General features: G+C 33.3%; 3 protein-coding genes and 1 long non-coding RNA gene across 4 annotated transcripts; 3 read left to right on the top strand and 1 right to left on the bottom strand.

Moving 5' to 3' along the window:
* Positions 1 to 15,908: 15,908 nt before the first annotated feature.
* Positions 15,909 to 21,526, bottom strand: LOC128186138 (uncharacterized). The gene is made up of 2 exons (XR_008243896.1): positions 21,066 to 21,526; positions 15,909 to 16,204 (listed from the first exon to the last, which is right to left on the bottom strand). It is a non-coding gene; the product is annotated as an uncharacterized LOC128186138 (long non-coding RNA).
* Positions 21,527 to 28,297: 6,771 nt separating this feature from the next.
* Positions 28,298 to 30,759, top strand: LOC128185241 (muscle M-line assembly protein unc-89-like). Its single transcript, XM_052854888.1, has 3 exons — positions 28,298 to 28,331; positions 30,030 to 30,329; positions 30,470 to 30,759. The coding sequence occupies exons 1-3, from the start codon at positions 28,298 to 28,300 to the stop codon at positions 30,757 to 30,759; spliced, it is 624 nt and encodes a 207-aa protein (XP_052710848.1).
* Positions 30,760 to 31,901: 1,142 nt separating this feature from the next.
* LOC128185240 (uncharacterized) lies at positions 31,902 to 33,674 on the top strand. Its single transcript, XM_052854886.1, has 2 exons — positions 31,902 to 32,197; positions 33,526 to 33,674. The coding sequence occupies exons 1-2, from the start codon at positions 31,975 to 31,977 to the stop codon at positions 33,672 to 33,674; spliced, it is 372 nt and encodes a 123-aa protein (XP_052710846.1). The 5' UTR covers positions 31,902 to 31,974.
* Positions 33,675 to 36,791: 3,117 nt separating this feature from the next.
* On the top strand, positions 36,792 to 47,836 carry LOC128185239 (antiviral innate immune response receptor RIG-I-like). Its single transcript, XM_052854885.1, has 11 exons — positions 36,792 to 37,017; positions 38,141 to 38,302; positions 38,494 to 38,576; positions 40,412 to 40,678; positions 41,641 to 41,803; positions 42,113 to 42,211; positions 43,008 to 43,213; positions 44,490 to 44,622; positions 45,742 to 45,975; positions 46,097 to 46,264; positions 47,211 to 47,836. The coding sequence occupies exons 1-11, from the start codon at positions 36,792 to 36,794 to the stop codon at positions 47,834 to 47,836; spliced, it is 2,367 nt and encodes a 788-aa protein (XP_052710845.1).
* The last annotated feature ends 21,232 nt before the right edge of the window (positions 47,837 to 69,068 follow it).

The raw sequence follows: 69,068 nt of genomic DNA, 5'->3' as shown, positions 1-69,068 counted from the left end.
GTTATTCTAAGCAATTAAACCTTCTAGTTTTAAAGTTTTAGATAGATCTCTCTATTGGGATAAAGAATGATTTTTATTAGGTAAGAAAGTTTTTTAAATTTAAAATTTAATAGAATTTTTGGTTATTTTATAACGTTTAAAGACTGAGTGTTTCCCTTATCGTGTCCTGGTTCAGGATAATAAATAACAGTCTTATAAGGAAAGTTTCTCTCATTATATCAATGTCCTAATTTGTTTTATTGAAGGTTTATTTTTTATGAATCAATATGTTCTATTTTTCAAATAACTAATCTTAGATTCTATAATGACCTAAGAAGGACTTTTGTGTTGATAAATGTGCCACAACCTTTTATTTGGCGTAATATTAAAGGAACACAATAATAATGTTGTAGTATTGTATTTCGTTGAATAGCCAAATTAAAAAAAAGGTAATGTAAATATCATCGCTTTCTTACAAAATGCACTCGTACTATTCACACTAGTTTTGTTACTCGGAATTGTCCAGAGTTAAAAGACTTAGTTATTTCTTTGATGACGGAAAATCCAGTACATCTAAATCACGTCCGGGAATCTCCACGGCGGAACTCAAACTGACTCTTTCACACAACGCGCATCTTTCACTCAAACATTCAATTAACACAATTAAGGAATTATAACACTCTCACACCGGTGACTCTTTGATGGGAGGAATGACACTAATCTTAAGCAAAACAAACAACAACTATACTCTTTAGCTTTGTCCCCGGCCCTCGAGGGATCTGAAGTAAATGTTTTCAATTAACAAAGAATTAGAGAAAAAAATAAAATGTCATGTTGGAAATTGAGATTTTCATTAAATTTACAATGTGACAAATGCCATTTTTGAGACAGTTGTTCTATTCTCTCACATTTTGAGATTAAGTTTCGAAATTTTAAGTATTTATTGTAATATCAATTAATTTAAGTTTAGATTGAATAGTTTTGCATTTATTTTTACTTTTGATAAGTCTATGGTTTTCTATTTTGCATTTCATTAAATGCTGTCTTTAACATTAATCAACTGCATTTGTATTATAATACTATAGACATTAGGCATCCCATTACCAAAGTCGAAACGTAATTACATCGAGTTGTTTGCCATCAATTTGATCATAAGAGTTACATGTATATCCCCTGAAACAATTGTCACACTGGTTCCGATCACAAGGTATACAATCAGTATTGTTCAGATCTTTTGGGATCATAAAACAATTGGACTTAAAACTTTCTGTAATTTAATCAAAATTCATAATACATGTACCATTTATCACAATATTCGTTACAACTAAAGAGAGATGTGTAACCATTGAATGATAGATGATGACCTTTAAACTAATTACAGATTGTTTTTCTTTTATCCCTTCAAATAGTGAACCCACAATTTCTTTGATTGTTTTAAAGCTATAGAATCAATAAATCAGATCTCACCAAAAGGATAAATGCTTGCACTGTGAGATATAAAAGTGCTGTATATCCGATGATGAAAAGAATCAAACTGGATAACCTGTGGTTAACATAAAAAATTCGAATTTTCATGATTTTTTTTGTTGTGCGAGGAGTATTTTTTTGTGCTAACGCGTGATATATACTTTCTCTCGTGATCGGTACATTCATACCCGCATGAAACACCATATACAGCATTTTATTGTTTAATTAAATATATATATATATATATATATATATATATATATATATATATATATATATATATATATATATATATATATGACATTTTATATCTGCACCTTTTTCATCAATCGAATGATGATTGGATTTAGTACATATTAAATCATTTACAAGGTATGCTATACTTATGAACAGGAAAAAAATACATGTAGATTAAAGAAAATGAGTGAATAGGATGGCGCAATACCTATTTGTTTAGTCATAAGATAAAATTTTGAAATTACATGAAAAATATTTTCCATTTAAATCTACTGATTTTTTTCTCAAAAGAACAATTTCTCACTATTGCTTACAATATTTTAACAAACACGACGAAAAACGAAACATGATTGTCTAAAGTTTTGGAAGTATCGAACTTTCAACTTAAATATTTGAATTTACTGAATATTTTCCGTACCTTTGCAATGAAGATTTTTGACATAACAGACATCAAATCTGATCACTGCGAATGAACACAAGTAAACGTAAAATCATGCGTTTTGGAAACATATACTATTGTTTAAATAGAGAAAAATTGCTTTATTCATTTTTAAAATATGATATGTTCAGTTGAAAAATAATCGTTTAATTATAGCAATCCCATTTCAAAAAAAGTTTTCATTTCAAAACTTTAAAGTGCAAAAAGGTCAAATTAAATTGGCCAGAACTCTTAGGGATGAACACTGACCTCCCATTATCTTTGTATTTTTAAAATATGTTTTGTTTACAGGTTTCGATGATATACTTTGGATATTTTACTGGAAATGGACATTGATGGTAACCTAACAAGAAAACTTTATGATAAACGCGATGACTTCAATTTTGCAGCAATATACCTTCATAACCTGCATATGATGTTTTTGTCTCTCAGTTAATTTGATACACAAGGGCATGCTCTTCGTACGAACAGTTTCTAAGGCGAAACACGTTCATGAAACAGGAAATTTGTCTTTCCTGACATATTGTATTTCTTTAAATAAAATCTGCAATATGACGACTAATAAAATATGTCAGAAAGGACGATATTAACAGTCTCGTCTGAAATCATCTTTTCGTAATTTCTATGGTCGATACAACGACCTTGTCAGCAAAAACAATCTTCCACTGGGTCGCATGCTGACGGACGTTTTTCATACTAATTATTAGACCATAATTAATCACCTAATTGTCTACGGACTTTTCCGGTTTTTTCCCCGATTGCGACAAAGAGCACACGGCGGGTGTGACCGGTCAGCAGAGGATGCTCACTCTTTCAAGGCACCTAATCTTACCTCTATCTTTATAGAGGTGCCTGTTGCTATGCTTTGAATATGTATTTCGTTTTATGCATTTTTGAGATGGTTGAAAGTTTGTTATTGTCATTTTTTCATTCTCAAGAAGTTATTCATACAAGAACATTCAGGAGTGGGATACCTTCAAATGAATTTGCATAGCTGTAATTTTATTTAATGAACATTATAAAAGATATAAATTCGTGCTTTCAGCCTTACCCTCCAACACAAAAATCCTAGCAGAAGTTCTATGAATAGTCTGGTGAAATACACAGCAGGGTACGTGCAATATTCCCACGCTTTTGATATTACGGTTTCAAAATCCATCGCTAGTATAGACTTAGTTGTGCGACTGTAATGACAATTTGTAAAACTTGTAGAGAAATTTGTTTAGTTATATCATCGGTATTGTTTTGTGAGAAGGTTTACACCCCGAATTACAACTTTCAAAAACATAAAACCTAAATTACAAACTAGATTGTCACGTTAATTTCCATGTCAATTGGTTATGTTTTCATATCATAAAATTTGTTAAAATTTGCTCTATATATACAATTTTTCAGTTCCAATGTATAAATCTAAATGCTGCTCGTTGGAAAATGTCGACATGATTTTTTTTTATTGAGGAATAAGGAATCATTCTTTGAGTATAATGAGGGGGATAATTTTTGGTCGGGATGTGATCAAATCAATTAAAGCCCGAAGTTCTTTTGAAAGATTTGAACACGCTCCGACGAAATTTTCATCCCACTTCTTCAAAGAATGGTTCCTTTTTATATCTACATGATTTTCAGCAACTTTTACGATTAAATATTAGACAATTAACATATTTATGTGATTTTTCATTTCTTTGAATGATGCAACTCTGTTTGCGCCCCAACAAAACGTCTTTTGAAATTATTAAAATGAACAATAAAAACCGATTCGTAGTGTTATTACAGACAAAGACACTGAAAATGTAAATATTAATATCTACATTCTATTGTGTTTTTCCATTAAATTCTGTGATCTTCAAATGCCTCTAAATGCAATAAGTAGTCAACAAGTAGTCAAAAGTTAAATTGACGAGTTTTATTATGACGTCACAAACGTTGAACGCTGTAAACTGCAACATCACAAGCGAAAATCAAAGTTCACGCTTGTGGCTGTTACTGTGGCTCTTCCATTAATATTAACGTAACAGCGGTGTGCATACAAATTTTCATAACGCGCTAACGCGCGTTACTCAATTTGTATGCACACACCACTGCAGTTATGAGAGTGAATACTTAAAAAAATCATGATTCAATGCTATTATATTTGACTCAATGGGACACCATCACGCAATATTTACATTTTCCATTGGCTTTGCCTGTGATAACACTACGTATCAATTTTGTACTATATAACCCATAACTTCAAGTGACGCTAAAATGAGGCACCAGCGGAGTTTGCTTATTTATATTTAAAAATTTAATCGTACTATGGCTTAAAATTATATAAATATAAGTAATAAGGAATCATTCTTTGAATATCATGAGGTGATAAATTCGGTCGGGGCGTGATCAATCTATCATAAGGCCCTTCGGGCTTTATTGGATTTGATCACACCCTGACCAAAATTATCACCTCATAATACTCAAAGAATGTTTCCTTTTTCTTTGAATAAATTAAATTCGTCGACACCTCACACTTATATATAGCATGCTTATCTATAAACTTTAAAATTCTATACAAGTAATCTCCAATCCTCGGCAATTTTCCCAAACTCTTAAAAATCTCGACATCTTTTTTTTCGTTAAAAAGGACCATATATGACATGGGCATAAAATGCCCCCCCCCCCCCTAAAATGAACATCATCAATTTAACTTTTTTTCCATAATTCAATTAGCCAAAAATTTTGAAATATGACATCAACAAATTCACCTTTTTCTCGCCATTTTTGCATTTTTAACATAACCGTTTAAACGGCTTTTTTTTCAAGTAGTTTTTGAAGCGATTGCTTGAACATCACTTAGCGATTTCTTGAACATATTACAAAAAATTGTTCTTGCTAAAAGCGTCGCTCTATATTTCCAATTAAAAAAAAAAATTTAATGTCAATATTGACTGATTTTGATCTTTAAGAACAAACATAGCGTCACTTCTTACGCCATATACTCCAAATAAATAAAAAAAACCCATAATTATATTATATCAACTATTCTAAATATAATGTAACAATTCAATGTAGCAAAGAAACCTACCTGAAACACTTTTAAAAATTGCAAATTATAAAGGGAAGGGGCAAATTTGACTCATATCATATATAGTTCTATGGCATTTATATGGGAAATTCGATTACATTTTGTAAATCAGGTAGATTAATTATAATTTTAAACAATTGAATCCATGTGAAGCCGAAGTCGTTTTTGGATTTACAACTTTTATTGCAAAACAGAAGGCAGCCTGTAAAATTACAAGAAAATTCTAATTATGTGATAAACTATTAAACAAAGTAACTTTCAAAAATATCTTACATTGATGTCACATTATATGCACCAAGATACATATTAATAATGTAATCAGTTATACAAAATATTGCTAGGACAGGTCTGGGTCATCTGCCCACTTTTAGTAACTATTGTAATAAGGTAACAGCAGTTATGCTGCAAGTACATATCAACACTCAAGAAGATCATTATATCATTCATTGGATAGTGTTGTTATAAATACACAAAGTTACCTACACACAAATAGTGAACATTGTAATACATTCTAAATAGGACACAAACCTACTGGTGTCTATAGTTCCCTATCATAAACATATGATGTGTTTATTTAACAACCCGACAAGGATACTTATAATCACCATTTCACAACCTTCCTAACTTAGCAGCTCAACATTCAAGCATATGACTAGAATGCATAATCACTAACTGTATTTGAGCATTTAATAACGAAAATATTACCATCATGTCAAATATCAAGCAAGTAATCATTATAACTACAAATTTGCGAAATGTAAACAATGATAACAGTAAACACTTTTTGCTATATAATTACAAAACCTAAACCGAGACTTCAGTATGAAAGGAAACACAGTTTCCGGAATACCTAACCACATTTATAACAGACAAGATAAATTCAATAATGTGATCAAAACTCATTTCACAGTATAATATAATCAACTAGAGCAGAGCTCGTGGCAAAGCCACGAGTAGGTCTTCCGTTGTTGCTGCGAGTTGAAAATGTATGTGATATGGTGTCAATAATTTATAATGACTAAACTTTCAGTTCTGCTTTTGTTATAAAAATGTGTTGTGATTGAAAGCCTTTATATAAAACGTGTTTTGAAAAAGAAAGAAAGAAAATGTTTTAGGAAAACTATCTGTCGAACACAGTTTATGTAATCGTTTCAAACATTCTTTAAAAAATGAGATGTTTAATGGCGAGTTAAATTTTCAGAGGGTAGCAAGCATTGTTACATGTTCTCTTGAATCATGTGAGGAATTGTGTTTTTGGGAGTTGATTTTAATAAACTCTCCTATGCAGTTACTCTAGCATACCGAAACTGAAACTGTGTTTGCACCTAAGCACAAATCATCGCCGCTGACAAGACTTAGTTCTTGAAAATAATGAAGTATTTTTTTAAAGGAAACTTTTTGATAAATACCTTGGAAATAGTCAGATTTTAAATGGTAGGAACAATTTGAAGTTTTTTTAGTCCTGTGTATTCCTACGCCAGAGTTCAATATATAGTCTCGTTCAACCATCGGCTGTCTCCTTACATCTCCGGCAAGTACAGAGTCAGTCTATATTTAGAGGTCGCATCATCAAGCTATCATGTGACCTGGTATCTCTAACTTGTCGGAGACTAACGGAGACAGCCAAGCATCTGGTTGAACGAGACTAGAGTTCATTATTGGTTGGATCCATACAATTTTTGAAATATTCGGAATACCAAAACATAGTTTGATGAAATCAATTCTATTTTAAAATATTACACAACATGATTCATTAGAGGTTTTCTCAAAATTCTAGTCGGAACAGTCAGAGAATTCATATTATAAAAATGTGCATAATTCAAATGCAGATTATAAACTACTTGCCAAGCAAACTAGCATATCGTTGATTTTAAAAAAAATAATATTCGATAAAATCAACTCTCGTCAGTACATCAGTACTTTGATTTAAAAACCGAACCCGACGACAAAACACGTAACCTTTTCTCTAAGATAACTTCTTTATTTAAAAATATTTCTAAATTTTTGAAAACTATGTGCAAGTTTAGAATTGTTGCGTGATGACAAAATTTACAGACCCTGAAACTTACTACTACACCAAAAAACGTGCGACTTACTTGCGAGAAACGTTTCGTGTAAACCGTTATGCGTTTCATGTGATTGTGAAGCGTTTCGTGTAAACCGTTTAGCGTTTCGGGCAAAGCGTGTAAATCGTTTCGGGCAAAGCGTGCGAGAACCGCGTGAAACATTTATCAGATTTCATTCGGAACTCACTGACACTTCAATTCACTTTCAATTGATGAAAGGGAATATATCCAAGATATCTTCATTGAACAATTTTCACTCATAAAATTTCACAGGAACGAAAACAATTTTTTACGGAGATTTATAATGGGAAATGTTTACATCTTTTCTCCGTTCGGAAGTACTCGGGATACCTCGCGCAATATTTAAACGTTATCATCCGGGCTTATTAATGGCTGATGCAATGCAAAATCCCCGTAGACTTTCAATATTGGGATGTGTATTGAAACCTGAAGCGATAGAGGGGGCGTTTCAACACATATAATCTGGACGAACGTAGTTTTAGCACAAAGGTATTTACTATTATTGAAATATCAAGCAAAAAGTGGTGGAAGAAAAAACTCGGGACATAGTATATCTTATAAATTTATGAAACTTTGAAGTGTTTTGAAATTCTTTAACCAGGGAACAACGATGTCTATATATAGATCAGTAATAGGATAAGGTAATGTCAAACATCGAAGACTGTACGAATATTTAAGAAACTGTTTTTATTACAAGTGTTACCGTTAATAATTAAATCAAAGTTTGCCGAATCTTCCTGGAATTAAACAAAGGTTGTAAATTTACTTTGTATAAAATCTTTCTTCATGGTTACTCAGTGTGAAACATTCTTTACCTTAGACGTTTTACTTTTCCACTAAGCATCCGCCTTCGTTGCCTTTCCTTTACACTACATCTAAATTCATCATGTTCATAAGTGATTACTCGTTCGCATTTTAAAATATTTAATGTCCGTATTCTCGGACTCCATGCTAGGAAATTTAGTTGAATATAAGCTACGTCATTCTTATCCATGTGCATGTTGTCGACGGCGCGCTGCCAAAGAAATTTTCACAATCGTTCTTTAAAAAGCTTTAAAGTTATACAATATAGGATACACATGTAATTTTTATATGCAGACCTTAATTAATTTGTTTGCAAGTTTATAACTTATGATTATTCCTTTATCAGCACCACTTATAATTTACTCAACTCTCTCTCTCTCTTTTCTTTCTCTCATTCAAGTCACGAGCGGCAATGTCTTAACTCCGCCCAGCTACGACCTGATTGGACAAAGGTCAGTGAAAACATTAGGTAGAAACTTTTCTGGAGTAAACCCCTATTAAACGCTTCAATGTACTTCGCTGTAACTTAAACGATCATGTTTTGATAAGCATATATATTATTTTATTTATTCACATCGATAACTCTTACTGAGACCATTCGACTTTGTACAAGCAGCACACATAACCTCGGACTTTTGGTGTCTCCTGCACCTGGTTGAACCTGTCAATCAACCTCTGTGTATTTGTTTTCATTGGATGGTCAAGCGTCTCTTTCTTTGTCAATAGCCAATCGAAAATTAATGACTTCAAGGTAATCGGAATCAGTATTTGATGAAGCATACAATTCAAATGACAAAATTTTTATTAATTATCTGAAAATTATTTAAACCACTGTTAATGGAAAACAAAGAGTCTTAGAAGTAATTAACACACAGGGATTTGCCTACAATGTACACAGTCATGCAATTACTAGTAATTATTATGGGAATCTTTACGCATGGTACTTAATTCGAACAGATTATAATAATCTATACACTGTACAGGCACGTAGCATCTGGGGGGGCCAGGGGGGCCTGCCCCCCCCCCCCCCCCCCCCCCACTTTTTCTCGCAGCAGCAAATTTTTTAAAATTTACATATAAAAAAATGAATTATGATGGAGTTGGCCCCCCCCCCCCCGCACTTTTTTGGAAGTTAGTAAAAAATTGGTATGAAAATTAGGAAATGAGTCGTCAAATTGAAGTTACCCCCCCCCCCCCCCCCCCCCACGGATTAGGAATTTCATGATTTGGAGGGGAAAAAATTTTGGTAGGGAAGAATTTTTTTTTTGAGCTGAGTCTACCCCCCCCCCCCCCCCCCCCCCACGGATTAGGATTTTGAAGATTTTTGGAAAACTTTAAATTTCCTTTTTTTTTGCTTGTCAAGATTTTTTGGATGGGTCTGCCCCCCCCCCCCCCACTTTCAAAAACGATGCTACGTGCCTGCTGTACGCCGTTACACATGTACGAAGCGCCGGTAATATATACGAATATTGAGTAAAAAATTTAAATCATTTTTATTTCTTGTTCTTTTCAATACAATGTGAAAATACTTTCAGAAAAAAATTCCGAAATACTAATTACAACTTTCTTTTTTGTGTAATCATTTGAATTTTTTCTGGGTTCATGTATATATGTGTACAGAACATACTTATTTACGCGCGAATGACACGACATAGGAAAAAAATAATCGGTTGTTCGTAGAACATTTTTATTTTACGAATGTGACTAATTTAATTTTAAATATTTTTCAACATTATCAATGTAAATAATATCAGGTGTATTTACTGTTTGTGTTTTTACATCGTAATCTCTGAAACCAATAAAAATACTAATGTTAGCAGAAAAATCAAATCCCGCCGAATACTGAAATACCGATTTCAGTTAGCAATCATACGGATTTTATTTTTGGTATTGACTATTGAGTTACGGTAACTTTTTTTCTGGATGATTTTATTATTTATTATTTATGTAAAAGCACCATTCCAACAGTTACTCAATTATATAACAATTGATGATCGGGGCTATATATGTTCCGAGCTGTGTGCGCTGAAGCGACACAAGATTCTCGGTCGCATGTGGCGATTGAATTTACACAGACTGACCGAATAAACAAACGGGTGGGAATATGAAACAAAATGTTACACATGAGAAGAAGCCACCAAAAATGATTTTCGATAGATCTTGATATCGTTTTGACAATTAAAAAAGTCCAGCGCGAGCTCCTGTCAGCGGGGCGGGGGGGGGGGGGGCAGCAATGAGTTCGCTTCTACAAAGAAACGAACGACCATGTAGAAAAACTACAGAAGTGATTAATATGTGACCGATAGAATCTAATCTAAAGTTGTTTAAAATTCATGTGAATTTTTTTTTAAAAATCATCGAATGCCTCAATTCAGGACATTTTTTATCGTGCTAGCACCTACTGCAAACATGTTACATGGAACTTTGATTATAATTTGATTTTTAAACTACCTGTTTATCTTTTCATCTTAAACGAATATAATAGTTGAAAAAATAATAAAATATAGTTGTGTCCGTGCAAAATATGAAACATGAAGGCGCGATAAGGTACATGTAGAAGAACACGAACCGACCCCGGATTACTTGGCGCCGGTTCTCCTCAGCCATGTGCGAGGGATGATCATCATTTAAAGGTTTACTATTTGTGTGTGTGTGGGGGGGGGGGGGTGATTCAAAACATTATTTGTGCAGTTTCTAAAATATTTTACATAAACAAACTAACCATTAATTTATGTCTTAAATGTACGATGTTTACGATTTGGAGTAATATCGCTCATTAATATTCATTTACACTCAAATGTTCAATTGAATAAATACAAGATGGACAAACTTTTATAGGATTAAATTAAAACAGTTCCTGTTTTTACGGCTATATTAACTCAAACATGTTCATATGCATGTAAGTGTGCGTCGCAGTGTGAGAATCTTGTGTATTAAAACCCGCTTAATAACCGCTAGGTAGTGCAGCCGTGGCTGATCTCATCGGCCGTTGGCGAAGGATATATTACGTAAAGGTATATGTACAACGCACAGACAGGCACAGTTCAGAACCCAGGAAGATTTGAAAAGTTTGCAGTATAATGAACATACTCTATCAAATAAAAGTTATTTATTTTAAACTTAAAACCCACAATTGACCTGTGTCTATTATTGCTTTAGATTGAGAGTGACATTGCTTTTATTAATTAACTGAACGATTTCTTAATTGGCACCCAATCGTTAAATCCATAAAAAAATTATGTGTAATCAAAACGAAACCAATTATCGAGTTCGCGGCTAAATAAACTCATACATGTATATGAGAGACACAGCTCTCGTGTATTAGATAACCGCTGACCGCTACAGCCGCGAGCATGGTGACCGATTTTCTCGGCCGCGGGCGAGGGAGAGCTTACGTAATGGTACACACACACACAGCTCTGATTCAAGGTAGATATTAAATGCATGGAGTTAATAAATAAAATGTAATGCATATAGTTTTTTAATTCCATATTTTGTGGTTAAATAGAAAACAAAAAGAATGTTTTGTTTTCCAATTGCCGTTTTTAATGATTGTGCACTATAAGAACTTAACAACAATGACTTAAACTCCTTAAAAAAGCATGTACTCCAACAAAAACAAATTTCTGATAAATTAATGCCTCCTGTATAAACCAGCATACTTTCTGCGGCAACTTTATGCCAGTTGTACGCACAAAGACTTTCGTTAACTTGTCTAATGAAAACAGGTACATGTCAACATGTAAAGCTTTTTACACTCATACTACACAAATCACTTACAAAATAATATTGTTACGACCTTTATGAGATCCCAACAAACAACTTTTCCAGCGACATCCATATCAAAATCCTAACCGTTTTTGAGTTATTAAGCAAAAACTTTTAGGGGCTATTGGCCCTTAATTTAAGGGGCCAGCCCTTTTTTATTGGTGTCAAATGAAAGCCCTTGATATTCTGCACAACTTTTATTTTACATGTCTTAACAAAATATTTTTCGTTAAAAAGATATAAAGGAAAACATGTCTAAATTTTTGCACTTTTTGGAATCCTGTTTTTTGACCCCCTACCTTTTCCTAAATAAGGAACGTAATCCAAAAACAAAAACCGATGTATACAACTTCAATGTCTTTGTTATTCAAATTCGTTGGATTCCAATTCCCTGCTATTATAGTCTCGGAGCCTTTGTCTGGAAACCAAAGGCCCTAAAAAAAATTAAAAGGGGAATAAATCGTTAACGGAAAGGGAATTCTAACTTCTATGAATTGATGAAGATAGTGTTTTGTAAAGTCCATTAGCCCTGAAAATTTGAGCAAAAACCGTTCAGAAATGAGCACGATATGAAGCCTCAAAGTTCGCGTCTAGGAAGAAAAAAAAAACTAGAGCAAAGCTCGTTGCAAAGCAACGAGTGGGTTTTCCGCTAATGTCGAAAGCAACGCTAGAAGTACGTCTAAGAAGCAGAGTTCTTAATCTAGTAACAAAGAAACCTAAGTACAAAAAGATAAAAAAGAAATCGAATGATTCTTGGTACAACTTAACATGATCCGAATGTTTTTAAGTACGACTTAACCAAAAACCCTTAAACCAATGTGTTTAAGTACGACTTAACAAATTTGACTTCATTTTAGGTACAAGTTTACTTTACCTTGAACTTACATCTTTTTTCTTAACCCAGAATGCAAAATTAAAATTTATGTAAAAAATCAATTTTGTTTAAAACATAATTCTGAGCAACTTTTCCTCTTCACTGCTTTTCAAAAGGTTGACCTTTTGTACTGTGTGCTTGTTGCGTCATTAATTGTCAGAAACTTATCGATGTTAAGTTTACTTTACTGTACTTCTGTGAATATTTTCTATGTAAAATTACTATGAACCAGACAACATTGAAATGGTGAACATTTCAAAGGGCCCCGCTTATGTTATTTCAGAGAATTCTGCTTTGACCTTGACCTATAACTTGAAATTTTTCCAGCTGGCATAGAACTTTTAATTCAATTTCATTCCCCCTAACATACATGCATTTTTGTTCAATCTGACCAAGATTAAGCATATTTGGAAAATAATCTACTATTTAAAACTAATTTTAAAAAGATCTGCTATGACCTTCACATTGACAGACTTGGTTCAAGGTCACTGCACGCCATTAACCAATAAACTCTGTAAAGGTAAAATATTAGCCAAATAGGGGCTAAAAGGAGAGTATATCTATGCTCTTAAAATATGGATTTTTGTGTGATCTGATATGACCTTGACTCTTCATCTACAAATATCATTCGAGGTCATTGCATATATTTTGAACAAAGGCATCATGTGGGTAAAGTATGAGGCTGAATGGAGCAAAGGGAGAGAAGATATACTCCGGACAAGGATTTTTAAAAATATAATTCTGATATGACCTTCACAGTTTCTTTTCACTGAAAATAGGTTCAAGGTCACTACACACCCTTTACTCAAAAGCTCTGCTTATGTGAAGTCTGAGCCAAATAGGGGTTAGTAGAAATTATATATGCTCTCAAAAAAGGATTTTTGCATGATCCGATATGATCTTCACCCGTTACCTAGAAATTTCATGCAAGGTCACTGCACATCGTTTAACCATAGAGACACTCTGTGAGTATTAGCCAGATTGGACCAAAGGGAAAAAAGATATGCCCCAGACAAGGATTTTATATATATAATTCTGCTATGACCTTAACCTTATACCTAAAAACATGGTTCAAGGTCACTGCACATCCTTCAACCAAAGGAACCCTGTGGATGAGGTATGAGCCAGATTGGGCCAAGGGGAGAGAAGCTATGCTCCTGTCAAGCCATCTCGGATGGACAGACCGACAAATTGATCACTAGAAGGCGCCCGCATAAACATGCCTTTTTATCTAAAATAGTATCCATGCTATCTGCCCATGGTGAATAGTCATCAAAACCATTCATTAGCAGAATTTGATTTCCCTCCTTTTTAAGGTGGTATGGGACATCTGTCGATATTAATGTGGATTCAAGTACTATATAATTGAAAACTTTTCACCGGTTTAGAATTTTCAAATTTTACAATATTTAACCAAAAAATAGCTTTTAAAAATATTTGAAAAGGTAAAAATTGTAAAAACCCCAGCGGGATTCGAACTCATGACTTACAGGTTCCTAGTAAACCCTCTAACCCACTGTGCTAAGGAGTTAGGTGACCATTTTTGAGAAGAAACTACATGTACTTATATAATTACACTTTATTTTATTGTTTATTTCGATAAACAATACGTCACAACATGGAAGTGTCCCATATCACCTTAAACTCGGAACACCTCTGACCTAATAAGATCGCCGCATTAAATACAAAGTTTGATTTAACTCTAATTTGTTTATCATCAAGAAATTCTGCATCGCTGACAAATAAAGTTTTCTTCTGTATAATGAAATACCAATTAACTGACTATTCTGACAATAGCAAGTTTATTGTCCCATTCAACAGCTACTATTTCCCTTGGCTTTGCCTCATTAAATATTTGCTGTCTTGGGGGACAATAAACTTGCTATTGTCCTCATACCCAGTAAATACTAAATAGGCATATAATATCCAATCCACCTACATTTCATGTTATATAACCTCCCGTTTGTAACCTTCAATTTCACTGTAAAGTCAACATATCTGTCATAGCCGCAAGTTTCACAATTTATTTCTGCTTCTCATGTACTTAAAATTAGGGGCCTTAATATTGCTTACCAATTCCAACAAGAGACATCCCTCTAACTATTGGTAATCTTTAAAATAATTTCATGAATCTACGCAACAATGATAAACCTTCAAGTACAGTCACTCTCAATTTTACAAAAATATTGACGGTACTTTATCCGAAACTGTTCCTTGTATCTTTAACTTAGTACACTAACATTTTTATGAAAAGACGGTTTGTCTTAGAATAAGAAAGCTAATGCAATTCTGAGAAAAAGAATACCACATATTGCCAATTCCATTGAGGTTTAATAAAAATATGGCCATTTAAGTGAACCCACCATTTCCAATTTCCTTTAGTAAACACAGATTTACAGGGTTCTCCATAGTAAAACATCTTTATCTGACCTTTTAGAGGTCAACTTTTGTTCAACCACCTTTAAAAAGAAACCTTATTCAATACAACATATGCCTACATGATATAATCATGATAAAAGCTTCACATCACTTAGAAATACCCTTACATGTATACCCCCCACCCCCCAATCTTTTGATTTTCATAAAAAGTCATGGTTTGAAATGTTTTACCTAATTTTATGAAACATGTGGCAATTTCCTTGAGTCATTTCTCACACATATTTGAAAACAATCATCAATGATTCTAAAATGTGATCTTTATTTGTTTATTGTATGATTTGTACCATTTTAATTAACAAATAGAAAGCTGTCCTGCTTGTGATTTCTTGTTTTCATGAAAAAAGTAAGCTAACAATCATATTTAGTGAATATCTAATCTATTCTGATTTCTAGTCTTCTTCTAACCATGCTAAAACAGTAAGTTACAACCTACAAGTTAGACATCTGCCTTAAATTAGAATTAAATTCAAACACACCCAGGTAGCTGGAGACAGAGTTGATTTCAATGAAAAATGTTCAAATCTGACATGTTTTTCTACTTTTTTATGCATATATACCTTAGAAAGGTAGAAATAGGTTGTTTTTTGTTCATTTCAAAAGTAATTATCATAGCAGATGTTATTTCAAAGTCAAATGTACATTTACATATCCTACATGTAATCTTAATGCAGACAATTAAATAGGGGGGGGGGGGGGGGGTTTCAATTATGTAAACACATCTAAATATCTTTATGAAATAAAAAATAAAGGAAACATAATTTTATACTTTTATTGAAAAACAAATTTTCACAGCAATTATGAATTTCTTTAAACAGCCTTAATTTTGTTTTCATAATTTCTTATCAAACACAAACCACAACATGGCATGATGCTTTCTTCAAGTTCCATTATTGTTCATGCATTATCGGATTTAATTTGAATTACCAGTAAATAGTCTGTAGAACACAAGGAATATGCATGTGGATAGAGGTGACAGGTTAATCTCAGAAGCTGACCCACAAGAATCAACAGGTACCGGTAAAAGCCATGTGGTAACAAGAGTCTGTTTTGAGCTGAAATAAATAAAAAAAATAATTAGCTGTGTTTACATACATGTACTAGTAATAGCTGTGATTACATTAACATATGCATAGTATTTCTGTAAAAAATACACTGACCATGCAGTGTAATAAGTATGACATATCCCAATACATGACATAACATTTAGGCAGTACAAGATCAAAAATTTGCATATCAAGTCATGATATAATATTAAAAAATTTTCATAGGTATAAACACTTATTAAATTGTGAAAGAGAGAGAGTTTGAGAGAGAGAGAGTTTATTACCATACTTCTAGTGCAACAGTCAATATTTCAATTCGTAAATTACAAACGAATATTACCCACCGAACAGCGTCAAAGTACATGTACTGGTATTAGCTTCTGGTATACCATTTTTTATCAATTCTACTGTGTATTTTTTGTTTGCAAATAAATTTAGCGAGGGTTTTTGTTTATTTTCTTATAAATTACATGTTTTAAAAACAATACTACGTGTAATAAGCATAAAACATGTATGAGTAAACTTAATGAAGAATTTTTAATAGATTATTTTTCAAAGAATGTGGTACATTACATGTATGTCAATCTTTATAAAACTAGCGTATATTTCGTGCGCCATAAATTGCAAGTTTTTTGTAAATATCATTTACTTGCATGATAGGTATATATGGTCTAACCAAAATTTTCTTCATAAACCTACAGCTGTATGTACCACATATATGTTTTGTCACAAGTATACATTTTAAAAAAAAAATACCCAAATTCCAACAGTTTAAATAAACTCAACTCATTCTCTGATAAGTTCATTGTGTTTTGTGTGTGCATATCTTATTTGTCTGCTGCAACAGCAGCCAATCAGCGGTAAGCTGAATCCACAAGTTTGTGTTTTAGGAGCGGGTAAATTGTTTATGCGACACTGTCAAGAAAACCACACCAAATAATAACAAGAAACATAAATATTCACTTAAATGTATTGTGTTGTAAAGTAAAGGTTTTTAACACTTATTGCATCTTGCAAAACATGTGATGACCTTAATCATCTGTCATATATCTGATATACATGTATATGTAAAAGATGGGAGAAATAACGACGGAACAAAGTGGGATTCGAACCTGGCCCTCTGAATCTCTAGTCAAGTGCTCTACCAACTGAGCTACATGTATCTGGCAGCGGTATTCAAACCAGTCTGACCGTCACATTCCTCCCCCTTAAATGATCTTCACCCTCGAAGATCATCCCTGGCAGGATCGAGTTAACCTGTTAGTTCCAGGGGTTGGTCACAACACCAATATTGTAACATGATGGGAGAAATAATGAAGGGATTTGAACCTGGGCCCCCTGAATCTCTAGTCAGGTGCTCTACCAACTGAGCTATCTGGCACTGGTATTCAAACCGGTCTGATCGTCACATATATAAAGAATTATTTTAAACAATGTTGTTCAATTAAAAATAACACTCGCAACCTTCAGTTTTTGTCTGTAATTAATCAATATTGGCGTGCGATCAGTTCTCGCCGAGTACCATTTCTCACCAGTGCATTGTTACGTCATTTTATCAACACATAAAATTATATACGAAAATATGATGTAACAGTGCACCAGCGAAAAATGGTCCTCGGCGAGAACTGCTCGCACGCCAGTACTGCCAGTAGTCAGATTAAAAAAAGAGAATAAAAAATTACATTTACAACATTAACAAAGACAATTTAAGTACACATCATAACTGCTAAACAAGAAAAATTACGTGAACTGGTAGAATGGTAGGCATAGTTCTAACTTGTAACGTACATGTACAAGTACATGTACCGGGTACCCGTTGGTCTGCTATACCTCTTGAATGATACAATGATCGGCATCATAAAGATATTAAAGTCATGTTTTAACTCTGAAGTCTGAAGTATACAATTTTATTTACTTGAAGTTATGTCTACAGGGTATTCATGACTACATTTGGAGTCCTCTGCACAAGAATATATGATATGTTTCTAATTAGACCCTGCTTTGAATTTTGAGTTGAAAATTCACAATCTGTTATTTTTTTAAATAGATAAATTCAGTTACCCTTTCCAGTCCCCCATGAACCTCGAGCGAGTCTAAACACCCATGAAACATGTAAAAATTACACGTTAGTAAACAAACACCCACACCATAACAACAAGAGGCCCATGGGGCCACATCGCTCACCTGAGCAACAATGGGCGTTCAAAAAATATTGTGCCATATGGTCCCTCGGTAGAATAACAAAAAATATATATTGTCAAGTATTCGAATTTTACACTTATTTTTGCATACACGTAATCATTGACATTGTACCTTCATGAAATACTATTTTTTACCAGAATAAAAAAATCCTACGCAAGATATAAAACTAAACATTTGGTAGGGGTACACTGTTAAGTTGTTAACTTCCAATTTCCTATATTTTCGTTCCCCCCCCCACTTTGTAAAGCGATCAAAATATATGAGAGCATATAGGTACATTTGTTTCATCAACTACTTACTTGTTATTGTTTTTAAAAATATATATATAATAGTTATTGTATTTTATTTAAAAAATCCTACATGTATAGATGTGAAGAAGAAAATTGTACCTCAATGTGCTCAATTCCTCAAATTAAAACATTCAACAATTTAATTTGTCTTCTCCATTATAATTAAATGACTGTTATTTACCTCGCTTACAAACCAGGTTAATTTTCCGCTGTGATATTTTCTTAGGAATAGCGATAATTATTTTATCCCCATAACAGAAATGTGTCAGAACTATGGAAACTGTTTTAAAGATGTCGTTTTTATTTACTCGTGTCCGAAAAACTATCAAAATTGATGTAGATTTCACATTATTTATTGTATAATAAGGGGACCCCAGAGAGTAGGTATATACAGAATATCATTCTTTTATTTTGCTTGTGCAAGTATTTAACATACTCTAATTCATATAGAATTTCTAATGTTCAACCAAAATTTCAGCGTCAATCGTAGAATTATAAGCAAGATACAGAGCTCACAGTTTCCCTAGGTTTGAGTCATATTTTGTTGACATGACTTTATTACATTCAGCTTAAGATTTTTAACTTGGTATTTCCTATTCAGCATTTAAAATGGAAAAAAAGAATGGCCTAAGATTTTCAATTCTTTTATTCACTCAAGACCAGTTCATTGGTATTTAAGGTTCAAAATCAGTTTATACAAATGTACACAAACACAGTCAAGGATCACATGTACAGTAGGAGTAATAATGACGAAAAAAGGTTAAGTTTACAATACAATAAGTTGTTAAAATTGGTTTCCGGAAGAACAGACTTTGAAAATTTTCTTAATAAATATTGACAAATTTTTTACTTTTTTAATCTTTAGTTTTTAAGATCTGTGTACAAACATAGAATTGTGAGCAAATCTCTGTATCTTGCTTATAATTCGAAGCTTAACACTCAAATATGGTTAGTAAATAGAAATTGTAAACAATTAAACACAAGAAACATGCATGCACTATAACAAATAAAGAACACAATTTATTTTTTCGAAATGAATCATATATATACATGTATATATACCTACATATTTCCTTCAGCGATATCAAACTCTATTTAAACTGAATAAACTCGAGAAAATGCCAAGCATCGATCTCAACAAAACCTATGGCATTAATCTACCATTACGCAAAAGATAATGCCGAATTACCGATAGAATGAATTGTATTTCAGTACTTTTTTGATACATCAGATTTTGCTTAATTTGCGCAGGTAAACAGTTAACTGTTTGATTTACCGAAGTCTCTGTTTGAATTGATACGTAAAAATCACGAAATACGAGAGTTCCCAGGTTAAATTACAAAGCATAAATAATGAAAATGAAACGAAAATCAGAACAAGCTAACACCAACGTCATGTGTGAAATCTGTCAACGAATTGAAAAATTTAGCCTCAATTTACTTCACAAAATCGGCACCAATATTTTTTGCATGTTTCAAAAATTTCCCTTCATACACGAACTGTTGCATAACAAGCAAATTCATCATAGTCAGATCGACCCTTTTTCGTATAATGTCATGGCTGCTTTAAACAAAGAGTATGGAATACGAGTCTTGGTAAAATGGGTATGCAAACCCGGGCCGTGGCAAAATAAAAGCCGGGGCAGATCGGCAATCGTCAATTCCAAATACGCATTATTTTGCGGCAATATTTACAGCGAATACAAATAAAACTGGTCCATCAAATATCCTGAAATTTTAATGAGATTGGCAGATTAATAACTGCAATTCTTTTGTTTTGACCAGGCCAAGTCTTGCCTACCCATTTTACCGGATGCCGAACCGAACCGAAGCTGAAACACGCCTTTCCTTTATCATTATTTTCGTAATAACTCAGATTTGAAACTGAATTAGACCTTAATTTTTGCAATTTATATTTTCCTTCCCATAAGGATAATTTATGCTAAACTACGTTGAATTTGCCTCGGTAGTTCTTGAGAAGAAGATTTTCAAAAATGCACCCCCTTTTTCTACAATTTCAAGGTTTTCTCCGCTTTGAATACAGATCGGACTTTTATTTCTGCAATTTATATTCGCCATCCCATAAGGATGCTTTGTGCCAAATTTGGTTGAAATTGGATAAGCGGTTTTAGAGAAGAAGTTCAAAATGTAAAAAGTTTACAGACGGACGGACGGACGGACGGACGGACGGACGGACGGACGGACAGACAGACGGACAGACGGACGACGGACAAAATGTGATCAGAATAGCTCACTTGAGCTTTCAGCTCAGGTGAGCTAAAAACATCTAACAGTGTGCACGTACTTACATGTACATCTATACTATAAAATAAATTTTAACCAGTTAACAAGAAACTTTAAAAAGAGTAAAAGCCTCACCTTCTTCAGTAACATCCACATAAATCACACACTTTAATGTCCATCTTTTCTCCTTTATTACTCGTAGCTTATCAACGGCTGATCGTCGACAGAAGTGTGGCTGTCAGAATTTCCTCGTAAACGATTCACACGAGAAAAATATCCTCCTTAAACAAATATGTAGTATTGTTCCCTGTGCATGTTCATATGTTTCACAGCAAATTTAAAATGCATGTGTACACCGAAAGAATACACAACTTCTCTTCTGCATTACGGCTCTCTCTTTTCTACAATGCCGTTCGTTACTGTTTACATTCGGCGCGCGCGCGCGGGGGTCACAAACAGGGGCGCCCCGACAAATAGTTGCACATAGAACGTTTAAATAATGTGTGTTCATTGAATTCATAAATGATATAGATGAAAAAAATGAAATTGAATGACAACAATTTATCTAAGACGCAACACAACGTAATGCAGTAAATGCCTGGGCCTTAATGTGGCATTTGTTCGCTTGTGTGTCTATGTAGACATATTAACTCGTTCATTTACGATTCTCACATATTTGTTTTATGAAATTTGAAAAAAAATATAAGACAGAACTTGTTTAATTTGATACCAAATGACATTATTTAATATATTAACAATAACTAAATTAATTTTTTTTCATAAAATGATAACGATTTTTGCTATCAGAAAAATACGTGTATGAGCTGCTGACCCCTAATTATAGGGGCCAGCCCTTTTTTCTTAATTTTAAATGAAAGCTCTCGTTATTCTAAACAACTTTTGTTCTATATGTATTAACAAAATATTTTTAGTTTAAAGGTTATAATACAAAAAGCAACAAAATTTCAGCCCCGAAAAAATCTTAAAATTTGGCGACAAATAGCTCAAAAACTAACAAAGAAATTACCAAAATATTCATGCCAGCAAAATTATAAAATGTTACCGACAATTTCGCCAAATTTCATGCATCTATCATCTGTAGTTCCCGAGATCAACTCTGGACAAAAGACCCCCCAATTTTCAATTAAAGGGCAATAACTCATAACCGGAAGTGAATTCTAAAAATTTGAAAAAAAACGTCTAGAGATATTAATATCATCTACATACCCTGAAAGTTTCATAGCAATCAGACAAAAAATGTTCGAGAAATCTCGTGCACAAAATTTGCGGGAAAAAAAAAATAATAATAAGAAACAGTAGAATAACAGAAGGGTTTTTCGTTGAAAAACGGAAAACCCTAAAAAGAAAAATAAGAATAATCTTAACCCGCACAATAATAGAAAGGTCTTCCGTTGGAAACGGAAGACCTTAATAAAACAACTCGATAATTGTATCAGTAATACTGAATAAAAGTATTTCTACAGATATACATCAAACGACTGAATAGTGAAGCTACCGAAATTGCGGGAATACACAATTGTGATCAGTGCATAGATTACATCATTCAAAAGAATTGCAGATTATTTTAATGGTTATTCTTAGATAAAATAATATGAAAATACACATTTAAATTCAAGTACACACCTGTGGAGTCGCCATCAAAGGTAACGCACATGGCATCTATCGGTCACAGATCTCAATTTGTGTTACGTCACCAAGTTCAATGATAAAACAATAAAAGGTCATGGTAGAGATACAAAAATCCGGAACGTAAGAATGGAGTCTACAATTATGCACTTGGCTACATAACGAAACTTTAATGTCAGCCAAAAAGACACTTATTAAAACACGAGACTCAGGACTCTATTGACTCGTCTATCGACCTATTTACTTAAGAGCTTACAAAAGCTATGTTGCCTTTATTTGAAGTCGAACACTCTTCAAAACCACCTTACCGTAAAAAAAACCTTACTAAAGCAGAACGCCAATGGTTAAGCCTTGGGTCCCACCGGAGTTAAAAGAAAATACAACAAATACAGATATCATCTTAAAGCTGACATGAATTTATAAATACGCATTATTACCATTTTATCTCCGGCTACCGCCATAATAGTCGTCGATTTCATTGCTACACACACCCCTGTATAAGGACGATAGCACTATTCATGCTTCACCGCATTTTGGTGTTTCATACACCCGAACACGTCACCTTGGAGGAAAAGACGTGTAGAAACGCGTTTTTAACAAATATAATAAGACAACCACTGCACTGGCAAGAAATGTCTAGTGAACTGAAATTCAGGCACACATATCTAAAAAAAAAAAATTCCATAATTGTAGACCGTTTTCCTGTGTATGTTATAACATCGCACATGTGCAAACCACACACTGTGGCAGATTAAAGCTGAACACCGCTCATAAATAGGCACTGTCCGCCATATTTCTCTTTAATCACTGCTGTCCCTACAACCCTTATATAAGGGACAGACCTCTAAACAGTTCAAAGTACTTCGCTGTAGAGGTCTCACCTGTGTGGACGTACATTTTGCCTCGCCGTGTTACCCGGTCGCGATGAAATTATCAAATTTTACGCACTTTTTGAAGCCAGGAGAATACGAACATCAAATAAATTGGTCAATGCATTATTTACGAACAGAAAAAGAACATAAGATAAGAAAAAAAATGCATAAAATCTAAAGACCACGAAAGGAATACTACATGTCGGCCACGAGGTTCAGGTGTGCAATCGGGTGTAACGAAATCGAAGGGTTTATATACCAGGTATCTGTGTGATGGTGCCTATTTACGAGCGGTGTTCAGCTTTAAGCAATGCCTTGGAAGACGTACAAAAGGGTTGAAATAATTTACAGTCTCTGGGTTGTGCACTTCCTTTTTTTTTTTGATTAGTACGAAATGCATTATGTGAAAAATTACATTTATTAATACTGTGTTGGGCAAGGGAGATGATTTTCTGATGATCCTTTCTTCGTACAAGTTTATCTTTTAAAAAGATTGGTAAGCTAGCGCTGTAGTCATCATAAAACAAATAAGGAGATTTTTAAAACATTTGTTTAATTTTCTGAATAGATTTATTATTTATAGGAATGCACAGTGGTGCAATAGAATTGCGTTTGAGTGGGATAGGAGTCTATTTTTATAGATTTGTGAATTTGATAATGGACTTCACATCAGGGATGGCATAGCTCATTAACTGCGCTTTAAACATTATTCTTTATTTACTGTTATTTCAATTTCAAATTCAAAATTTTCAAGATCAGTAGTCTAAAAACTTGGTACTGTTTTGTAGCAATCGTATATTCTCGGGCCTTTACGGTGAGCTCGGAAAAAATATCCGAAATTGTTCTCCGAGGTTTAAGGTAGTTAAGTTAAAGCAAGATATTTACGCATTTTTAAAGATAACTTGACATTATAAAACCTAGTGTACAGTTACATGTACTTTTTGGCATTTATTAAAAAAATACAAAAATTCAGATCAAATGTGGATGATAAAACGAAATAATATGATACAGTTTATCTACAGCAGTACAGTATTTCCAGAATACACTTCCATGAAGTCGAGCATGCGTATTCCAGTAAAGAAGACTAATCTAGTTGCTCGAGAGCGGTAGCGATGACATAACAATTTTCGTAGATTTCAAATCTAAAAAAGTGAGAAAACGATTTCTACAGTAAATATACAAAATATATAACATTTATTCTTCCCACGACCCTCTAAAAACTCACAATTTAAAATTTAATATTTTTTGGAAATTTCTCAAAATTTGCACAGTTTACACACTATTTTTATGAAACATATATTTAGAGTTATACATTTAGTTAAAAGAAAATGAAGTTTATCTAAATTAACCACCTAGTTTTTGTTTGATAGTTTCTTGAACATGTATACCCCCATATTATTTGACTAGTTTTACAAGGTTTCTTTTGCAAACATTGAAAAAGAAATGGAAATGCATTAAAAAGCCACAAAAAAGTATACACTTATTCAAACTGTAAAAATGAATCCCTAAATGGAAAAAATGTACAAACAAGTGCAGTACATAAAGTACCAACTCCCCCTTTTCGGCAAGTAATTTTTCCACCAAGTGTTTTGACATATTTATGGATTTTCTCTGCTTTTGACAAATACGAGCAATACCATACTTGCGCAGTACTTTAAATAAAACTAGAGCAGAGCTCGTGGCAAAGCCACGAGTAGGTCTTCCGTTGTTGCTGCGAGTTGAAAATATATGTGATATGGTGTCAAACGATTATAATTATTAACCTTCAGTTCTGCTTTTGTTATAAAAACGTGTTGTGATTGAAAGCCTGCATATAAAACGTGTTTTGAAAAAGAAAACTAGAGGTACTGTGAGCAAGCTTACAATTGATACCCCCCGCTAAGAAAAAAATCATTACGCGTGTATTTTTGCTATTATAGAAAATATTGGATGAATCTATTTCACTGTCCATTTTTTATAAATAACAACTGCTTTATTTTTGGGAACTGTTAATTTTTAGCTTCTAATATTTCCATTAATAAGACATGACACAGACAGAATTTAGCTTTTTTGAAACAATGACCTTGAACTTTCTCAATTGACCCTGGGTCAAGGTCATGACACACCCTTTAATCATAAGCAATCTTTGTGTGAAGTAAGAACTTCCAATGTTTCCCCATAAGAAAGATATGGACCAGACACGAATTTTGCATTTTTTCTGCCAGTGACCTTGACCTTGCCCGAATGACCTTGGGTCAAGGCCATGACACACCCTAAGGTCATAAGCAATCTTTGTGTGAAGTAAGAACTTCCAATGTTTCCCTATAAGAAAGATATGGACCGGACACGAATTTTGCACTTTTTCTGCCCTTGACCTTGCCCGAATGACCTTGGGTCAAGGCCATGACACACCCTAAGGTCATAAGCAATCTTTGTGTGAAGTAAGAACTTCCAATGTTTCCCTATAAGAAAGATATGGACCGGACACGAATTTTGCATTTTTTTTTGCCAGTGACCTTGACCTTGCCCGAATGACCTTGGGTCAAGGTCATGACACACCCTTAGGTCATAAGCAATCTTTGTGTGAAGTAAGAACTTCCAATGTATCTCCATAAGAAAGATATAGACCGGACACAATTCCACAGACAAGACGGACAGACAGACAGAAAGACAGACGGACGGACAAGGTGATTCCTATATACCCCCCCCCCCCAAACTTTGTTTGGGGGGGGTATAATAAGAAAATGTTTTCGGAAAACTATTTGTCGCACACAGTTTATGTAATCGTAACAAACATTATTTTAAAAAATGAGATATTTAATGGCGAGTTAAATTTTCAGAGGGTAGCAAGCATTGTAATAAACAGTATGTACTCATGTGTCATGTCAGGAATTGTGGTGTGTTTTTTTTTAAACCGAACCCGTTTACAAAAAACGTAACCTTTTCTCTAAGATAACTTCTTTATTTAAATATTTGTAAATTTTTGAAGACAATGTGCAATTTAGAATTGTTGCGTGCTGACAAAATTTACAGACCCTGAAACGTACTACTACAACAAAAAAAGCGTGCGACTTACGTGCGAAAAACGTTTCGTATTAACCGTTTAGCGTTTCGTGTGAATCGTTAAGCGTTTCGTGTAAACCGTTTAGCGTTTCGGACAAAGCGTGCAGAATTTCGGACAATGCGTTTAAATCGTTTCGAGCAAAGCGTGCGTGAACCATGTGAAACGTTTATCAGATTTCATTCGGAACTCTCTGACAATTTGTTTCAAAATGGAGCCCGTGTTTTACATTACATGTACTTTAAACTGTTTGTGATTGGCAAAACTCTCTTGTAGGTATTTTCATGAAGAAAAAAAATCTAGAAGAAATGATATACTTATCTTTTTACAAAACTGAATTTATTTTTAACAAACAAAAGAAAGGTATATGTATTAAAAGACGACTAGTTACAGAGTACATGTATATATAACGTTTTTATACGATGTTTCAGTACTGGTACAGTTTTACCGGTAACGAATATTTGCCAGTATCGAATAATTTTTAGAAAAATTATTGGTGGAAGACAAAGTTGAGGTTTAAAAAAATTTCTAGCTAGGTGATTATAAGACAGAAATAAATATTATATCAGTGCGTGAAGTTGTTTGCCATTTGCACGATTATTTACCGAATTGTTTACAAATTAAAAATGTGCCCCAGATATGAGCTGCCGGATGTTCAAAGCAGAAAAAACGAAAGCCTAACTATGAAAATAAGTTTGTTATTGATCCCTATTTAGTGAATAATTAGTAAATATAATTCATTTAAAAAGATAATACATCATATCAAATAATATTGGAGCTTTGAATGAAATTACGACTTCAAATAGAACCACGTGTAGTTTTCCTAGTTACGGTTCATTGCGACAGAAGTATTATTTGGCCGCAAAAATTGATAGATATACGGGGAAAACAAAGGAAAATGGCAACTACTTATCATCAATTACTACTATAAAGTGTTTTTATGAAAATTCAATATTATAAAGTAACGGAAATGAAAAATGTTCAAGTCCAGTTTCAATTTGACCGGAAAACGGTATGATAAAAATAACGATCATATAATTTGTTTAAATGACATATTCCCACAATTGTTTTTCCTTGTTCATTTATAAGTCCATTAACATGTACCTCTAGTATATTTTTGAAATTAATTTGCCTCAAAATATTCGGTCAGAAGAGATAAAGGGCGCTTAATTCGATACTGAGAAACGAATTCAAAACTAGGAAACTGGAGGGGGTGTTGAAATTACTGTCTCCGTAATTCATCCTTTATATTTTCGGAAGTTTGATACAGTTTAGAAGGACAAAGAAACGGGATTTAAACAAAAAATAAAAACATTTGGAATTCCGATAATAATAGTTGCATACACGAGACACCTCATACTGATTCGTTACCGGTAAAATGACTGTACAATATTAAAATTCGCTATACATAAAAAATATTAAATACAGTTAGCAAAACATGATTTCTGTTGGAACAAGCCTTAATCAACTTTAACTTACACGAGCATGTTTTGATAAGCATGTATCTTTTTTAATTTATTTACATCGATAACTCTTATTGAGACCACTCGCGGCACACATAACCTCGGACATCGGGTGAGATCTGCACCTGGCTGAACCTGTCAATCAAACTCTGTGTATTTGTTTTCATTGGATGGTCAAGTGTCTCTTTTTTTGTCAATAGCCAATGGAAAAATTAATGACTTCAAGGTAATTGGAATCAGTATTTGATGAAGCACACAATTTAAATGATAGAAAATTTATTAATTATTTGAACAAAATTAAATGTTATATATAATGTCAATTAAAGTATATTAAATAAAATAGTAATGGAAAAACGACACATTTACAGAGTTCAGTATGGTACTGTATTTTGTGACGGAAGGTTTTTAAGAAGAAAATGAACATTTTGCATAACTCAGTTGTTTTAGAGTACCGTCACTTTAGCTTCCTTATATTCAGTCCAAACAAATTTTCAGATAGTTTGTGCATTAGGATATTTACATTTTGTTACGAAAAACACAATTTTACAATTTTACATTATTTCTATCGACACATATTGGCAAATTTAATTTATATTTCATAAAGTCAAGGAAAAATAAATCCCAATTTTTGCAAAAATCAGCTTATTTCATGCCATATCTCAAATTTTACGTAATACACCCATACTTTTTGTTTTATTTTCTAAAAATTTAAGATTTTTCTGACAGGTTTATCATAATTTAAGAAAACGTTTGATACTGTTAAATAATTTCATAACATGTTGAAATGCTAAATGGATAAAAATTGCGTTTTATCAGTGCAAAAAGGTCAAAATATCAAATAGGTGAAGAAATTGTAACATTAATTTTTCTTTATGATATTTTGAATTCTATTTATTTTAAATAGTACAAATTTGTATTTGGTGCCATGGTTCATTCCGATAATAAAATATAGAGGGAAAAACGATGTATGTTCAATCTGCTCTTTCAGTGCAGATAGGTCATATTAAATAGAACGTAGCGCCAAATGAAGCATACAGACCCCCAAATTTTGTTTAGAATTTTGGTTAAGCTTTGTGTGTAGATTTTTAAAAAATACTTTAGGAAAAAACTTTAAGACTTTTGATCGCAGGATCCAACGTCCTTAATTAAAATCAATTTTGATAACCAAAAGTATCGCACGGAAGACAGTGATTATTCAGAGGCTACCTCTAATAACATGGGGGTTGAAATATTTTTGGGAAAGCTAAAACACTTCGACAATATGCAGATGGGGTAGGCGTCACGTAATATTTTTAAAGTATTTTGTTAAAAAATTATGAATCATACCATAGAAGTTCTAAGGTTTTTCGTTCAAATTCATTTCTCGTGATAGAAAATCTACATTTAAAAAAGAAAACCATCTCACATGTGTGAATTGAGGAGTACTTGATCGAAAACCCGATGTGGTGTAGGGGGCTGATGATCTTGTGGCTATGCCGATTTTCTTTTCAAACTTGAAGAAGTATGTACATGTACTTCCTATAGGCAGTGATTTAACAAAAGCACTACATATTCAACATTTTTGCCATAATCTCTCTTGTTAAAAAAGAAATTAATGAAATTGTTCATGACCAAATTGATGTTTTAAATTAAATTCAAGAACATGGATGTCAATTATTATACAAATGTGCTTCTATGAAAGTTATATTGTAACATAGAATAAATGTAAATATCAATTGCGAGTAGATATGTTATATTTATTTTATTGTCAATACTTTCACAGGAACTGTGATAGACTATTGCAATTAAGCAATTATCTCAACTGGTCAAATTCCCTTTTCGCACACATTTTTTCAATACCTAATTTTCAAATGTGTGCAAAACGGGAACAAACCAAATCACGACGTTAATTTGTGCAGAATATCGTAAAACGAGCGTTTTGCATGCCCATCATATTGTGACATAGGCAAATAATGTATTTAAAAGATAAGGATGGATTTGTTCAGCCGATCAAATAAGGTGTTACAACAAAAACTACATTTTTATCAAAATTAATTTTTATTCTTATTTTTGAAAACCTCTATTTATTTCTTTACAGAAGTTCCTAGTGTTAAGATATTAGTGGATTCATCAGTTTGTTTTGGGTCTACAACAACTATTAAGTCAGAAGTTTCATCAACACCGAAACCTAAGAAAATTGAGTGGCAGAAGAGCAAAAATGGAATTAATTTTAACTGCACTGAAAAACCTCTTTATTTTACAAGTACTGACATTTTTACAAGTCCTTCTTATGCGATACCCAACACAACCTTTACCGACAAGTTGTATTATCGTCTTCTGGTTTGGAATGAAACTGGAGAGGGTGTCAGTAACGCTGTGTTCCTAAACGTCACAGGAAGTATGGCTTTAATATAACAAATCAAGACAAGAACCATATTGCTTGATATTTTTATATCACTGTTCTTTATCACCACAAGTCATTTTATAGAAGGTCAATATTAAAGATTAACATTTGAATTCATCCTTTTATTTATGTAGGTCCTCCAAATATCATGACAAGTTTTAAAACAAACATCAAAGACAGATCAGTAAAATTGATTGGCAACCTGTATGTATATGATGATTCGCCTGGCATTTTGGAAACGTTTTGGACAAAAAATGAAAAGAAGATAAGTGGCGGGAAACTTTCTGAAATCAGCAACGAAAATCCATCACTTACTATCAGAAACGTGAGCCCTGACGATACTGGTGAATACCGACTTACTGCTACAAACGCTGTTGGATCAAGTACAAGTGATGTCATCGTTTTAGGTATTTTAGTCGTTTAAAAATATATATTTACATTGTCCAATGACTTTGTCTGTCATAAAACTACGAATCAATTTTGTAATGTTTTGTCCAAACATTTCATCAATTACTATTTCAATATAAGTAAACTAGAGGTTTTTTACAACCGGGATGAATTTCAGTAGGGTTTTTTTGCGGGAAATACACAATGGTTGGTCAAAGTCATAAGTAGAAAGATCTTTAATACGTTAGCCTTATCAATCTTATGTTTGTCATAATTCACCGAATGCTAATGTAAACTTAATTTCTCTTATGAACGCAATTAGGAAATACACTATTCTGAAAATCATGCTTTAGCGAACAGTAAATACAATTCCCATTGTTTATTCGTCTGTAAATTTTTTCTCTATTTTAAAATTTAAAACAACTTTGTCTATATGAATTAATTGAGTAGTTGACAAAACAGACCTTACGTGTACATACTAGTATGTATACAGTCTTAATAAACCGTGGGATGTAAAAAAAAATTAGTTTCCTCCATATTTTTAATTTTAAAATCTGAACCAAAATCGCGAGGGAGGAACCCTACTAAGGAGAAAGTCTACTAGTTAGTGATCTCCCCCTCCCTCCTGGGCGGAGGCTACTTTATAGCCAATTTTTGTGAGGAACAGCAACTATTGAGAAAAGTTGCACAAAATTGTGTTTCAAACGGATATCGGAGACGATGTTTATTACGATATAACACGCAAAATACATGCTTACAAATTAATAATTGTCGTTATTTTAAATACTTTAAACAATTATTACCTGGTAGAAGTAGAACAAAAATATGTTTATCAACAAACATGTCCAAGAGAATCTTCGCAAGCCCTGCATGTGTTTTGGTTACAGTAAATACGCATGTGTAATAGTATAAAAGGCTGAACCCCGTAACACGTTGCGATGTAAATATGTGATAGGTTTTACGTAATTATTAATTCTAATGAAATAATTAGATTTATTTCATGGAGAACGTTGTAATTTTCTGAAAGTTTATACATTCATGAGTAGTAAAAAAAACCGATTCAGATCGGAAAATTTTTTCTAGTCGTTTTTTTATACGATGCGCCGTACTGTCTCTTTTAAGATCTGTTATGACATAATGGTTCTATACTTTTACATTGTTTATTTCTAATGAACATTTCTTACAAGGTAATCCTATTATATTTCCGGAAAAAATTGAAGATAAGAAAAATGGACGCCGCAGTATAGCTGTAATGATTGAATCATTGCCTGCACCTTATCATGTTCAGTGGAGTGCAAAGAATAAAGATGATGAACACTTCACACCTATAGATATATATACGGAAGAGTACGAAGGAACAACGGTATCCTTCCCTCATCCTGTGTTAGTTGTGAGACAGAAAGATCAACTCGAGAACAACTATTTCAGGATAGAAGTTACAAACTTCATTGGAAAAACTGTACATGAAATTTCTGGTAAGAATGCTAAACGTATGTTTATGTTTTTTAAAAAGTTTGACAATGGATTTCCAATTCATATGCAATATTCATATCCAATCTATCGCAATGCAAGATAACTACTACATATCGAGAAAGATATCATAGAAGTGAACGATTTTTTAGAGAGATATTCATAATGAAATAATGGCAATATTTAACAAATCTTTGGCTTGTGCAAATCAGAAGTCATTGATGTTAATTGGAAAAAAAAATATACCTTTGTTTAAAATATCTGAAACAACCATAACTTAACTACAATATTATCGTAAATTACAATATAGATTACTGTAAATGCCTTCTAGTTTTCAACTCTCAGAAAATAATGGCGTGATTTTAAAGTGAGCGAAGGATGCTTCTCGCGATTTTACGCGGATATTAATTCCTCGCGTTTAATTAGGAATCTACGGTATGTGTTCATATTTAATTTTATTCATACTAGGTGAAAACAATCCAGTCTTACTCAGAAGCACAGGTAAGGGGACCAGGTGACATGAGAGGGTCAAGACAATGGCTTCAAAGTTCATAAAAGAAATAAGTAGAAAATAACGGTCCGTTAAAAAAGCATTGTGCTATTTATTATTATATAAAAAAACATTAGAATTTTTTTTTCGCAAAAAGTACAGGATTTTTTAATATGTGTGGTTTCGCAAATATTTAATCAATATACCATTCATAATTCAGTTATATGAACTGTTCCACTTTCTTTTTCTGTTCATCAGCAACAAAAAGCTCTGGAGAGTAATTAACAGTTCATTAAACACATTCATATTTGCTTGTTTCTGTTTAAAGATACTTAAATAAAGAAAAGTACAACTTTTTTAGGAATATATGTTTTCATGCATTATTGGTTTTATGACCAATATTGATAATGCTTAATACATTATCCTCCAACTTTTTGAAATAAATTTTACAATATCCCGAATAATGTTGGGATCTGTCAATTTTTGCTAACCAATTATAGCAATTACATATTTCAAATCATACCTTTTATACTTTGATATTTTATACCCAGGTGACTATATGGGCTTAGGTTGTAAGCTTACATCATATATTTGTATATAAAACATTTAACTGAATTCTATCAGCAGTTATGATGTGCAATGTCTTAAACGTTAGGATAGAAATAAAGTGTAAAAATATCAGTAAACAAATAAACAAATAAAACATATCAGTAAGCAGAATAAAACCAGAGGTACCAGCTTATTAAAAAAATATGGCAAAAATTAATCCAATTTTAAAAATATTTTGATTCAAAATTTAACTTGTTGAATACTTATTTGCATCTTTATTTTCTTTTTGCTCAGATAATGTGAAGGAAACGCCGTACAACGACCATGGGGCCAGTGTTAGGTTTACCAGATTAAATAACATTCTGGCCGATGAGTTTCCTCTTGAAAAAGTGGAAAAACTTAAATTTGTGTTGAAAAGTAAATGGTTATTTTTATTCAATTAAGATATAATCAATACTTTCTTTTCTAACATCATTTAATAAGTAATTGGTTAAAATTTACTAAAATGAAATTATAAGATGTAAAGTTACTCTTATTTATAAAAAGTATTTTAAGCAATGCAAATTGTTTATATTTTTAGCTTCTAAAATCGAAAATCGAAGATCTGTCTTGCAGGCAACATCGGCTATGGACTGTTTAACGATTCTTCAAGATGAAAAACTTTTTACACAAACGGATGTTATTTTTATGCAATTTCTGTGCAGAGAGACAGATTGTTTAAAATTGAATGACAAATGCATAGAATATGCAGAAAAACAGAAAGCATTGTGCTTTTTTGAAAAACAATCAGGTAATTTCTAAGTCGATTATGTAGAATATCTGATATTTGTTATGTATACGTTTATAATGTTAAAATGATAGATTTTATTAGTTCGAAAGGAAATGATATTTTGTTCTTTAAAGATTATTGCACATTTCAACACATTTAAATAACTTAATATAATATCGGATTTTTCCAAAGCGTATGATTGGTCGATTGCTGTTACATGATCTTGCTAAAAATTCTGTTACAGACCCTACTATACTTAAGATATAAAATTTATAGACCTCACTATACTCAAAATAGATTTTCGTGACAAAATACTGGTTTTGGCACTTGTGAAACTGTGACGTCACAATAGCGAAATCAACAGCTTAAAGTCTTGATACAAATTTTCCTGTTAGACTTTTGAGGAGAATTTGTTTTTGATTTATTATTAAAAAACAATTATATGATATACATGTATGATATTTTGATTTCGTTCAAGACATGTTTTAAAGACCTTATCAAAAGGCTATAGTATACATGGTAGTTTAAGGGGAGAAAAAACACTGATCACGGCACTTTAATTGATCACATGACAGAATATATTATAGAATATACAGAGATGGGAAATAAACACTACAGACTTCATGTTGTTTTAAGTTATTTCATTAATAGATTAAACACTTCTTTATGTTGACTTGTGCATTCCGAAATCAAATCAGTTACATTTTAAAATAAAATATTGTTTAATTTTTAGAGGTTTATTTATCGAAATTTTGTGAATATTTTTTTTTTCATGTAGATGTACAATATCACAAATGAAGAAAGGATAATGTTCTGGGTTTTTTTAAAAATAGATTTGTGATAATAACATGTAAAAATGCCAATATTATAATTGATTTTAACATTTTTTGATATTTTCTAAATTATTGAATAAGATTTACAAATACATGTAACTTCCATTAATTTTTTTTTCCAAATCAAAAACCTGAAATGTTCATAAACATTTACATGAAAGCATTTCCTTTACATGGCAAGAAAGTTGCCATAAAAATAATACATATTGTATAGGACATCTTAAAGCCAAAAAAGAGAGAAGATGAATAAATAAAAAAAATGTTTTTACACTGCACCATCCTGATTATCCTTAACTCCATGCTTTACTTTCGACTTAATTTTAATTACATATTTTAAGAATATTCAAATTTTGACAATCATTAATTCTCATTAAGATACAAGTAATTGTGTGATTTTGGGTATTAAAAAAATTGGAAAGTTTAATAACAATGAATCATAATTTAGAAATTTGATTGCGCTTTGGTAAGAATTGCTTAAACTGCATAATTGTATGTCTAAATTAAAGTGCATTTTATCTATTAAATGGTGCGATTGTTCTAATTCTCATTCAAATGTATACTGACTTATTTTTAAGTTTATATATATTTTATTTATTATCTCTTCTTTTTTACTATAGTTAATGGATGCGTGGATGTACAATTCCATGTACTAGGAGATATATCTGGTTACACTAAAGAATTTATTCGAGAAGTTATAGCGACAGTTGCTGCTATTCTGGATTGTAAAGAAGAGGACATCCATCTAAACGCTGTCCAATATTCCAAAATTTTTTCCTTTATCTCTCAATAAAGAAGGTTTACATAAGGAAACTGTTAGCTTTGAAGGAACAAGACCGTCGCAACCTCAAAATCCTTAACATCGACTATTTGAAAATAGACAAAGAAACTATCTATTTAAACAGAGAAGAAGGTGAATTTAGAATATAATTTGTTTAGATTTGAGATAAGCACAACTCTTTTGATTATTAATTATAATCTCAAGTTAAAAGCCATATCGACAGACAAGCAATCAAAATGAATTTATGATTTTTTTTCCTTAAAGTATGTTCAACTGCTAAATCTAAACGCTATCCAATATATGCCATTTTTAATCAGTTTTCGTATGTTAAAATCCTTTATGAAATTCTGCAAAAGAGCATTAGGTTCAAATCATTTTAGGCACGTTTCATTAACTTTTATATGCATATTCTATCTTTTTATTTCTTTGAAACACCATGGTCAAAAGTGAGAGTAATATGAAACTATAAACTATAAAATTATCGATCAAAGTGCAGTTGTTGTTCATAAAGAAATCTTAATATTTCCTCAATTACTTGTGATGATTAATGATCTTTAAAATAATTGTAACTAAATATTGATTATTGAAAAGAGTTAAAGTTACTTAGGAGGTGGCGTGTTAAGTTTTTTAAAAAGTGTGCTGAATTGGGGGGGGGGGGGCGTAGAATTTGCAATAGCAAATTATTATTTTTAACCTTACATGTATATATGTACATTGTAATATACACCAATTTTAGTACATTTGCGAAGTATTAAGAAATCTACTATTTGGTTCTATTTTGGAATTATCTCAAATAACAGGTACAATAACAACAGGATTACCAGGTACATGTATATAGAAAATTGTCATTTTCCGTACTTTAAAGCAGATTTTTAAAAAAATTCAATAGCGATTTTTCTCAAATTTTTATATGATATAAGAATTATTTTTTTTCTACCGAATATGTAAAAATACTAAATTTTACAACCAGGTTAAAAATACCATTTGAATTAAATACGTTTAAATTTTCAAGGGGGATAAGGGTATACTTAAAACGGTTCTGTTTCAAGCATATTTTTGCAAATTTGACATAATGATTGACATAGATTGTATTTCAAGTTCTTTAAACTTATTTGCGGGAATTTCGAATCACGAAAAACCGTTATTTTAAAAATATTTTGTGAAACTTTTAGATAACAAAATGGAGTGCAGAATAAGAGAGAACTCTGATGCTGATGTAGACGAAATAGAAACTGAAAAAGGATTGAGAGAAGAAAATAATCGCAAAAGGAAAATGGAAGAAATGGATTCCGAAGAGGAACGAAAGAATAATCTTTTTATTAAAAATGATGATGTTGAACTGTTTGCTGATTTGGAACAAATGGATCTAATGTCTGATGATGAAGATGAACCAGTAGATAGCAAAGGTAATATGGTGACAATATTTTTTTTCAGGGAGGGGTGGGGGGTAAAAAAATATAAAGTTGTTTGCCGATGAGGTTCGAGGATTTGACCCCCCTTACCAATCCGCACATGCACATTTGAACAGATCAAGCAGGCTTTGATTTTAGTTAAACTGAAAATGTATGAATCAGCTCATATTGCATCCATTATCATGATGGTAAACAAGTCCGAAAAAGTTTATAAGCTCATAAAATAGTTTATATCAATGCATTTACTATAAAAAAAAAACGAGAGTTTTGAATGTCAACAAGGGGTGTAAAAACGTTGTTGAAGTATTTTAAATTCTGCAATTATAGAATTAAACTTTTCGAAGAAAGGTATTTACAGCTTCAAAATGGTTTGTTGTGAACAATTTGACTGTTATTTGCAATGCAACTTTATTCATTTTCTCCAGAGACATAAATAAAATATTTTTTCCAAAATCGTTTTGGAGCGATTCAACAATTTTCTGCTATATTACAGGTATATGGGAGGCATTTTAACTGTGGTTTTGGCCTTTCCCGAGACACAGTTAGATTATTCCAACTCAGCAGAGTGTAGTGAAATTAATAGCATTATTGTAGGTTTGAAGTTTGGTTATGCAAATGTCAACAATATACGGTGTTTCGATGTATCTATTTTGTAAATGCCCGATATCATATGCAATGTCAACCCGTGCGTGCACGGGTCAAAGTCTAGTTATAAATTAAAAATTAACAAATCGTGACACTAGGTCAACAATTTGTTTACTGTAGTTTACACATCTTGAAACCGTATTTATACTATATACATGTACATATACTACGTCTTGCAACTGCAAACGGTTGTTTTAGGTGTTAAGTAACATAAATACTTTTCACTTCTGAAACAAAGATGTGAAATATAGATTAACGTCGTAGCTGAACAACCGTGTTTATTAACTGTGAAACTAAGTTTAGCTCATTTTGTCTGGCGTATCAAATATAATTAATGCATCTCTGTTCATTCAAACAGTAAAATTTAACAGTGATTTGTTACAAATTTTGCCTGTGGTCCCACAAAAGTGCTATCCATAATTGTGCTAAATTATATTCATAATTTGATATAAACGACGTTTATTATTTTTAGAAAATGTAAAATCTCGAGGACTTACGCTTCGCAACTACCAACGGGAGCTAGCTGAGAACGCAATTCAAGGAGAGAACACCATTGTCTGCTCAGGAACAGGTACAGGGAAAACCCGTGTGGCATTTGCTATCATTGATGACCATATCAAGAAATATCCCGAAGGTATGGGATCACAGTTACCATATATACACTATCATTTTAAATTCAAGCACTCTTTAGCTCTTTAGTTCTAAACAAATATTGATTTGATAAGTATTTGAAGATGTAAACTTTAATTAACATAACCAGTACTTTACAATGATGATGATGTTAATGAGATAAAAATGATGATGTGTCTTGTTTATTGATTACAGGTAAGGTAGTAGTAATGGCCCCTACAGTTCCTCTGGTTAACCAGCATTACCAGGTCCTCAGACGTCTGTTGCCTCATTTAGTGGTAAGTTAATAGTATACTGTAAATGCCACTGACCATGTTTATGACCTCGGCATATGATGTTATGTCGATCTTGAACTTCTGTCCATCTGTCGAACACAAGCAATTTCTTCTTTGTTCCTGAAAGAATGAAATGTTTGCGTTTTTCCAATGAAGCTACAAATGTTATCAACTTTCTGCAAATTACTAGCATACCGTGTAACAAACGCACTTGAAAGTATCTATTATAAATTCTAATTAATTTATATACTGACCGTGTCGGTCAGTTAACGCCAAACTATGAGATATTCATTAGCACGTGATGTGACAAGCTAATTTTAGAACGTAAACAAGATAGCGACGCAATAACTTGGTCGGTCTGTTGGCAGTGGAATAACGCATTCGAAGAGAATAGAAAAAAAACCCAGTTTGACAGAGACATTCTAAAATAAGAATTAATATTAATTAATTAATATTGGACTTTGAGCGGTTGACATGTGTTAGAAACTTTGTGTTTAACTCTGAGCATGCCGGTGTAGAGCATAATAATGACCCTCGTAAAATAATGACCGGAAGTCCTTTTCTTTAAACAAAAATCCATTGATTCTACAGCTGGTGGGGGGGGGGGGGGGTGGTCATTATTCTTCGTCGATAAATGACGACCGGTCATTATTCTAAGAAGGTCATTATCTTTCTTTACACTTGCATCTTCTTATTGACAGGTGGGTCACACAGCGGTTTGTTTTCTTTGTTGAAAAAGACATTTATTCATAACGAAAAAGAAGCTTATGTCCATTGTACGATATTTATTGTATGAATATGATAAAACTTGTATAGCTATCACTCGATTACTTAAAATGTATAAAAAAAAAAATTTAAGTCGAGGTGCCCGAGAATAGATAATTTTTACGTCTTATTTTATAATTATATACGTTTTAAAATGCATAAAAATAATGGTCAACTTCAAAAGAGCTCTCATCGATTGCCATCGGCAGCGATACGCAACTATCCTCATAAAAAGCCGATGACAATTTTTGATGTTTTTCTTAAAACAAACCTGTCATATTACCTCGTTCTGCAAGCTGCTTTTCTAAACTACTATTCCCGCGCACATCCACATAAAATATCATTCATTATGAATATTCATAGGTGAATCGCCGTTATTCATTTTAAATTATGGCTAGTACCTTGTTGATATTCATTAAAAATTACACAATTTTTTAGAAACTGGTTTTCAACATCGCAAAACTGCCTTTAAAAACGGCATATATGCCTTCAATGCTTTCAACTATTTCCATATACCGGTATTTTATTTAAAGGGGCTTGGTCACGATTTCGATCAAGAATAAATTGTGTCCGATTTTTGATGTTTACAATGCTTGAATAAGGCATTTTTAATAGGCAACCAAAATTTGAGTGTCATTCGTTGAGTTATAAGCGAGTTACAGAGCTTACAATTCTTTACTAAGTAAACAAAGCTAAAACATATTGAATGTTATAGTAAAAATTCCAGTTATAGACTTGAAATGAATGTGTTACGCGTTAGGAAATGTTTAATTATGAATAAGAAAATACACAAATCAGCTTTTAAAAAAGATTGTTTTAATGGTATATTGAACATATGTAAACAAAAAAGGGCACGAGCCTTGTTTACATGTCGAAGAATTGTGCGCCATGTATCTCTCAGATTTCATTTGATCATGTAAAGCATTTTAGATAATAAAAACAGAAAATGAAAATTGACCAAAATCGTGACCATACCATTTTAAGACTATATTTTTTTTAAAATATGTAGTATGATAAAACAAACTGACTGATTTTGATTTTATTTACACTCATTAATTCATTAATTGCTCCAGGAGAAAACACTGAAAATAACTGGTGAAAGTGAAAGAAGTGAACAACTCCATATGTTCGTGGGAGAGTACCAAGTTTTCCTTCTTACACCAGCCATCTTGGAAAATGCTATCAATCCGGGGAAGGATGAAATCATTTTGTCCAAGTTTTCGCTGATGATATTTGATGAATGTCACCATGCCTGCAAGGGTCACACCTACAACCAAATCATGCTGAAATACCACATGATGAAAAGTGATCCACGGAAGGGGAAGTCAAAATTGCCTCAGGTAAAAAAATAGAATAGGGGTAATGTAATTGTTAAATTTCAGAATGCACACAAAATATGCACTCTCAGGCACGTAGCATCGGGGGGGGGGGGGGGGGGGGGGGGGGCAGGGGGGCCTGGCCCCCCACTTTTTCTCGCAGCAACAATTTTTTTAAAATTTACATATAAAAAAAATGGATTATAATGGAGTTGCCCCCCCCCCCCCACTTTTTTGGAAGTTAGTAAGGAATTGATATGAAAATAAGGAAATGGGTAGTCAAATTGAATATCCCCCCCCCCCCCCCGCACCCCCATTTCATGATTTGGAGGGAAAAAATTTTGGTAGGGAAGAAATTTTTTTGGAAGTATAGTTGAGTCCCCCTACCCCCCCCCCCTCCTCCCCCCCTCCTCCCCCCCCTCCTCCCCCCCCCCCCCCGGGATTAGGATTTTGAAGATTTTTTGGAAACTTTAAATTTCCCTTTTATTTTCTTTTGCATGTCAAGATTTTTTGGATGGGTCTGCCCCCCCCCCCCTTTTAAAAAACGATGCTACGTGCCTGACTCTTAAAACTTTTGATAAGGTCACTAGCCTAAATGCATTTTTCCTTATCAACTGAAGCCAAATTCTGCATGCATATTTGATTACTAGGGCCCTGCTATGACCATATCATATAGTGATCAGTCTGTATTGGACAAGATCTAATCTCTCTCATATTAGCCTTATCTCACTCATATTGCCCATAAGGAGTGCTTAATGGTAAAGGGTGTTTAGTGACCTTGAACCAAGTTTCTAGGTGAAAGGTCAAGGTCCAGAAGGCCACTTGTTTAGTATAGTCGAGTCCTATAAGATGGCCATAATCTTAGTGGTGTTAAATTTAAGTAAAATAGTTAACTTGAATTTCATACTTATATTATTTGACAGCGTGACGGCTGGGTTTTGTATGTTACAAACACACACAAATTGAACTCCTTTGTTTATTCTTAGATTGTGGGTCTGACAGCAACACTTGGTACCAACAAGGCCAACACTCCAAGCAAAGCAAAAGAGCACATCTTCCAGGTCATGGCCAACTTAGATGTCCATCTGCTGTCAACTGTCATCAAATGCAAAGATGACCCACAGTTAAACAGAGATCAAATTGATATTGGTAGGTGTAATATATTAATGGCGTTTAAATAAAAATGATTTCTCAGCACACCAGCTGAGAACCTGCAAGTATTAATTCATATTCTTTCAGGTTAAGGTGTAAAATGCATAATACTGTCAATGAGCTGAATATATTTTGGCTAGCCATTTTCTTATCTCATTTATATTACACATTTTCTTTCAATGGGACGCTCTGCTTGGGGTGATCAGAATGTAAAGTAAAAATAATAATTTTTCCAAAAAATGGTGAAAAGACTTATGAATTTTAAACATTATGGATGCTACTACAGTGTATGTTTTTTATTTGCAGAAAAAGTCAAACTTCTACAGGATGTTAAAAATGACACAGTTCATAAAAGAATTGAGGAAGTAATGGAAGAAATTGAGAAAATCTTAGATGAGGAAAAAGGTATTAAGAGGACAATAATTTGTTCTTGCAAGATGTTAAGAATACATGGCAATCTCTTTGATTTTGGTCAAAAACAGCTAGATCACCCTTCCCAATTGGGAAAGCCCCATAAAATTCCCAATTTATTTTTCTACAAATTCCAAACATCATAAATTTTACATTGTGTATATAAAAAAAATGAGTTCAATGAAATTTGAACTGTAAAACTTCAATTTTTAGAGGTTAACAAAACACTATGCTATGATATATAGATGTCCTTTTGGTAATATAAGTATCTTAAAATTTTCCAATTTGTTCTAGCTTATACTGAAAGAACATATAGAACATATAGAAACCATTTTTTAATAATCTTTAATCGATAAAATTTATTAGTTGAGTGAGGTTTCAAGAAAACCACCTCATTCATATTACATTATGTCATCTCATTATATATAGTCTTAGGTCAGATTCATTTATTCATGCATACATTTGTCCTCATCACTAGGGATGGGAATATATGACAGGAACCTTGGCTAGCATTGCAGATGCTTACATGCAGAATTTTAACCATCTTTGGTCATCTTTGTCACAGAACAAAGATGTCATCTACTGATATTATATGTGGATCTTTTTTTTCCATTTTTCAAGTTTCTATAAATGCTACAGCTTTTAACAAAAATTAAACAAATTAAGCGATAGAAAAATATGACTTAATTTCTTAAAGCTTAATTAATAATACATGTATATTAAACCATCAACATGCATTTATTTTCTGTTGATATTGCAGTCAATATATTTCCTTTTTCAATTTTTCAAGGACACTTAGATGCAGAACATGAAGATGAGGAAGAGATATTGAAGACACTGTTGGGGAAACCAAATGCTAACAGGACACTGGAAGGCAGCAGAAACTCACAACAATATGTGCAGTGGTGTTGTCGGCTGCATGATAAAGCCATTCCAATTTTGTTTAGAAAGCCTGGTTCTTCTGAAAGAATACGACTTGGTGGGGAGTATCTGAAGGTACTGTAGGGAACAATGGGTTTTAACTTTTCATGCTTACTACTGTTATTTATAATACCCATTTGATTATGATTTTAAGTATAATGCAATATTTTTCAGCATATCAAAAAAGGGCATACATTGATGTGAAAAACAAATATGTTTATTGCATGTTTTGAGATAAGGGTAAATTAAACTTATGTACCACATAATTATGTTTTAAAGAACATGTTTTAAACTTAATAATACCATGCATTTAGTTTGTTTTGCAATAATCTGATTTTTTTACTTTTGACTTGATTGCTTTCATATAGAAAATAATTTTTGTGATTAGAAATATTTTAAATTGCAAAATTGATCGAGACAAATATTCAAAGAACTTGTACATTGACCCCTTTTTGCGACATTAAAAAAAGCTCAGATATACAGTACTGTAAAACTTGTTTATTACGAACACGGATATAACAAATTCTCGATAAAGCGAAGTTTTTTTGTGTCGGATATAACGAATGTACGGATATAGCGAACTGATTTTGAGTCCCGCAGAGGTGAATGATTACGAAATTTAACACTTCTATAAAGAATTTCGTTACAGTGTAAAAACGTTTGCACTACAATTTAACTATTTAGTTTGAAGTAATTTATTTTCATATAAATTTTTCGACTCAAAATCTGATTATTAAAGGTATCAAAGAAACATATTTTTATTCTAAGCCGCAATTAGCAAAAATTAAAGTCTGGTGAAAGAAAACATGTAAATAGTGAATTCTCTTTAGTTATTATTACTGTTCGGTATACGGATATAACGAATTACAGATATAACAAAGTTAATCCATTGGTCCCTATGACTTTGCTATAACCGATTTTTAAAATAAGATTTAAAAAATATAAATTTATTAGAAAGCATAAACTGTTCCAGACCAGTGAACATTTAGTATAAATTGGGTAGCTTTAGAATTTATTTCTTATAATGTTCTTTCATTCATTGTGAAAGAAAAATTATGGCAATTTAATTGACTACTAAATTGACCTTAAAATGTACAAAAGTTCTGCAAGGTAATGTCAAGCAAAAATTTAAGTTTTAAGCACACCAGTCTTATTGTGATGAACAAGGTAAAAGTTTTACACTATACTATTTTTTCAATACAATAATTGTATCAGTTAATCAAATAACTTGTTACAACCAGAACTTAATTAAACTTAATGATTGGATATCATTTATTAATAAGTTTTTATTAAAATCTTATGAAAGTTTAGATGAAGAAACTCCTAAAGGTTAATGTATGAATTGTTTCAGAAACTGAGTGATTTGCTGGAGGTAAATGACTGTTTGACAGGAGACATTGCTTTAGAGGTTCTGAAGAAGGAAGTGGAGAACATCAATGTGGAAATAACGAAAAATGAGAAAAGAATTGCACATCTGATTATCAGTAAGATGGCAATTGCTAACTAGTAAACCATTTACTCTGTCAAAATAATGGTTCATATCGTAGCTAGTGGTTACAAAATCAGTTTCTGTAGGCAGGTTATATATTTTCACACCATGTTATTGTCGCCCTTGGCTTTACTTGTAAATGGTGTCGTTCTGACAACGTTGTGTTCAAATATATATAATTTGAGACAGTGGATTTTGCCAAGTTTTGATTTTGTCCAATTACAACGAGAGTGAAAGGGGTGAAAATAAAACTGGGGCAAATATTTACCTATTTACGGTATTCATAAAAAATCAAAACTTGATTTGATAGTAAAAACTTCCTGAGTAGAACGGACCATGTTTGTGTAAGGAATCGATGAAGTCTTAATTGGATGCTAAAATTGAAAGTGAGAAAATCTTTTGCCGTCAAAAAGAGGATACAGTAAAACTCGTTTAGTACGAACACGGATATAGAGAATTTTCGGATGTAGCAAACTTTTTTTGAATTCCCGGTAAAATCTTAACAAATCTGTGCAAATTTTTACGGTTATAACGAATTTGGATATAACAAATTTACGGATATAGCGAACTAATTCCGAGTCCCGTAGAGAAAAAATTTAACGAAATTTATCACCTATATAACAAATTTCTTTACAGTTTAAAAAAGTTAGCACTGCCAATTAATGAAATAGTTTGAATAAGTTTATTTTCATATAATTTTGTCAATTCACAATCCGATTATTAAAGGTATCAAAGTAATGAATTTTTATTTTTAGCCTCAATTAGCAAAATGTATAGTCTGGTGAAAGAAAACACGTATATAGTGAATGCGCTATAGATATTATTACGAATTCGTCATACGGATATAACGAGTTACGGATATTAGTAATTTCATTGGACCCAAGGACTTCGCTATAACCAAGTTCTACTGTATTCATGTTTGCCCATATTCACTTATATATAGCCTTAGGGATTTATGACTCTCTATGTCTTAGATTTGCAAGGATTTATATTTGTGGCGCTTAGATATGATTCTTTTGTTGTGTTCTTAATCGAATATTATGCGGTGAAATTTTACAGTTCTTGAACCTTTTTGGTTCTATAAATATTAAAAATGCTTCAATTAATATTTCAGAACTGCAATCAGATCCACAAAAATTGCAGGCTGGTTCCACTGCTCAGACAAATTCTGTAAAAAATCTTAATGTTCTTTTGAGAACAATGGAGGACAATATTATCCTAAAGGACAAAGCAAATGGTGGACAAACACAGTTCATCATATTTGTAAAAACTATAGAGGTGGCCAAACGATTGAGTGAAATGTTAAAGATCAAGGCTTATAACTGTGAAAGCCTGATTGGAACAAGAGGTAAAGTATCAATATAAACATGATTTTTTTAAATTTTTAAATCAAAATTCAGAAATACCTATATGGAATTAGAAAAAAATGTTAGATTCACTACTCATACCTATCTGTATTTTTCAACTAGCCATGAACAAAATAGATCAAATTATCATCTTGAATAAATTCCATGAGAAGAAAATTCAAGGAATTGTTGCCACCTCATTGGCAGAGGAGGGAATTGATATCCCAGACTGCGACCTAGTTATCCTGTATAACTATATTGGCAATGAAATATCATATAAACAGGCCATGGGTAAGACGGTGAACAAGGTATTCTTTTCAAAGGTTGAACTTGTAATTTTGTCTGCTAAAACAAAATTTGTGAATTTACCTCTGGACAGTTTCCATATTATAAGAACTGCATTTTATAGTTAATAAGGCATTTGAATAATTTCAGTACAGTCATCTGCTTTGATTTTAATGGCTACCTATGCGTAGGTGCTAGAAAAGAAGAGTGAATTTACAGGGTATTTTGTAAAATATTTGCCAAAAACAACAGGTCTGCATTTTGAAAATAAAATTTAAAGTGCTCTTTGAAGCAAAATTGCCATTACTGCAAAAGATGGGATGCTACAGTGTAATAGCAGCCACAGAACAGTAAAATTAATTCAGTTACAACCAGAATAATAAATGTATAAATGTCAATTTGTAAAAAAAAAATAAACAAAAAGATTTGTATTAGTCAGAAATAATTATACACATGTAGATTGTAACCCCCCCCCCCCCAGCCCCCCCCCAGCCCCCCCCCCGGCCCCATAAATAACTTTTAGAAAAAATAGATAAATAAAAAAAAAATTCATCTTCAACTATATTATGTGTTTCTATTTTCATCAAAAAATCTAGTGCAGTCGTCTTGTCTCTTAATAACAAAGGAACATAAAAATAAATTAATTTTGATGTTTTAAAATATATACATGGCATATACATGTAACTGTTAAAATTGATAAATGTTTAACAGTACTTTCAGTTCTTTGATTTTAATGCCTTAGTATTCATGGTTTAAATTTCAGGCTAGACTATCTGATTTAAATCCAATGCATTTCAAAATTACGGATTTAAACTTTTTTATAACAAATATTATGTTTACTTTATTTTCACAAATTAGAATATTGTTTGCCAAATTAATATAAAATTTAATTTATTTTGGCTTTTTTTATTCCACAAAAGTAATAAAATATTACAAATGTTTTGCATTGAAGGGCGAGCAAGAAAATTGAAAGCCCAAATTCTTGTTCTTGGAAAACCCTCTGACTATGATAGAGAGACTATCAACAAAGCCCGCATAAAATACATGGAGCAGGCTGTAGAAATGATCAGATCTGATGAAAATGTTGAGAAAAAAATAAGAAACACCATTGAAGAAATGGTTGCAGAACAAGACCTGAAGATGTTGACAGCATCACAGGCAGAAACAAAACCGGAGGGAGCTGCAAACCACAGACTGATTTGCAAATGCGGTCATTTTGAAATTGATTGCAGTATACTGCGGTGCATTGACAACACAAATTATGCTGCACTTGATGTCGAGTTGTGGGACAAGATTGAAGAAAAACCTCTGACAAAAAAGGCCAACACAAAGTCAGATTTGGACATGCAGACTGAGTGGAATCACCAAAGCTGCCAGAAAAAACTGGGAACCATCTTTTTATACAAGGGTGTTCGTTTGCTTTATTTAGCGCAGAAGTCCTTCAGTTATGACACCAAAGATGGAGATCGTCCCCTACCAGTCCAGCAATGGAAGAAACTACCATTCCAAATTCCAGCCTTGACAAGCAAAGAACTGTTGGAGCACCAGAAGTTGCTAAAGGTTAATGGAAAACAATGATGGATAAAATAATGATTATAATTATAGGATATTGTACAAAAGAATATGATTTCTGTATTAAATTCCTTTTTGGTCTTTTTTTTATCAAAGCATGTTGTGCCTCTTTAAAGCAAAGATTAATATTTCTTAATGTGAATTTGCTGAGAGAGATTAACTTTTCGTGTCCTATGAAATTTTGACACTGAAATCCATAACAATTTTGAGCTAAAGTCTGTCCCAAGATATTTATCCAGCACATTTGGACGATTAAAAAAAAAAAATTACATACCTGTGAAAGAAGTGCAATTCTAATAGTTGTAAGGGGTAATTTCCAAGAAAATTTCATTGACACATTTCAACTGTCACTCAGAAAAATTCACAGGAACGATAACAGATTCCTTACGGAGATTTATAATTGGGAATGTTTACATTTTTTCTCCATTCGGAATACACTCGGAATACATCGCGCAATTTTTCAACGTTATAATCCGGGTTTGCTGCAATACAAAGTCTCCGTAGACATCACATTTTTAAGCATTGTATTGAAACCTGATAAGCTAACAGGGGCGTTTCGACTGAGAAATCTTGGAATTTTTTTTATACTTTTGAATGAACATCGTTTGAACCCTGAGGTATTTATTTTAAATATCAAGCAATTAAGCAAAATGTGATATCTTGGGACAGACTATAGATATATATAGAATGTTATATCATACTTGCATGCACTTAGCATGAAATTCTCTATAAAAGATTTATCTTTTAAATTCTTATTAGAGCTTTTTTCATTTTTAAATCACTTTAATCAATTCAGGTGAAATTTATCTTTGACACAAATATCTTTCCAATGAGCCACTTTTAGGGACAAACATTTTTGTGTACATAATTATGTAAAAATTGCTTGAATTGTATTTACCAATGGTAATTTAATCACATACAGGGGAAGCACCCCCAGCAATGTCAGTTTAAATGTTAGTTTAGTTAAAAGTTATGAGATTTTTTAATTAAAACAGTCAGATGCTTCTAGACCTTTTTAGCATCTTTGACCCCAGCTATATATAAATGCAAAATTTTCCCTATTTTGTAGAAAATGGTCTTTTTCAGATATGTAATTAAATTTGGGTTTCATTCAGAATAGAATAAAAACCAGAAATTAGAAAACTTATTTGCTGAATGTAAATATACAGGTTATCAAATAAACTTTTTTCCTTCAGATTGTATAGGTATGAAAATTTGCTGAATTTATAAAAAAAATTAACTTTATTTAAGATGTTAAAAAATGAATGTTTATAAGTCTTGTATTTATTCATTTATAAACAATGTTGATGTTGAACAATGAAATTGCATTATGTATTAAAAAGCTTTAGCTGTCTTTTTGAGATAATATACACGTGAAAACAATTTTATTATTGTAATATAATATTTCTAGATTTCATATTGTGTGATAGTAGGTAATATGTACCCTTAATAATCAAAACAGCATTATTGTTAATAATAGCATTTAATATGTAATTTGTGATATGTTTTGTCCAAACGGTAATTAAGGGTATTTTTGAATTTTGGAAAATTTTAACAATACATTTGGGTGTTTAGCTTTTGTTACCAATTAGAGTGTGCTAATAATTGTCATGTGATGTTTATATAGCGTCAACTCAAAAAACCCTTTTTTATATAAAACCTTCCAATCCTCCTGCAGCCAGGAACTTCATCACCTACAGTGTAGTTTGAATAATAGCCGCTGTGGTTTTTTTTGCAGGAGAGGTTATTAAATACAGTTCTTTGATATCTTGAACACTGATATCTTGAATACAAAGGATATGTCTGAGTAATTTGTAAGTCCTAACCACTTATTTTTCTATGCGTTTTACACTTGATTTCTCGAATACTTAAATATCTCGAACAGTCCCATCTACTTTGGGATAACGAAGTTTTACTGTTCTTTATTTGATCTTGCATTCAATGTCGTATGCTGTTTTTGTTTTATCAATATTTTGTTGTATGTTTTGTTGTATTTTGTTGTATGCATAAGTTTAATATAAATTATACATTTTAGTTGGGTGCAGCGGAGGTCACATTTCATACTTAAATCCAATGTCGGATGATATCACTATTGTAAGGACCTCTCCTTGGTCTGTTTTTCTTTTTTGTCAAATAAATGACAATACTGACTCAACCATGCGTTATGTTCTTTATAGTCCAAGCCAGGTCATGATTATCACATAATTATTATTTTTAAAGATTATTGTATATAGCGAAACTTATCTTATTACTATCATCAAAAAAGAACAAATGTGAATACAAGTAATTTCTACCATCAAGCACATTTTGAAAGATATTCAATCTTTCCCCAAATATGTTGATCAGTCTTGCATGCCAACCTATCACCCGATCTGATAAGTCTGGGTTATGGCAACAGTTTTAGGATTTTGGTGGCGGATGATGATAGTATTGAGAGTTGTGTTTTTCATGGCAGTTGTCCATTGACAAAGTCCTCAAACAAATGACGAATAACTCTCCTCTCCTACTCTCTCATCCTTCTTTTTCATCCTACTCTCTCATCCTTCTTTCTCATCCTTCTCCCTCATCCTTCTTTCTCATCCTACTCTCTCATTAACTCTTATCTCATTCTCTAATCCTTGTCTTTCTTCCTCACCACGCCATTTACTTTTCTCTCACCAGACTCTCTCTCACCTATGCACCCCACTTTTTTGCCCAAATCCCACCCAACAACATGTACCTCATCCATCTTGCACACATCACTCTCACCCACCCTTTACATCTCACCCCCTCTCTCTCTTGCACAACCCTCTTTTTCACCCTCTTTCACGAAACTCTTCATATTCACTACATTTTAATTTCTCATCTCTCATCAAACACATTCATCCCTTTCACCCTTTTTTCCCATTCCTGCCAATTGCATCTCAACAAACTCATTGCCTACATCTCACCCAACTACCTCATCTGACTCACTCACCCCAACTCCCTTACCCACCTCTCACATAACCCTCTCTCTCTTGCAACACTCATATCCCTCTCTAACTCTTCTGTCCCCTATCACCTCATTATCTCATCCCTATAACCTCACTCTCTAACCCTCTCGGCGCACTTTTGCCTCACCCCTCTCTCTGATTCATTATCCATCTCTCACCTTTCTACCTCATCCAACTCAGTCATCTCTCTCTCTCTCTCGTCCTTGTCTCTCATCCTGCTTTCTTTCTCTTCTCTCTTTTGACCCTCTTCTCTTCTGCATCTCTCTGCCCTCTTTTGTCTCTCTCTTGCCTCCTTTCTCATCCCACTCTGTCTTCCCACTCTCTCAACCCACACTCTTTCCTCTCCTCATTTGAAACCTATTTCACTCTCCCTTCCTCCCCCCTCTCTCATTCCATTTTCACCCCACACTCTCTCTTTCCCCATTCCCTCATCCACGCTCTTACTCCACTATCACCCAACACTCTCTCACCCTACTTTCTCCTGACTCACTCTCCTGATCCACTCTTCCACCCACACTTTCCCCACTCTCTTACCAACCTTATCAGCTCACACTCTCCCACACTGGCCCCACTCTCTCGCCCTAATTCCACCCCACACACACTCTTTCTCTCTTGCCCCAATCTCACTCAACACTCTCTCTTCCCAACCCTTACCTCACACTCTCCCTCTCCCCACACTCTTTCTCTCTCTTGCCCCACTCTCACCCATTACACATACTCTCTCCTGCCCCACTCTCACCCCACACTCTCTCTTTCTCGCCCAACTCTAACCCGATACACACTCTCCTGCTCCACCCTCACCCCACACACACTATCTTTCTTGCCCCACCCCCTCCATCTCCCCCCTGCCCGACTCTCACCCCACACACTCTTTTTCACCCCAAACACTCTCATTTACTTCACTCTCACCCAACACACACCCTCTCCCTTGTTGACCCGTTCTCACTCCACAAACACATTCTCTCGCCCGACTCTCACCCCAAACACTCTCTCTCTTGCCCCACTCTTATCCTACATACTTTTCTTGCCCCATTCTCACCCTTAGCACTTTCTTTCACCCCACTCTCCCCACACACTCTCTCTCACCCCAAACACTCTCTCTGTCCCTTCTCACCCCACACACACTCTCTCCTTTGCCCCACTCTCACCCACGCACACACTCTCTCTTGCCCCACTCTCACCCAACATACTCTCTCGCCGCACTCTCATCTTATGCACTTTCTCTCGCCCCACTCTCACCATTTGCACTTTCTCTCACCATCATACTCTCTCTTGCCCAACTCTCTTCCCACACACACACAAACTCTCTCTCGCGCCCCATTCTTACCTTACACATACATTCTCTCTCTTGCCCAGTCTCATCCCACACACATTCTCTTTCATTACATTCTCACCCCCACACACTCTCTCTCGCCCCACTCTCACCCCACACACACTCTCTCTCTCCCGCCCTACTCTCGTCCTGTGCAATCTCTCTCTCCCCATTCTCACCCAACACACTCTCTATCACCCCACACACTCTTTCTCTCTCTCTCAACCCACTCTCACCCACGCACTCTCTTTCATCCCATTCTCACCACACACACACTCTCTTTTCCCCCATTCTCACCCGATACACACTCTTTCCCGCCCCAATCTCAATCCACACACACTCTATCTCAATCCTTTCCCACCCCACACGCTCTCACTCACCCCATTCTCACCCCAAACAATCTCTCTAGCCCCACTTTCACCCTACGCACTCTCTCTCTCCACTTTCACCCCACACACACACTCCCTCTCGCCGGATTTTCACACCCATACACATTCTCTCGACCCATTCTCACCCCATACACTCTCTTTAAACCCAAACTTTCACTCTGGCTCCACTCCCACCCCACACACACACTCTTTCTCGTCCCAATCTCACTCCGCACACACACTCTCTCTCACTCCTTTCCCACCCCATACACACTCGCCCCACACAATCTCTCTCTCCCCCTACGCACTCTCTTTCCCTACACACACTCACATTCTCGCCCCATTTTTACCCACACACACATTATCTCTTTTGTCCCATTCTTACCCCACACCCACTCTTTCTCGCCCAACTCTCACTCACCAACCACTCTCTTTCTCCCTCCCCCCCACACACACTCTCTCGCCCCACTGTCACCCAACACAGTCTCTCTCTAGCCCTACGCACTCTCACTCTCTCTCTTCCCACACTATCTCTCTCGCCCCACTCTCACCCCACACACACACTCTCGCCCTACACACACTGTCTCTCGTCTTTTTTCCACTCACACACACTCTTTTTCTTCCCACTCTCCCTCAACACACTCCTTTTGTCTCCACTCTCACCCCACACACTCTCTCAAGCCCAACTCTCACCCTACACACTCACTCTCTTTTGCCCCACTCTCACCCAATACACATACACTCGCCTCACTCTCACCCCACACTATCTTGCCCCACTCTTACCACACACACACTCTCTCTCGCCAAACTCTCACCCTACACACACTCTCGCCCAACTCTCACCTCATACACTCACTCTCTTTTGCCCCACTCTCATCCAACACACACACTCTCTCGCCCCTCTCTCGCTCTATACACACACTCTCTTTCTCTCGGACCACTCTCACCCAACACACTTTCTCTCTAGCCCCACTCTTGCCATACTCTCTCTCTCCCCACTGTCACCCCACACACTCTTTCGTCCAAGTCTCACCCCACACACTCTCTCTCTCTCTCTCTCTCTCTCTCTCTTGTCCCACTCTCACCCCACACCCACTCTCTCTCGCCCCTCTGCCACCCCAAACACTCTCTCTCACCTCTCAAACTCTCTTTCGTCCTACTCTCACCCCACACACACTTTCTCACCCCACTCTCACCACACACACACTCTCTCGCCTAACTCTCACCCCACATACACTCTCATTTGCCCCATTCTCACCGCACATACACATTCTCTCTCTTGCCCCACACACGTTTTTTCACCCCCCCCCCCACACACACACCCTCGTCTTCTCGTCTACTCTCACTCCAGACACACTTTCTCTCTCGGCCCACTCTCACCTCTCTCTCTCTCTCTCTCTCTCTCTCTCTCTCTCTCTCTCTCTCTCGCCTCACACACACACTCCCTCACCCCACACACACTCTCCAACTTTCCAACCGAACTTTTCTTTTTTTTCTCACCTTCCCACTATCCCTTCCTACTCTCTCCCCATACTGGTAGAGTGGGGCAGGAGAGTGAGAGATAGAGCGTTGGGTGAGAAACTGAGTGGGAAAAATAAAAGAAAGGAATGGGGTGAGCAAGTGAGAGAGGGAGAGAGTGATTCACTTACTCATTTACACTCCTGGACACTAGCTCATATCCCCCACTCACTTTTTCTGTCAAAGATAATAACAAACTAAAGAACTTTATTAATATAACTTGAAACGTTAAAATAATACTTAACGGTGTAAAACGTCCTCTTAAGAGTGCGTGCAGTTTTTTGGGGTTTTTTTTTTTGGCCAACCATGGATTATTTCTAAGATCTATTGATAATCGTTCATGCAATGTTAGCATGACTGCTATGCGCACACACTGTCCATGAAAATGTTCATTTTATAAGCTGTACGTAGTTCTCTTCAAAGGTGAACTATATTTTTCCCAGAATTCAAATGCACACAGTGAAGTCGACTCTTTATGTCTTGAAGATTTCCAAGCCTTTCGAGATTCGCGAACTGACTTCTTAATGATGAATCCTTTGTACCGGTTATTCTATATGCTCCACCATAGGTTCTGATGTCCGGTTCTCTCTGGTAGATACAATTGCAATGAATGTAAATAATCAAATATCTAGAATCCTTTTGATAGATATTAATTTATGGAGAGAAAAAAAGTCTCCATCGGTCACTGTTACCAAGCGTATTTGGCTGTTATTCAATATGAATCATAGGAAAACTAGACTGGAATTTACCTTTCACCTAACCTACATGTTACAAGAGGCCCACAGGCTTTGACGGTCATCTGCATACCTATGCCTTTATTTAAACAATAAAATGTTTTCTTTAGTGAATCATTTGGGATATGAAGGTGGCGACATTGCAGAAAAAACCATAGTTTTTTTTCTGCAATGGTCGCTGCCTTCATAACCTCCATAAATCATCAAAGAAATCATTTTATTGTTTATATTTACATCTTTCTTTTAACAAATTAATGATAATTAAAATTGATTATAAAAAGTAAGTAAAATTCACTAAATTACTAATAATGTACATAAATACGTAAGCTAAAAGAAACAGCTGAATTGTCTCCTGTGAGACTTTGAGTCTGACATCATCATGATTACATTGTATTTCGTGCAGTCCGTGAATTTTCTTAAGCTCCTGTAGGTTACGACCACTCGATAAACAGGGCGTGTCGAATTCAGTCCTGTCAGTTACAGGCGCTGAAGATATCGACCAATCGATAAACGGAGCGTGTAAATTTCAATCTGGCTGCACATGTTTCTATAGAGCTATGAATTGACTATAATCATACTTGGTAGATGTTAATATATTGGCATGTCAGAGAGTCTCATATTGGCATATTAAGCTTTATTTTGAAATCTGAACACTAATCTGAGATTCCTCTCATTGTAACCCCGCCTTTATTACTTGATGTTTGATATTGCTATTTTTGCTGTCTTAATTTTTTCAGTGACTTAGTTGAAATGATAAGACACAATTTCGACAGACAGCAATTTTAAATACATAATACAATATTTGAATCTCCCGACATTTGCATGTACCTTGCATCTTTTGCATGTGTACCTATAAGCCACATGGTTCTTTGAATCAGTAAAGAATATAAGAATTCTGTAAATAAATGTAGCCTACTAAATCATGTATTTCCATCACGAGTACAGATTTTTTTTATTTTTTTGATTTTCAAGATTTTATAAGGTCTTTTTATCATTATGTTCTTCTCAACTTTTATTTCACCTCGACAACAGCTTTGAAGACCAATACATGGTGAAATAAATTCATATTATAGGAGTTTATTCATGTCAATGCAGTATTTTCTATGAGTATTATTTCTTGTAGAAGAAAGAATATTCTCAGTGATAGCGATTTCATTGTACTGCATCTTATGTTTTCATAAAAACAGATAATATGTTACGACAAATAAATAGATTAAAAAACATTTCAAACTAAATATTGAATGATCAGATTAAGTGGCATCGTATTTTCGTAATAATTTCTTACAATATTTTTTATATTAATTGTGAAACTCAATAGAAAAGAGCCTAGTTAATAAATCTATTTCCTAGTATAATTGAATATTCAAACTCATTGGCTTCTTTTAGTGCGATTACTTTTCTATTTTAATTATTCATTATGAAAAAAAAAACATTATTGGCTTTTAAAATTGTCATTCATTACAAATTACGAAATATGATTTAATTCATTCATCATAGCATTACATCCCCATGGATCTGTTAAAAATTTCCATTCATGAAAACTGATCCCTGATTGTTTTTTTTCTATAAAGGGCTAAGTGGTCGTCGCCATTAAAAAGCTATATTTATCTCCCTGGGGGAAAATGCTGCTTTCTGTGTAAATATTTTGGAAAATATTAAATCTAAAATTAAATTATAAAATTGAAATATGTTAATTTTGTTACTTAGCAATATTGTATGGCTTTAAAATCTATCTAAACTTTTACGGCAGATCTGATTGATTACTGAGTATTACTGAGTATTACATCCAGTCTTCTTAGATGAGTTTTTTGTTGGAGTTGAAAACACCTAACATTTCAATTGTATGCATTTGAAAAACATGTCAAATACTGCTTGACTTGCGCCATACGTCATAATTTTCAAAACTTTAAACTTTTTAAACTTTTATTTAAGGAAAAAGGACTCATTTTTTAGTATTATCAGGTGATAGTTTTGATTGGGGCGTGATCATATATAAATAGTGCCTGTTTGGGAGGGTAACAGTTGAAATTGACACCCCGAGAAAACCATTGTCAACCGACGCGAAGCGGAGGTTGACAATGGTTTTCGAGGGGTGTCAATTTCAACTGTTATCCTCCCAAACAGGCACTATTTATTTTGTTATACTGAATGTCTTTTTTAAAATTTTTAAGAAAATTTTACTGCTTTTATATAGGAATAACGTGAATTCTACAGCGAACCGTACGCGCATAATTTTCGCGCATGTAACATTTTTTAATGTTACCCGTTGCCAAGTGCGTTGCTAACGCTGAGGGTAATAGTAAATATTATTAACTGCGTCTTAACTAATCAGATTTCAGTATTTAACATGAAAGTATAACAAAATCCAATAAAGCCCGAAGGGCTATATGATAGATTTTATCACGGTCCAACCGAAGTTATCACCTCATAATATTCAAAGAATGATTCCTTATTTATATTATCATACATTGTATACTTTTTAGTGATTGTACGATTTAATATTTGAATATGAATAAGCAAACCCTGCTTGCGCCCCAATTATAAGTCATTTGATTTTATTGGACTGTATAGTACAAAAACGATACGTAGTGATATATGTTAGTGTAAAAGAATACACGAAATTACATACCCACGAACCTGTAAATGTTAACAAATCCACCAAAATTGTCCCCCACGAATTTTAATGATTTCACAGTATACATATATATTTTTTTAAAACATATATTTTTTTAAAAATATATAGATATCACACAAAACAGCAAATATATGCGAAAAGTTTATTATGAATAAAATAGTTAATGAATATTTCAAGGACCGAATTGTAAATTCTAAAAAAAATCATAAAAGTCTCATTTTTTACATCCCCCCCCCCCCCCCGCCCCGTTGAATGATGTAAACATGTAAATCTACAGAATAAATATGTAAAAACTGATAATTTTTAATTACATAAACGCAAGTTATAAACATTGATTCGTTAATTTGTGCTTCTTTCTGTTGAATTTTGAACCGGTTTCATGATCAAAATTCCACGTTGCGGGTCAGTTTTCAACGGATTAGGGTCTTTATTCAACAACTTTGGTCTCAATATTCAACGTGGAAAAATGAACCCCGGGTCAAAATTCTTCGTTACACCGGCCTCTGTCGCGTCCCGTTGAATTTTCTTCTTTGATTTCCTTTTCTCTGTCTGGCTTAAGTTAGCTGTCTTCTCTGTAACTTTAATGGCGTGAACGTCACTTCGGCGGTTAATTTTCTGTGCCTTGCACATCCACGTAAAATGTCCATTCTTTCCACATTTAAAGCACATAGAAAACCGTGCAACACAATTCCATATGTTATGAGCAAGTCCACGCCTTCTACAAGCAGGATTCTCTTTGTGTACGAAGTACTGCGTCAGGTAACTCACAGGCTTAATCCACGCTAGTCCATACGAGCACTGGTGCGAGTCCATTTTGGGGGATTTAGCTGAGAGGTACTTTATGGGATCGTGTATCAAGCTAAAAAGTTGATTCGCCGGATTCTTACACCATTTGTGACCCACGGAAAATGTATAAGTCGATCGGTATTCGTTTTACAGGATTTATTAAAACTCCACAAACTTATTACAATACCCCGCGAGGTCAGGAGTCGGTGGTACACATGTATGAGCACCGTGACCGTCGCTCTCCAACTGCCAAATAATTAAACGTGGCCAACAATTACATATAGATTACAAAACTTTTTTAACAGTAGAGAATAATAGAAAAGTAAATATAAAGAGTTACTTCAATTAACGGATTACTAAGACAAACTGTTAATCAATTAAGGGTGTCCGGATCAAAGTCACTCAATGCTATTGACAGGGGAAAAGGTGTCAATGTCCAGTTCATCTGTTTTGAAACGACCCCTCTACCGCTTCAGGTTTCAATACACATCCAAAAATTGAAAGTCTACGGAGATGTTGTATTGCATCAGCCATTAATAAGCCCGGATGATAATATAAAAAATTGCACGATGTATTCTGAGTGTATTCCGAATGGAGAAAAGATGTAAACATTTCCCATTACAAATCTCCGTAAGAAAATTGTTTTCGTTCCTGTGAACTTTTATGAGTGTTCAATGAAGATATCTTGGATATATTCCTTTTCATCGATTTCAATTGTATTTCTTTCACAGTAAACATAAAAATGTGTGTATTTTTATTAAAAATCATCAAAAAGTGATGGAAGCAATAACTTGGGACAGACGATCATAGTTACAGAGTTCCGAAGACACCCTTCCCTGGCTACAATGAATTGTATAAAAAAAAAACCTGTCCCTTGCCACCTTCAAGACAACATGGTATTTCCAGATCCAAAAAAGATCAATTTTAAATATCAGTGATGGTTGATTTAATTATGTGTGAGACATGACTCAAGGAAATTGCCACAAGTTTCATAGAATTAGGTCAAAATGTTCAAATTAATACTTCTTGTGAAAATCAAAAGATAGGGGGAGGGTATACATGTAATGGTATTTTAAAGTGATGTGATGCTTTTATCATGATAATATCAAATAGATGTATGTACATGTAGTATTGAATAAGGTTTCTTTTTAAGGAGGTTGAACAGCAGTTGACCTCTAAAAGATTAGATAAAGATGTTTTACTTATGGAGAGCTCTATGAATCTCTGTTAGATAGAGGAAAGTGGAAATAGTGGGTTCACTTAAATGGCCATATTTTTCTTAAAACCTCAATGGAATTGGCAAAATGTGGTGTATTTTTTCTCAGAATAGCATAAGCTTTTTAATTTTAAGACAAGATGACTTTTAAGAGAATGTTAGTGTAAGTGAAAGGTAGCAAGGGACAGTTTTGGATAAAGTACCCATCAATATTTTTGTAAAATTGAGAGTTGCTGACTTGAAGGCTTATGAATGTTGCTAAAATTCAGGAAATGATTTTAAATGATTATCATTAGTTAGAGGGGTGTCTCTTGTTGAAATTGATATGCAATATGTAGGCCCCATATGTTAAGTACATGAGAATCAGGAGTAAAATGCAAAACCTGCGGCTATGACTGTTGTGTTGACTTTACACAGTGAAATTGCAAGTTACAGACAAGAGGTAAAACAACACGAAAAGTAGGTGGATGGGACAATGTAAACTACACACTGGTAAGTTTCTGATGATGCAACATGCATGCGGTACAGAAGGTCAACCTTTTGCAGAGATTTAGCTGGGGGAGGTCTAAAAAGCTGAAAAATCATGAAAAATTAGCAAAATATAAAAGGGTCAAAATCTCATAAAAACCAGTATGTAGAGAATTTTACAGGTTTTGAGTAGTAATTTTCTTCAGAAAATGGTGATTGACCTTATAAAGAGTGAAGCAAAGGTATAGTTACAGAGTTCCGAAGACACGCATCCCCTGGCTACAATGAAGTGTATCAAAAAAACTGCCCCGTGCCACCATAATAACAACAGCGAGCAAGAGTTTTCAAGTAAAAGGGACGTTCACCATGCAGTGCATCAGCATTTCACCATATTTGAACGGTGAAAAGGGGGCAGGCGGTCATCGCAACAAGTTGTAACATGTTGTCTTTTACGGTTCAATGCAAGTAATAATTGGTGTTGAATTATAATTATTTTTGCAAGAGAGTCATCAGTTTGGATTAAAACAAATATATATTTATACAGCTGGAATGTTTACTGGAGGAACTAAATCGCCAAAGCGGGGTGTGACCCGATTTTCGTTCAGTTGGGCGATTTCATTTATCTTGAAAAGGGATCATAACTCGCGTTTCTTACTAAATGTACATTAGCACAAATGTCAGTCTTTTCTTCGATCTAGAACATGTACATATATTTATATTTACATCCAACATACATTAAGCTCGAGTCTTATAGTTGTTTACAAAAAATGTAATGTAGAATTTTACCATTTCTTAGACAAAATGACATATAAAATATCTTCATAAATACTATTATCAACAAAAGAAAGTTACATTTGATTGAAACTTTCACCAATACAATAGATTTGTAAAAATGACAAGATTCGAACTTTGTTTACAAAACAAAGAATTATGAACTCTGTATCTTGCTTATAACTTAATATTTGAGTTTTAAATTTTGACATAGTAGTATAAACTTCTATAAAAACTCAATAAAATATGTGTCAAATCGTGTCCAAGTCCCTTTAAATTTGCACGTTCCGTTTATAAATTTATGATCAGCAACAAAAATTTAAATTCATTTCTGATAAGATAGGCTAATCGATACATGCATACTTCCATTGAATAATTTTGTTTAGTCGGGCAAGCTTTCTGGAAAGCTATTACTTGTTTGGCTCTTGTAAACAGTAACTCCTTTGAATTTTTTTGTGTGCATGCGCAGTGCCCTGCAACTAGTCAAGGAACCCCAAATATTAATTGCTATAATCATTCGACCCGGAAGCATAAATACTGACGATATTTGAGATGCACAAAGGCGCCCAAAAGTAAGAAGACCGAGATATATCTTTCTTTTTATTAAGTAAGTAATACAAACTATCCTACAAATTCAGCGGTTAGTGGTTAGGAGGAGCGGCAATGTTTTATTTTATCCTTGGTCAGCTTGAGCAAGTCGGGGCCGATGCAGTTTGATTCAGCAAAAATTGTATTTTCGATTTAAGTTTTTTACAAAACAAGATTAATCATTAGTAAGTTACAAACATTTACTGAGCAATTATTGTTTGCGAAACAAATAACTACTTTCGGTTTGCATTCAGCATTGCACAGATATATAAGGATTGGCCACATTGCAGGGCATTGCATGCAAGCGTTTCTATATATAAGGTACATTGTAAGTACCAGGCAAATTGTAGATAAGCTGTAATATATATATATATATATATATATATATATATATATATATATATATATATATATATATATATATATGACCTATTGAAGTATAAACTTTTAGGCAAAAAAAAAAAGATTAAAGAATTATAATTGTACAAAATTTACTTACGGAGCTTCCAATGAAACAAAGAAAAGTTAACAAACATAATCCTGTGTATTCTGCATCCATTTCAAAGATATCGCTATTAACAAAAACGCGACGCTCGAAAGCACTGATTTTTTTTTAGGATTTAGACTGTTATTAATGAGAACAGTATCATAAATGCAAATAATCATTAGAAAAGAAAATTACACGGCATCGCCAATTTAAGGAATAAATATTTTATACAGAATTAATCTTACCTTTAATGTTTGCTCAATGATATATTACATATTTTTATATTTGTGTTCAGTCAATTATCTCATGTACATGTACCTAAGAAGGTGCATACATAAGACCCCAACAGTTAGAGATGTAATAGTCTTCTAGGTTGTTTCCGTACAATAATCCCTCATGCAATTTTAAATAAATCAAAAATCAAAACGCTCAGTTTAAATTCCAACCTGAAAGAGGCACGGTTGGTGTTAATATTAAGTTTATATTAAACATTTATTGACATATGATTGGGAAAGAAAAACGGTTTTGTTGTTTTTAAGATTTTGAATAGGCTTTTATGCTATAAAATGAGATTTATCGAACACTATGTAATTTTTGGAAGTGCAGTTTTAATTGAATACCACGTTACACGTATGAACTCTACTTGTGTTTAAACATTTAAAGACACGTATTTAAATCCGCATTCCATTGCAGACTATTATTCTAACTGGGCAACAGCTTGAGTTGTTATAGCTGGAGACTTCACACAAAATAAAATTCTAGTCTCCATTCAATACAAAACATTCGATAAAGAGCTGAGGGTTTAAAGAAAACCTTATTGAAAATGTACATGCCATACGCCACTCTTTGTAGGTAAAAAAAACCCTGGTTGTGAATGGCCTTCGCTTTTCAGCGGAGAGTTAAAAGAAAATATCCCAATATTTGCATTAATATTAACAGTCATAATTTCATATTTTGACACATATTTGACGTACCCTATATTATTTATTTTATATCTTTCTCTGTTGGTTAAGTTTTGATAGTTTGGATTACGGTGACTATAACATATCTTCAGTATTGTATCTTATCGATTGAAATATACAATGAAGGTCTACTCATTGTTCGCTATCTTTAGAGTGTATTTTTTTTAATTTTCATCATCTCAAAAAATACACTATATCTGTTTTTCTTATAAATATTTTAATGTTATTCCAAATAAGAAGCTGTTGACCTTATTATATGCCGCTGTATTTTTTTTTCTTCTTTAGATTGTTGGCTCATTGCTCATTTGATAAACATTTTGTTAGTGTTTGTTTCTCTTTTTCTTCCAGCAAAGTTTATCCAGTTTACTGTCCTTTCCTATCGGAGAGGGCATTATCACGCTCTTTTGAAGATTTATTAAATACCAGTAAATAATTTCTAACAAAAATAATGATCATCAATTTACTCCGGCAAGGTTGTGGTTCTTTTCCGATGAATATATTATTTATAAAAATGTAATTCTGCAAATAAATAATTATAAACATAAGTTCATGTACAAACAAAGTTTGTCATAATCTTAGTTAACTTTTCGAAGACGCTGAGAACAATTTTAAGTCACAAAGTAAAGAGAACAAAGGCATTTTGCGATGTGATATCATGACAATTCAACTGTTCTATACATAATGAAGACCCTTTGCTAATGCATGCGCCAGGAGCACAAATATAAACGTCTTCACCTGTTTTGTGTATATTAATTTTTGTAAGATTAAATGAAACTTTCAACTAAGATATGTACATTTGAAACACTATCATTAGTACAGTATATATCTAGTCCCTAATAAAAAAAACATTTTCTCCAGAATTTTTTTTCACTATATTTTTGTCGGGGAAGCTACTGTCGTGTCGTGCCTTCGACTACGATTGTATAGGGGGAATTCTATAACTCGCTTGCAGTGTGAGGACCCGTTTGCAATGTCCAGTCAAAAAGGTTTGGGACGATTGCACTGAAAATAGAAACAGGGAAGCCTTCAGAAAATAATGGCCAATGTAGGGTACGCTACCTTAATTGGAGACATTGGCTTCCCTGGTCTATTTCAGCCAATCGAAATTTAGATTCTTTGTTCTGAGACTATTTTAGAAATTAAACTTATGATCCACGTGACCGTTAGCTCTAGACACTGGCCATCGATAAATAATTAGTTTAACGTAGATAATCCCCTAACAAAGAAAAATCTGTTGACACCTGAGCACATCTTGCTCTTGACACTAGGTAAAAAAAACAGATAAAAGGAAACCTTAATAAAAATTATATACATCGTAACACTCATATGTAAATTAACTTGGTCGTCGGACTAATAAATTACATAATACCACTTTTTTGTGACATTGTTACAACGCATACCTAAAAAGCATAAGTTTTGAGAAGTAATTGGACAACCTTTAGGTATTTACTTTGAACAGCGTTGCTTTGTACAAAAAAAATCTGTAACTGTCAGATATGCCGACAAACGACTTTCAAAATAGATATCATTTAACATTTTGAAATGTATTTTGAATTAAAAGAAAACACAATAAATGTGACCTTTGCTGTAAACCGTAAACCTGAACAAAATATTTAGGTCAATAAAACAAAATTTCTACTCTACTTTATCAAACAAACTATGACGAAAAAATCCTCTACATGTACTAATATTCTACACAAAAGAATTAAACTCATACATATTTAATTAAACCCACATAGACTGATAATAAACACATCTGTCGTACATGAATGCCCCATAATTTGTGTATGATGGGTTTTGGTATAAATTTACAAGACCAGAAATCTATTTTCTATTTCCGGACTTCGGATAGAAGGCATGGAATAATACAGATACATGTACTGTGAATTGTCATATATCTTTTAAAATTCATGATCGAGAACTTATTATTTGGATGTTATCTGTCCGATATATTTCATTTTATCAAATAAAATATACAACATGACTACTCTCCCCCTTCCTTCAATTACTTTCGTCCTCGAAAGCTCAAATTTCAACTTTTAATTTATAAGGCAAGTGGTAAAAGAAAAAAAAGAAAAAATATATAACAGGAACCAGATGAAACACCCACTCCTACGTAACCAAGAGAAGAAAAAATGAAAATATAAATCAGCATATATCTATAAAAAAAACAATGTAAAATCCAAAACTGATATAGGGGAGCCAAAATAATATATATATGTAATAAGTGATTTCACGAAACAAACAAAAATATCAATCGTTATATATATATATATATATATATATATATATATATATATATATATATATATATATATATATATATATATATATATATATATATATATATATATATATATATATATATATATAAAATCACAACACCGAAATAAACTCAATAAATAAACACCGAAAGTTACACAAATACACATACATACGAATGTTTCGTATGTATGTGTATTTGTGTAACTTAGCAACATGTTGTCAAACTCCTAATGATTTAAAATGAATCTAGTTGAGTTTATTCCGGTGTTTTGATTTTTTTCATATAATACTACGTGTGTGGACTTATACTATATATATATATATTTATATATATATAAATATATATATATATATATATATATATATATATATATATATATATATATATATATATATATATATATATAATTTAAAAATAATAAATATCCAGAATAAAATCACAAATTGATCCTATTAACCGCAAACGTTTTCGCCATTCCTGGCTCTTCAGGCAGTTATGTTACATATTAGTCATTTGTACATAACTGCCTGATGAGCCAGGAATGGCGAAAACGTTTGCGGTTAATAGGATCAATTTGTGATTTTATTCTGGATATTTATTATTTTTAAATTATTTAAAACTGTTCTGTTTTTTGTTGTATTGGGGAATATATATATATATATATTTGCATTTCCATTGTTCTTTCCCACTGTAAGCCCATACGGAGGAGCTGCAATTATTTCTCTATAATCGCAATTGCTCTGTCAGTATACTATGACGTCATAAAGGTGTAACGTTATATATACTTTTCCATGACGTTATAGATTAAACCACTAAACGATACATCATTTGTTTTTCTCCAACTCCATTAAAATTGACGTATTTACATGTAATATTAAAACATGTTTTTGATAACATTTTAAAGGAATTACTGTTATAACATATCATTGATTCTGTTAACAAATCTATGTGAATTTTAAAAAGATACATTACAGTCTTAATGTTTACTTTTGATGTAATAGCTAAATGTCAAGGTCTAGGCTAAAACAGGGTATTTGCGAGTGGTAATATGCAAATATAAGTAATAAACAACGATTATATAGTGAACATGGTGTAATGAATAGCAACTGCTCTGCTGGCATATTTTCCATGAGGCGCTAGCGCGCATTATGGAATATGCCAACACAGCAATTGCTATTCATAACGCCATGTTCACTAAATAACGTTGTTTATTTCTTAAATATTGATATTGGACTCTGCGTTGATTATTATTATATACAAGAATGTGAAAATACCATCACAATATGAAAATGACTGCACACAAGAAAAAAAACTGAGAAATGGAGAAAATAAAATATGGCGTGAAGTTTGTTAATATAGAAAAACAAAATTTGTTAGTAACAAGGAGACAAGACGGGTAACGTTTTGTGATTCTGTTTGATTTTGGTTTCGAAAGAAAGAAAAAAAATTAACATTTAACCAATCCAATAATGAAAATTATCAAACGAAAAGAAATTAGGAGATCTTTAAAGTTAATCTTTTTGGTTTGTTAGTCATTGAAAGAAATTGCCCAAATTAATAATGTATTTATTGTAGGTGGAATGCATATTTGTTGTGAATAACGATTACGTAAGCTTTTAAAGGTTGTTTTAAAATGTTGTGTAACTTGTAATGTAAGAACGGATTGACAGAAAATTTGTTAGGGATTTGTATTGTTGTTTGCGTTTGTTTATCTGTGACAGAGAACTCAGACCATTTAGCAATTACTTTGCAAGACGGAAAAGTTGATACTGACATATCAGATATGATTGGTTTGGTTATAACATAGTATGAAGGACAGAGTGATTAATGGGTAATACAAACTATTACACAGTTTCCACCGGAGGTTAATTCTAGTGCTATAATTGGCCCCTTTTGCAACTTAGATTTGTACAATAGATATAATTCAATTAAAAGAACTACCAAAACAATGACTGATACGATGACAGAAGCTTGACCCAAGTAAATTCAATAAAATCCTCAAAAGTGTCTTTAAGAGCTGCTTCACTACTGGGCTTTCTATATATAAACAAAGGGACATTTTGAAGTGATTTTAATAAAAAATATGGTAAATTACGGCTAACAATTCGGAATTCAACATACATATCTGCAAATCATATGCTTATAGACCAGTAGAATACATTTAATACATTGAAGAACTCATCAGACAAACATAATTCAATAAAACTTATAATTAGACCCACTGTTGAAAATCTCAACTAATTCCTTAAATATCAAATTAGAATGTGTTGACGCTGACCTAAAACCACTAAAATGAACCACTATGTAATACAAAAGTTTTGACATAGTTTTACCTCAATACTAGAATGCATTACTTAAAGTTTTGGCATTGTAACGTAGCATTGAGCAGAATAAAAAAAAAAGAAGACAACCATATACTCATATTCTGACTTCAAATAATCATATAGAACTTAATAATTCCTTTTAACAAGATTCCCTGTCTGTGCCAAGTTTGGTAAACTTGTGATTGATCATTTCTAAAACTTGATCTTGTTCCCATGATTTGGAACCATCTTCCCACTCTAAGTAAATTTCGCGTCATTTTGATCATCGAACAACTGACCTAAACCCTCATCTTGTTCAGTGCCAGTATCATTGACATCAACATCATCCTGTTGAACCTGAATTTCATCCTGACCTTGACCTTCTGTAACCTGAGTGTGAAAAGTAGGTCTGATGACCTCTGGGTCATGATAACGTTTTAAATCGGATGCATTCATCATAGAACCATGCAATTTGTTGTCAGAACATCGGCGAAGCTTATAAGTAAAATTTGGACCAACTTCCACAATTTTATAGAGTCCGTAGGATTTGTCATACAATTTGCTAGATAACCCCTTAGGAACCTTGTTGATTTTGATCAGAACTTGATCACCTAGCTGAAAATCTGGAGTGTTTGAGTTTAGATCATGCCTAATTTTGTTTTGTTTCTGATGCATGCAATATTTTCTTTGGCAATTTTGTCCGATACCCTCATATTATCCAAGAATTCTCTTATATAGGCTCTAGCATCTCGAGCCATGATTTCTAGTGGGTCTAGTCATGTTGTATATTTTATTTTAAATAATAAAATGAAATATATCGGAAAGGACACTACCTAAATTACATCAAGATGTTAATTTGCTATCCCGTGTATGTTTCATATCCCTGACAAAGAGCGTAAAAATGGCTTTATAAAGGCGATACACAATATTTCATACAAATAAACATCAGTATGAAATTATAAATGCATTGAATGCATATCTTTGGATGTTGTCGGTCCTAGTCACACCAAGCGGTGTAAACTAATACCGCGCTAACGTGCAGTATTCAATTTGTCTGTACCGCTTGGTGTGTTACAAGACTGACGACATCCAAAAATAAGCATTCAATGCTTAAATGTCACATTCACGGTCCATGATGCTTATTAAGGTCTTTCGCTTCCGAGCGGAAGACCTTAATATTATTCTGAAAAATTTTCAGATTTATTTTTTTTTCTAGACGCCAACATTGATCCTTAATATATCGCTCGTTTGTTCACCGATTGTTTTGAAATTTTCAGGTCTGATAACATGCCGCGCGATGTTGTCGTTGCATATTTTAGTTGATAAAAACCCCCATCCAGTTTTGAATTATTCCCTTTTAGTAAAATCTAACGACTTCTTTTGTCAGATGGGTTTAGCATTTAAGATGACTGAAAGAGTTTCAAAGATGGGCTGGTTTGGAATCTGACATATTGAATTGGTGCAAGTCATATTTCATTTGTTATTTAAATGCAAATAAAAGGAGTGGTATAGGTGTTGAAACAAATTTAAGAAAAAATGCAAAAAAAATCGCGTATTTTCCGGTTTAGTTTTCTACCTGATAATAATTTGTTATAAATGTGTTTTTAAAGTTTTTGGTCTTAACGAGACCTTTCATTCGGTATGCAGAAAAGGGGGCTGGTCCCTATAATAAGGGAGTTAGAAGCGTCAAAAGTTGTTTGTAAATAAATTGTAAAGGAATTAAAATTTCTAATGCATTATTGAAGCAAAGTTGTAAAGAAATTAAGTGCAAATCCTTCCATAGTATTCAAATTTATGTTTTCGTAATTTATAGTCAGTATTTGCAGAAACAATTTTTTGTCAGTTCGGTCCA

The sequence above is a fragment of the Crassostrea angulata genome, chromosome 5 (assembly GCF_025612915.1).
Source record: "Crassostrea angulata isolate pt1a10 chromosome 5, ASM2561291v2, whole genome shotgun sequence".
NCBI classification, from domain to species: Eukaryota; Metazoa; Mollusca; class Bivalvia; order Ostreida; family Ostreidae; genus Magallana; species Magallana angulata.
The sequence above is the reverse complement of the archived record's forward strand: the minus strand, read 5'-3'. Positions and strand labels throughout refer to the sequence as shown.

Bases quoted from the DNA above. Each gene is read 5' to 3' on its own strand.
- LOC128185240 (XM_052854886.1), top strand. From the start codon at position 31,975: ATGATTGAATCATTGCCTGCACCTTATCATGTTCAGTGGAGTGCAAAG. The intron at 32,198-33,525 runs GTAAGAATGCTA...CTTTTTGCTCAG, and splicing joins AACTGTACATGAAATTTCTG to ATAATGTGAAGGAAACGCCG.
- LOC128185239 (XM_052854885.1), top strand. From the start codon at position 36,792: ATGGAGTGCAGAATAAGAGAGAACTCTGATGCTGATGTAGACGAAATA. The intron at 38,303-38,493 runs GTATGGGATCAC...TATTGATTACAG, and splicing joins TATCAAGAAATATCCCGAAG to GTAAGGTAGTAGTAATGGCC. The intron at 44,623-45,741 runs GTAAGATGGCAA...TTAATATTTCAG, and splicing joins AATTGCACATCTGATTATCA to AACTGCAATCAGATCCACAA.
- LOC128185241 (XM_052854888.1), top strand. From the start codon at position 28,298: ATGGAAAAACGACACATTTACAGAGTTCAGTATG. The intron at 28,332-30,029 runs GTACTGTATTTT...ATTTCTTTACAG, and splicing joins CATTTACAGAGTTCAGTATG to AAGTTCCTAGTGTTAAGATA. The intron at 30,330-30,469 runs GTATGGCTTTAA...TTATTTATGTAG, and splicing joins GTTCCTAAACGTCACAGGAA to GTCCTCCAAATATCATGACA.